Genomic DNA, 53,385 nt, shown 5'->3' on the forward strand with positions numbered 1-53,385 from the left:
CCGCCGAGCTGGCGTCAAGCGTTCCCGGGCGCTCTGGCAGACTTAACCAACAGCTCGCAGTCACCTGGATCGGGTGCTGACAGACGTCGACGACAGAAGACCTCGCACCACGCTACTTCTCCGTTGCGGTCAGACACACGAACACGACTTTGACAGCGGAGCAGGAGCGTGTTTTGGAGCTAGTCGCACGAGGCAAAACGTTCTTCACAGGCAGTGCTGGCACAGGCAAGTCGTTCCTGCTTCAGCATCTATTGAAGCACGGATGTGGGCATGCAATGGGGCGCGTGTTCGCCACCGCCATCACTGGCATCGCTGCGTATAATATCGGTGGTATGACGCTCCACCATTTTGCAGGTATTGACCCGCGCGCGCATACATCGAGGCAGGAGCTATTAGCGCAGATTGCTCGCAAGAAAGACGCTGTGGCTCGATGGAAACTGGCGCGTTTTGTTATCGACGAGATCTCTATGCTGGATGGACGGCTTTTGAAGACCTGGAAGCCGTCGCGAGGCAGATTCGCCGCAACTCGGCGTTCTTCGGTGGCATCCAGCTGATTCTTTCAGGCGACTTCTTCCAGCTACCACCGGTGGGCCGACGCACGGGGCCAAGCCGACGACGCTGCACCGCCGCCTCCACTGCTCTGCTTCGAAAGTAGTGCATGGGTCAGAGGTATCACGGAGACGGTTGTGCTGAAGGAAATCTTCCGCCAGCGTGACGACGAGTTTGTGCGCATTCTCAATGCGTTCCGGGTCGGACAGCCTACACCTGCAATGATCAACAAACTCAACGAGCGCTACAAGCCGAGTGCTAGTAACGGCAGCGACGACGCCATCCATATCTTCTCACAACGATGACGTCTTGCGGGTACGATTCATCTTGTTGCCGTCATGGCTGGCACTAATGATACTAATGGCTTGTTTTGTGTGTCGACAGACGAACACCCGAGCTCTCGATGAGCTAGGAGGGAAGAAATTCAACTACGTCTCTGCTGATCGGTATGTGCACTACGTACGAGCAATCTCGAGTTCCCATGCAGCTAACACTCGTGCTTACTTGTGTCAATTTTCGCCCATAGCGGTAAAACTGAACTCCTCAGCACGTGTCCTGCGCCGGCGAAGCTGTCGTTAAAGAGTAAGCTCGCAGTGCTTTACGAGCATTACTACCCTCAACTTTGCTAACAGATTATATGGTTGTGTGCCTCCCTCACACTCAGAGAACGCTCGGGTTCTGCTTATCAAGACGCTGAGCCCCGCGCGCGGACTGGTTAACGGCTCGCGCGGGATCGTGGAGGGCTTCACGCCGCAGTCGAACCTGCCCGTCGTCCGCTTCTCCAACGGCGTGACGGAGATCATCGGCCAGGAGGAGTTCTCCGTCAGCGTGGCGGACACCGTGCTGGCCTCTCGACGGCAGCTGCCGCTGGTGCTGGCCTGGGCCATCAGCATCCACAAGAGCCAGGGGCTGTCCTTCGACGCCGCCGTGCTGGACCTGTCGCGCGTCTTCGAGTTCGGCCAGGCGTACGTGGCGCTGTCACGCGTACGCTCGCTGGAAGGACTGCGGCTACGCGCGCGGGTGCGCGACAGGAACGGCGGGCGGCTGCTGGCGGACTCGCGCGTGGTGGACTTCTACGAGTCCATCTCAGGCTACTGAGCTGCTGCTGCCCGCCACCTTAAACCATGGTACCGCATTGTGATTTATTGTAATAGACTGCTTGCATGTGCATGCCCACGAGAAAGCTACGGGCGTCTAGAGTCCATTGCCGCCGCCGATCGACGGACGCCATCGCCGTCGGATACTTTTCTGGCTGGATATGGCTACAAACCTTGGCAACCAGGAGCAGTTTCGGTTGGCAAGCGCTTCTCAAGCGTAGTTCTCGAAGGTGCAATTTCAGGTGCGCCACATCCGCGCGACCTTGGCGCAACATCCGTCCGTGGGCCACTCAGTTTTGGCCAATGGGCGCGCTGATGCGGCGCCCCTAGCCCGCCTGCATTTGGTTGGTCCGAGTGAAGCGGGCTCGCGCTGACTTGGCGTTTGTATGGGCCGCCGTTTGAAGGGCCCAGCGCCGCGCCGCCGGCTTCCCCGCCTCCGCTAGACTTATTTTACCCTTCCTTCCGCTCCGCGTTAAAGTCCCAAGCCCGAATCCAAGATGGTACGGCCCGCCCGCCCTCTGTGACCGCGGCCACTAGGCGCAGCGCAGCGCATCATGGCGCCGCTCTCGTCTCCGCCGCCACTCGCCAGCAGCAGCAGCAGCAGCTCCAGGCGCCTATCAGAACAGGAATTCGCTCGCTGCCCGCAATGGGGCGAGGCGCAACAGGCGGAGACGGAGCGCAGCCAAACCGAGCGCCGTAGCAATTAGCGGAGGCAGGCGACGCGAGACTGACGCTGTTTCTGCTTGTGTCGATGTAGACGAAAGGTACGCAGAGCTTCGGTATGCGCCACAACAAGACCCACACCATCTGCAGACGGTGTGGGCGCAGCTCTTACCACATCCAGAAGAGCACCTGCTCTTCGTGTGGCTACCCCGCTGCCAAGATGCGCAAGTACAACTGGAGCCAGAAGGCCCTGCGTCGCCGCACCACGGGCACCGGCCGCATGCGCCACCTGAAGAACGTGCAGCGCAAGTTCAAGAACGGCTTCCGCGAGGGCTCGTCGGCTGTGTCGAAGAAGGCCGCCACCAACTAAGTACGCTCGATCGCTCGAGGGGAACAGAGGAACAGGCAGCTTGGGGTAAAAATCATCAGCTTGCTAGCGAAGCGACAGGAAGACGGTGACGGGGAGCGTGGAGCGCGTTGGAGAAGGAAACGAAAGTGGAACGTGGAGCTCGCGAGCGGCTGCGGCGACCGACGACTCAGGCGAAAGCGTGCGGAGACGACCGTCTCGACTGCTCGGCATCGAGCGCCATGAGACGCCTACGACCTTCCAATCCAATATTCACATCCTTTAGCCGTTCCTCCACTCGCCTTCTGTGGTTCAATGTGTGCGTGTTTGTGTGTGTTGTTTGTTGTGCTATGCTGCCGTGGTGTCTTCTCCTAGGTTCTCGAGGATGCTGGCCTGCAGACGCCCGAAGGACGACGATAGGTTGTCCAGGATCTCCAGGTCCTCCTTCTCGCGTAGTCCACTCTCGGCTCGCAGTTGTGCACGGAGAGCTACCAACCCCTGCACGTGTGAAGACTGGTCTTTCTCGACGCTGCGGTTGTCAACGCGCATAATGTGGTGGAACTCTTCCTCGCGCTCTGAAATTTGGCGACACGACGGGCAGTCTCGGTGCGGAAGCTAGCGTCCGTCTTGCGCTCGTTGCTTTCCAGCGCGTGTAGTGTCTTCTTCTCGCGCTTCTGGATCTTGGCGTTCTCGATGTCGAAGGTCTCGTGGTTCTTCTCGAGTTTCCGGGTGATGGTGCCCTGCAACTTCTCCATGATCTCGGGCACCGTCGTGTACGCGAATGTGCGAAACTCGGACTCGCACTCGTGCAGCCTGACAAAGCAACGCCCGAAAGGTTAGCTGGATCCACAGTGTGTAGTACATGCAGCATCAACGCACTTCTTCTCTTGACAAGTGATCTCCTGCGCCTCGAGCTTGGCAAAATGCGAGAGCGTCTTCTGCTCGAGCGCGAGAAAAGCGGTTTGGAATTGCTTTCTGAAGTCCATCCGCAACTGCTCGATGGAGCTCATCATTTCCTCGTGTTCCGTGCCCAACTTTGCCTCGAGGTTACGACCTCTTTGCTTGACCGCATCCTAACCCATGAATAGAGAAGCGCTTAGCTTGGTACGACCTCTTATCCGAATTTAAATGTTATTCCTGACGTACAATGCGCGCCTGGAAGTCGACATTGTAGGCGTGCACCGCCGCCTTGAGCTCCTCCATGTCGACTTCGAGGTCCTCTTCGGCATCTTCGATCTGGTCCGCTCGCTTGGACTCAGGCGGGAAGTCATTAGGCGGGCGAATCTAGTAAAGCAAGCGTCAGTCTTCCGTCAACAGGCTCTCTTTATCTCAAAGCAAGAAACAACGATAATACAACTTTACCACTCGAGACGGCGGACCACCAGGAGGAGCGATCGTTTCGTTGTACCGAGCTCGGTACGCCTGCACCGCGGGAGCAGCCGTCGCTGTTGGCACAACAGCCTCATCCTTGACCACTTCATCGACCACAACAGGCTCCTCAGCTGCAGTTGGAGCGTCGGACTCCATGATACCCGCCTACTGTAGCAACGTCGCGTCTTCTAGCACTGCGATCGAGACGGCAGCGCTTTGCCTCGCTATAAACGGCAGCGTCTCTTCAATCCCGTCGGGCACAACAAAACCGAATCCATGAGGCATAAAATCTCTGCTAACGAGACGATGGAAGCGGTCTCCTGACGGGTAAGACCGAGACTCATGCACGAACTCCCTCCTCGCTAGTCGAGGTATTGCACAAGACATGGCTACATGAAAAGGCAAGTTGAAGTGAACCGGTACACTGTACCTCTTTGGCACCGGCTATTTTAGTGTGGTGCACTTTTGGCCCCTGAGCCAACAGCTCAGTCCCGCAACTCCCCGCGCCGAGCCGAGCTGTCTCCTGCCCCGCTCCATTCCGCGTCTCCTGCGCCCGCCAGCAGCCCCCCAACCACCGCGCCAGATCCTTCAGCACCCCAATCACCTGCAGCAACATGGGCAGCGACGAGAAAACTGTAGCTAAGCCGTACGAGCCGTTAATCCATCCTCGATCCACGTGTGCCCTTTGGTCTAACCTCGTTTGTCCAACTCCGCAGCGCTGAGACGGAGGCCGTCGGCCAGAAGCGGAAGGCGCCCGAGGACGCCAAGACCACGTCGTTCTTCAAGGGCGGGGACAAGAAGGAGGAGACCCCCAAGAGCAAGGGCAAGGCCAAGAAGGAGGAGGAAGAGGAGGACGAGGACGAGGAAGACGAGGACGCTGAGGAGGGGGGAGACGATGAGGAAGACGAAGACGACGAGGAGGAGGAGGACATGGCCCCCAAGAAGAAAAAGCGGCGGACGGGCGACAGCGATGACAGCGACGACAGCGGCGAGGAGTCCGAGTCCGAGCTCAAGATGACGGAGGATGACCTAGTGGGCGTGGACACGTCCAACATCATCCCGCGCTCGCGCCGTCGCGCGGCCGTGGCCGCCGAGGCGCTGGCGTCCGAGGAAATCGCGGCGGCGACAGGCGCGGCGCCCGCTGGCGCGCCCAAGGCCAACGACGATGATGACGATGACAACGACGGCGAGTCCAGTGACGAGGCCGAGTTCTAAGCCGTGGCACAAGAGGATAAAGGGCCGACGCACTCAACTCCTTTGAGATATACTCTTCTTACACACGCTCTGGTGTCACTCCCCCCCTGCTTGGTGGTGTAACGGCTTGCAAACGGTTGCATGCGACTGAAAACTTGACGGCCAAAGTTGCAAAGGGAGCGCTAACTAAACTAAACTAAAAAGACTAGACGCGATGCTCGCTTCTGTGAGCTGGATTTTAGCTTTATGGTACGGGGCCGAGCAGCTTCTCGAAATGCCAATACGCAGCCTCTGCTGCACGGCCGCGAGCTAGCTTGTACGAGGCTGCAGTGGCTTTCAAAATGGGCTGTAGCAAGAAACCAAAACAGAATGTAAGAAGGTCCGTGCGAACACTAGGAAATCGATCACAGGTGCCGTACCCTTCCTTTGACGTAGAGCTCCACGGTGTACTTGCCAGAATTCACTGGTGCTGGCAGATATCTACACGTGCAACAGCAAAATGTTAGGCCCATCACTTCCTCGCCTCATTCCGCGACTGCTAATGTTGCGTACTTGTACACGGGTTGGCCATAGTAGTGTCCTTGCAGCAGGTTCTGTAGTTCGACAATCGGTTCCCAAATAACGTCGCGAGTGGCGTACTCCACCGACCGAGGGAGGATCTGCGTGGCCACAAAGTCCATCGCCGCCTCCATGCCCTGCACAGCAACACCAGACCCATCAGATCACTTGGGCTCACCCACCACACCGAGCGCACTTCCACCTCTTACCTGGTCCAAATAGATGGCTCCAATCAGCGACTCCACCGCGCCCGCTGCAATGGTAACTCGTCCTTTCACAATGACAGGAGCTGCTTTTGCCTCCGTGAACTCCGGCGGCCACAGCAGCAGATCCGTGATGCCCAGCTCTTTGCTGATCGTCGCGAGCGTCTCGTTCTTCACCAGCGCCGACTTGGCGCGCGAGAGCTGCCCCTCCTGGTGTCTCGGCAGCATCTGGTACACGTACGCGGCCGCCGCCGCGCTCCAGCAGCGAGTCCCCAGGAACTCGAGGCTGCGGTTGGACAGCCGCACCACCGGGACGTCCTCGGGCACGGGGTTGTTGGGCAGGCAGCCGTGGTGCGTCAGCGCGCTCTGCAGCAGCGTCACGTCCTGGAACTGCACGCCGATGCGCGTCTGCAGCTGCTGGAGACCGGCCGGCCAGTCCTTCGGGGCCGGGACGCGCTCGAAGTGCTCGGGCTTGATGAGCTGCCAGTCGGGCGTGTCCTTGGGCCGCATGAGCTGCCGCCCCGTGATGCTCTGCGTGGCGATCACGTCTCCGTCCAGGCGGCGGCGCTCCAGCCTGGCCGTGTGGTTGGGATCGGCCGGCGCCTGGCTCCTGCTGCGTCTGGCCGCGTCCTGCGCGTCGCTCTCGGCCGCCAGCGCGGCTGCAACTGCGTCAGCAACGGCCTGCGGACTCCTGAAGCCGTCGGGGAGCGAGCTGCGCGAGGAAAACGCCCGAACGCGGCGACACCCGAGCACGAGGCTGCGCATGGTCATCATGCCGAGATAGTTGCCGTTTTGTGTGGCAGACGCAGATTGAACCCGCTTAAAGGAATACAAATGTTTTTAGTTTGCATGCGCTAAAACGGTTTTAACGGATCCGCTTGGGTGACGCGTCAAGCGGCTACAGTACATAAACAGGCTTCTTGGAACGTAAATTGCAGTGCCTGGAACACAAGAAGACTCAAAGGAAAACACAGCGCCGGAATTTGCGTAGACGGAGGGGAGTATTCCAAACGGAAGAGATTTAAAGAACTGAGGGAGTCGGTGGTACGAGGGCCCAATGGAAACTAAACGCAGCTAGAAACAGCTTCCTGACAGAGCAGACCGGTCTTCAAGAAGCGGAAAATGTCGGATTGATCCTACTTTATCGGATATTGGTGATGGCAAGGTGTGCCAATGCCAATTATGAGAGCTTATTTCATATCAACTACAACAAAGACCCCAGGAAAGCTACCAGCAGTCAGAGCTGGAAAGCGTAAGCTTGCACCATATGCTAGCGTTAAATACGAAGTTTGGCGCCACCATCTTACTGCCGGAGATGACGGAGTACGAGCGCAAGCGTCACGCAAATATTCTGCGCAACAAGGCATATTTGGAACAGGTGGAGTGTCCGCTGCAAAACTTGTAGCTAACTCTTGAAGACAACCAAGACGCGAGTAAATAGGAAACTGCGCCAACGCGAGCGCGTCTTCGGGCTGAACCGCCCGCCCGCAAGTCACGACGTCTGCAGGCACGAAAGTGGGACCGCCTCAAACCCAAATTGTGTGGATAGATCAGCGCACATCAAGTTGCGATGTGATCCACGTACTCAGCAAAACTAACAAAACGCTACTCAAGACCAAATCAACTACTGGTACGAGCAAAAAGATTCATAACATGAGTCAAGCGAGCAAGGCCTTCCTACAAGACATCGTGCGCGACGACAAGAGAGAAGAAGAAACAGTATTCAGCCATGACGACGACCTGGAGTACTCATTAGCGGCAGAAGACGTTGTTAACGTGTGCGAGGGGCAGATTCACGCGCTTGCTCTCTACCCAGGTTCAGAGCCCATTGTCGTGGCGTGTGGAGACAACCAAGGAAATGTTGCGCTTTGGTCGCCGTCGAACGACCAGAAAAGTCACTGCCATGCTTGGTGGCTTACCGACCTCACACGGCAACTGTCAGTCAAATTATATTCCCAGGCTCGTCGAACCTGATTTCCTCCAGTTACGATGGAACAGTACAGAAGTTTGATATGCGTGCGATGGAGTCTTCCGTCGTTCACAGACCCAGTTCTCAATGCCGAGTTATTTCGCTTGCAGCTTCGAATACTGCGCAGTGTTACTACACAAGCTGGGATGACGGTAGTGTGCGGCGGATCGACCAGCGAGCGGGGCTGGTGCAAACCACGAGGCATCAACTACACACAGTGCAGGTCAATACGGTTCATCAACACCCGAGTCTCGACAGGTACTGCATGTTGGCTTTTAGCGTATTGTAAGAGATGGACTCACTAACTCGCACTCGTGTGTATTTTTATTCCAGCTACATTGCTACTGCCTCACAAGACAGGACTGTACGCTTGTGGGACGTGCGCAAAATGTCTTCTGACAAGGCGGTGGTGACAATACCGTATTCCTGTTCTGTAAACTGCGCGTACTTCTCGCCACAAGAAGGCAAGTGGCTGGTGACAGTGGACCATGGCTTATCGGTCAATTTACTCGATGTCTCGAGTTGGAATATGGCCAAAGGCTTGGACGAATCACCGAAGTCAAACACAGCTTACGTTCGGCGCTGCAGTAATGCAAACCTGGCAATCACCAGATTGCAAGCACCATGGGACCCCAAAATGCAGATCAGTTTGCGATCGGATGCATTAAGCAACGGAAACGAACGCAAATCTTTCGGGCTGGTAGTTACCAGCCACTACGCGAGCTAGCGAGCGATAAGTGTGACTGTCCATTCAGTCAGCGTATTTCATCCGCATCTGGAGTTTATAGCAGGCTGTAGTGGAGACGCTTCGGCGAAAATGGCACTTCGGCACGGCAAGACGACAGATCAAGATGTTGAAGCGTAAAAAGGAAGAGCATAAAAAACGTAACGATCGGCCAGTTGTTGTAGAAACAGAGCGGGGGAAGGGTGAGACTAATTGCGGTTACAACTGTAGCTTTTCTAGTGCATGAAAGCGCAAAAAAACTCTTAGCATCAGTTTCTACGTTGCGTCGCGCCATAACCTCGACCGAATAGCATTCGGCGAATCTGACTTCGAAGTATGCAGGAGAGAAGTCACTCACCAACCGAACGTAGGTTTTGCAACGATATTATTTGACCACGGGGAACAAAATGCTACTTATCAACCATGTAGAGTTTTCGAGATAATCGGGTTTAAAGTTGACCAATCAAAATTCGTACATAACCGGACATTCAAAAAAAATTAAAAGCTACAAACACTCGTAGAAAGCGAAAACAACTCTAATTAGATTGCCTTTTACACGAGCTTTCCGACAATATATAATAAGATAAACTTGAAAAATATTGTGGTCACACGCCCGAAATGGAGCTTTTTTTTTCGTCCGATGTAACTCCACGAGTTCTTAACATTTGCTAACGATCAATAGCTTAAAAGAAGCACACGACACAGCTCTTTCGATTCATGTGGTTAAATCGCGATTCGTACTTAGGTTCATAAGAAACCTTATGTTTACCGTGGTCTCCTATTGAAAAAATACCAAGACAATTTCATTTCATATTATTCATATTATGAAATGAAACTGTTTTGATATTTTCAATCGGAAACCACGGCAAACAAAAAGTTTTTTATGAACCTAAGTTATTATGAAATGAAACTGTCTTATTTTTTTTTTCAATAGGATTTTTTATTTAATGGAGTGTTTTTATTTTTTAAATAAAAAACAGCACAATAAAATCGTAGTATTTATAAGAAAAAAGCTAGTGAAACATAGATCATAATTTGTGACGCTACTTCGAAGCATTTGTTTATTAAAAAAATGTAGTCCGAATCCGATTATTTGAAGCCTCCCATAAAAGTCATTAATACTAAGACTTTAATGCAGCACGATAAAATCAGAACTTTCTTACGTACACGGGCATATTTGCTGCGGCCGCCTTACGATTGGCCTATGCTGGCCATGTATTAGATCTTTTCTCGCTCCGAGAAGTCCACAACCCGCAGCGTAACAACATTTCTTGTGCGAATTTGTAATTAGGTTTAGCGATCTAAGCTATCCCAGCCGACTACACGAACTCTAGTTTGACAGCAACGCGTACACCTTAGTGAGCTGAGGGGCCGTCGGCGAGATTTCTTTAGGGGACTGCTGTATATTATACATACTTCGAAGTACTCAGTTTCCTTCTTGAAAGGAATCAAGATATTTGTTTTACAGGGTGCTGTACTTACGGAGAACTCGATGTATATTAGTAAGTGTACCGATTATACAGCATACGCAAGCCTCGAAAGTTGACAGTCGGCTAAAGCCTGTTAAAAGGTTAAAACTTGGGAAACTTCAACCTATCTGAATTCCGAGCTCCTTTCCGGAACAAGCGTTTACTCGCCCCTCAACGCAACGATTGAAAAAGCACTTATGAGCTGGCTCAGAAACCAACAGAGGATGAATAATAGAAACTGTACACTGCAAGTACACGCTCTCATATCCTCCTTACAAGATAAGGCTTTCGTAATTATACAGCGTCCATCGCCTTCATATTGTGAAGGCGATGGGGAATATTATTCCCCATACTAGTACATGAGAATCCTGGGCAGTGCCGCGGTGGAAAGTGTCCCCGAACAGATGTTCCTCTAAGTACGATTATTTAACTGTATTTTACCGCCAGCCATTTGACAGCGATGAAGTGTTCAATGCACCTTGATGGCGTGGACGAGGGCTTCGAGCCGCGTAAAAAGCGTCGCTGTCGCTCTTCCAAGAAGAAGCGGCTGAGGCTTAAGCAGCGCACGAGTCTCGAGCCGCAAGAGCACGAGTCTCAATGGGACCGAAGCGAAAATAACCAGCCGCTCGAGAAAGAAACAAAATCGAAAAATGATAATCAGGTAACAGAGCAAACCCAACACCAAGATACACAAGTAGAACGTGAAGATGAACATGAAGGTAAAGAACGACAGGAAGAGGAACACGACCACGATGAACGCCTACACAATAACGACGATGGTGTGACGGCTTACGAGCGCAAGCGCCGGGAAAATATTCTGCGCAACCAGGTATGGATGCAGCAGCTTGGCTTCTCTAGTGCCAAGTTGGCGATTCGCACAGCCATCTGCAGCGAAGCTACAAAAAAGGAGACAGACGAAGCTAAACGACAGAAAGCAGCGGAGATGCAAGCTCGTCGAGCTGCTCAGCTTGCCGAACGGCAGACGCAACCACTGCGCAAGTCGCGTCGAGTACAAAGAACGACCGAGGTGATGATGGATACGCGAAAGTCGCGCAGAATACAGGAAATGACCGAGGCGATGAAAGTGCGTGAGGCTCGTAGAGTGCAATTCTCGCGTAAGTTAGCGGATAATGCCCGCAGTCGACGACTACGTGAGAGAAACTCGCAGAAATTAGCGAACCTTCAGGAGAAGAGCCGAATTGATAATGACAACGATGAAAGTGACACGGAGGATGACGGGGCCGTGGAGGACTTGGCGGATGAAAGGAGCAGGAAAGGCAGCAACATTGAGGGCTTCACGAGCGAAAATTGCACGAAGGAAGACAAGATGAAAGATCCCAGTTACGAGTCTGGGGAGTACGATTCGCGCCCTATGGCTCTGGTTCAGCTGGCTAGCCCGCCTCACAGGCTTCTACTAGAACCGGAGATACAGCCGTCCAGGGTTGAGTCACCGGTGCAACTGCAAAACTTGGACTCATTCGGTAACAGGCCACCAACCGAAGGAAATCAGCATGAAACTAATCAGGTCCAGACCAGCTCAGTGCTCCAGGATGACGGCGAGACCCAAACCCACAGGAGCATGACCCAAACAAGCAAACATGAACCCCTCAGTGATAATTCGATGCTGGGGATATGGCGGAGTTTGAACGCAAGCGTCGCGAAAATATCCTGCGCAACCAATCATTCATGCAGCTAGTCGGTGTGTCTATTGCCAAGCTCGCAGCTCGTACGCCAATTGGGGACGGAGCTGGAAAGGAAGCCAAGAGACAGGAGCTAGCGGCCAAACTGGAGCTGAAAGCGGCTCGGAAGGCAGAACTTCTGAATCAGCCAGTACGCAAATCGCGGCGAACAATCGGCCCAAAAGTGGTTCTCGGCCACCCTACGGCGTTGAGCTACTCGATGGAACTACTTGCAATGAAAACGCGTAACAAGAGCAACGTCAACTTTATGGATGCTATGGATGACGATGGTCAAGCGTTTTTGAAAGAAATGGCTAGCAACCCCAAGAAGCAGAACGCGTTGACGACTAATTCGATCGACGATGCTGTGGAATATTCGTTGGCGAAAGACGATGTCGTCAAGGCTCTGCCGTTTCGCACCACCGCAATGGCTTTCCTTCCTCGTGCTGACCGTATTCTCCTGGCGTGTGGAGACAAAGAGGGACACATATCGCTTTGGTCACCATCGGACAGAGCTAACGAGAGCACGCTTTCGTCCGCAGTACTGTGTCGGCCTCATGGGTTTACTGTCAGTCAGATTATCTTTCCTGATTCGTCGACGTTGCTTTCCAGTAGTGTTAATGGCGTGGTCCGTGCGTTTGATCTGCACACTACAAAATCGTCATTAGTGTGTGATATTTGTGGTGAGACTGGAATATCTTCACTTATTGGATCGAGCAACCCGCAGTTCTACTACGCTGGTTGCAGTGACGGCTCGATGCGTCTAATCGATCGTCGCACTCCTACTCTGCATGGTGGCTTGAGCTATGACCTGCATAACAAAAGAATCAACACACTGGAGCAGCATCCAAGTCTCGACTAGTACGCTCGACTTAGAATTTTTGGTGAGTAGTGCCGTATGATGTAGTGTTTAGCTAACTCATGTGGATATGCTGTGTGGGTACGTGTAGCTGCATGGTAACTGCATCGGATGACCGCACCGTGTGCTTTTGGGATAAGCGCCGAATCTCTCCGCGCATGAGCGTACCGCTGACGACAATATCCCATGCAACCAAAGTTGAGTGCGCTCACTTCTCCCCAGACGATGGTAACTGGCTGGTAACGGTGACAAGCGAGAACTCGCTACTCAACATGTTCGCCACGTCAATCCTGACGACACGCCAGGAGTCCGATCCACTGCCAATCCCGATTCCGGCACCAGTCCGGGCTCACCACGAAGGCTTTTCAAAGCGGGAAGCAAGATATATGCACGCAGCGTGGGATCCGAAGAACACGAGCCGGTTCGCAATCGGTTGTGTTGGTACAACATCAAAGATCAAGATCTTCAGCGCCTACCGACCCTCTCGCGAACTGACAAGCACCAACCTGGTTGGAACGCACCCAGTCAATATTTTCCACCCGTGTCTTGAACTCATCGCAAGCGGGAGCTCCTGTGGACGCCTCTCGCTCTGGCGTGGTAATTCAAAAGAATAAAACGGTTTTAGGTTCTCTGAAATTATTCACGGTTGAAAATAGAAGCGAAGCATCGATCATAATCTGTTCTACAAGTACTTCGAATTTATTTACCTTTTACGTACACAAAGCTACTTGGGAGTACGAAAGTATTTAACCTCGATGGAAACCACACGCTTGTCAGATGCTACTGAATATTGACGTACTGTCCTCACGAGTTGACCTTGTAAAGGCGTGAGGGTAAAATTATTCGTTCCAGCACAAAATGAGGAAGTCCAGTTAATTGTCCAGGGCGGAGAAATGACATGAATGGAGCACCGTTCATTACAAACAAAACGTAGAAGGAAGTTCGTATTTTAAAATTCTGCGTTGCCACGCGCGTGTTTTTGGCGTTCGTCGAACGATAAGAGCGGACTCTCACGCCGTTCTTCTGATTTCAAATTCAAGTAAAGCAAAGCATGAGACAACTAAGCATTTGAGGCGAGTGCGCGTTCACAGAAGGTCTGGTTGTTGATGGATACATGCTTGTGTGCACATCCTACTGTAATGTATCATAATATTAAACATAGTATGTGCCCCAAACGCATGCACACAGATCGATATGGGGTTTTGGCACGTTACTTTGATAGACAGTATCCCTGAAACTGGTTGAAATGCACTCAATAAAAGACGGTTTCGAGCTCTACGTGTATTTGGCTACGTGATTTCTTTCATGCTTCTAAAAACCTCTAATGTAACACTATTTGGGTAAAGTCACACCCAAAACTGGAATGCTTCATTCTACTTTTTTTCTTCTGAATTCTGATCCGACATTCCTTTTTTTAAATTAAATATTTAAAAAAAAATCTTTACAGTAGATAGCTGTACAGTAGATACGACAATACCGCCCCCCCAAGTGCTACTGGGGTGAACAGTAAAAAAAAATAGATGGCAATACCGTGCATATATAACACAGCACCACCCTTGGAAATATACCTCTGGTATCCTCCACATAATCAAAACCCTGGGTTTGACAAGTTGAAAAATGCTGAGTCGGATCAATATTATTAACCGACTTGTCAATATCCGTAGGTACCCGCGGTGGAAAGTGTCCCCCAACAGATGTTCCTCTAAGTACGATTATTTAACTGTATTTTACCGCCAGCCATTTGCCAGCGACGATGTGCGCAATGCATTTTGGCGGCGAGAACGAGGACTTCGAGCCGCGTAAAAAGCGTCGCTGTCGCTCTTCCAAGAAGAAGCGGCTGAGGCTTAAGCAGCGCACGAGTCTCGAGCCGCAAGAGCACGAGTCTCAATGGGACCGAAGCGAAAATAACCAGCCGCTCGAGAAAGAAACAAAATCGAAAAATGATAATCAGGTAACAGAGCAAACCCAACACCAAGATACACAAGTAGAACGTGAAGATGAACATGAAGGTAAAGAACGACAGGAAGAGGAACACGACCACGATGAACGCCTACACAATAACGACGATGGTGTGACGGCTTACGAGCGCAAGCGCCGGGAAAATATTCTGCGCAACCAGGCAGTTATGCAAGATGTAGGAGTGTCGATCACCAAGTTCGCAGCTCGCACAGCAATTGGGGACGAAGCTGGAAAAGAAGCCAAGAGACAGGAGCTAGCGGCTAAGCGGGAGCTGAAAGCGGCTCGGAAGGCAGAACTTCTGAATCAGCCAGTACGCAAATCGCGGCGAACAACCGGCCCAAAAGTGGTTCTCGGCCACCCTACGGCGTTGAGCTACTCGATGGAACTACTTGCAATGAAAACGCGTATCAAGAGCAACGTCAACTTTATGGATGCTATGGATGACGATGGTCAAGCGTTTTTGAAAGAAATGGCTAGCAACCCCAAGAAGCAGAACGCGTTGACGACTAATTCGATCGACGATGCTGTGGAATATTCGTTGGCGAAAGACGATGTCGTCAAGGCTCTGCCGTTTCGCACCACCGCAATGGCTTTCCTTCCTCGTGCTGACCGTATTCTCCTGGCGTGTGGAGACAAAGAGGGACACATATCGCTTTGGTCACCATCAACCAGAGCTAACGAGAGCACGCTTTCGTCCGCAGTACTGTGTCGGCCTCATGGGTTTACTGTCAGTCAGATTATCTTTCCTGATTCGTCGACGTTGCTTTCCAGTAGTGTTGATGGCACCGTCCGTGAGCTTGATCTGCACACTACAAAATCGTCATTAGTGTGTGATATTTGTGGTGAGGCTGGAATATCTTCACTTATTGCATTGAACCCGCAAATTTACTACGCAGGCTGCGACGACGGCAGCATGCGCCTAATAGATCGTCGTGCGCGAACTATGCAGAGTTATGAACTGCACGAAGGAGCCATCAGCACGCTCGACCAGCACCCAAGTATCCCCTAGTAGGTATTGCTTCGAACATTCGGTGATCAGTGCAACAATCAGCTAACCTATCTTGGTTTGTACATGCATGTATAGCTGCATTGCAAGTGCATCGCACGACCGCACCGTGTGCTTCTGGGATAACCGCAGGATCTCTTCGCATATGAGCATACCGCTGACCACGATCCCCCACGCAACCAGCGTTGACTGCGCGCACTTCTCTCCGCATGGTGGCAACTGGCTGGCGACGGTGACAAGTAAGGACTCGCATATCAACATGTTCGACACGTCAATCGTCACGAGGCGTCAGGAGTCCGATGCTTTGCCGATTCCGCTCCCGATTCCGATCCGCATTTACCACCCAGGTTTCAAGGGGTATGAAGCAAGGTATATGCGCGTAGCGTGGGACCCCAAGAAGAGGAATCAATTCGTAATCGGAAGCATGGGGGCACCACCAAGGATAAAGATTTTTAGTGCCCACCGACCCGCTCGCGAACTGAGAAGCGCAAATTTCACGGGAGCGAACACTGTCAACGTTTTCCACCCGTACATGGATCTCCTCGCAAGCGGAGGCGCCAGTGGGATCATTTCGCTGTGGCGTGGTACATGTAGCTCAAAACAATAAGGCAAGAATGCTTGTATTTGCCTCGAAATTTGTAGCTCAATTGTCAATCGAAATGAAGATGCACATACATGTATCAAACAGGCAACTTTCCAGCTTGACTATCACCATAAAAAAGTACGAATCCCACGTAACGGCATATTTAACTTCCGCTTGTCTCCATACAACCTCTATTCCCACGCACCTACCAAGTCTCATAACGAACTTTCCCGCGGGTAATTTACGCACTCGACAACCGTTGGCGCCAACTGCCAACCGCTCATTCAAAGTCTCCACTGCCGTCGAGCAGCTCACTTGTCGTTCCTCTGCATGCGCCGCACCCGCTCCAGCGCGTTGGCCGAGGCCGCGGCGCCCCCGCAGCGTCTGCGCTCGCTGCGCTCGTCCTCGCGCAACCCTCCGCTGTCGCCTCCCCCCGTCGCGTCGCTGCGTCGGTCCCTGCGCTCCACTGCAGTGCGCACGCCCACCGTCAACCTGGCGCCGAAACTGGAGGAACCAATTAAATATGAGCAACTTCAGGAGCAGGAGCAACAGGACGATGCAAAGCTAAAAGCAATAGAAGAAAAGGAACAAGGACAAGAAGAAAATGAAGATGATGAAGAAGAAGAGGTGGACGCTGGCCTCTCACCGAGAGGTACGAACGCAAGCGTCGCGAGAACATCCAGCGCAACCTGGCCTTCATGCAGCAGATGGGCGTCTCCACGGCCAAAATCGCCGCCAGGACGTCGGTGGGGAGCGACCCGAATCAGGAGAAGAAGCAGCAGCAACTGGCCATCAAGAGAGCTCTCCAGGCCGCCAGAAGAGCGGAATTGTTGGCCCAGCCTGTCCGCAAGTCGAGACGGCTGGAGGGCAAAAAGGTTGAGGTGGAACCCATTGAGCGGATCGACCTGTATGAAATGGGGATAAGACCATAGCCCCGCGACCACCGCGGGCAGCCACCTGCGTGTGATGGATGCAGTGGATGGAGAGAGCAAGACGTTCCTAGGAGGGATCACGGCCGACATGGAAGAAGAGGAGGAGTTGGAGGAAGATACCATCTTGGACGACGACGACGGCGTGGAGTACACTTTGGCAGATGACGATATCACCAAGGCGGTGCAGGAGAGAATCTATTCTGTCGCGTTCTTGCCAAGGGCGGACCGTGTCGTCGTGGCCTGCGGAGACAAAATGGGCCATGTGGCGCTCTGGACGCCCCAAATGAGTCGAATATCAAACTGGAGAGCTCGGCATCCCCGCTGGCGATTTACAGACCTCACTACACTCCTGTGAGTCAGCTGATCTTCCCTGACTCGTCGAAGCTGGTGTCGAGCAGTTTCGACGGAACTGTTCGCGAGTTTGACCTCCGCGCTGCAGAGTCGTCGGTGGTCTATGATACAAGTGACAACGCAGGCATTTCTTCACTCGTTGCTGCAAGTACTGCCCAGTGCTACTACGGAAGCTGCGATGACGGCACGGTTCGACTGATTGATCGGCGCGCGCGTAAGGCGCACGCCTCGATTTACGAGCTTCACGAGAAGAAGATCAACACGGTGCACCAGCACCCGAGCCTCGACTTGTAAGTTGTTGTTATCCATCTCGACGTGTATACTTTTGTTTTGTAGCTAACCGGACGTGATGGCTGTTTGTCTATAGCTGCATTGCGACTGCCTCGCTGGACCGCACAGTGTGTTTGTGGGACGCTCGCAAGATGTCGAAGAAGAAGAACACCCGCTGGTTACATTGCCGCACCACCGCAGTATTAACTGTGCGTACTTCTCTCCGCGAGATGGCGCTTGGCTGGTGACTGTGGGTCAGGATTCGTACATCGACATGTTCGACACGTCGAGTCTTACGGAGCGCAAGGCCTCGGACAAGTCTGCGGTCACACTGCCCAATTCCATCCGCGTTCGGCACAACAACATAACGGGCAGATGGCTCACGAAGCTGCATGCTGCCTGGGACCCCAAACGGCCAAACCAGTTTGTCATCGGGTGCATGGAGCATCCGCGAAGAATCCAGATCTTTCGCGCTGGCCGCCGCCGCCCAGTACGCGAGCTCAAGAGCGACAACTTTGCATCAGTGCACTCTATCAACGCCTTCCACCCTCACCTTGAGTTAATCGCAGGTGGCAACTCGTCTGGCAGACTTGCACTCTGGCGCGGCAAGAAGACCGACACAGCTGATGTCAAGACCGAAGCCAAAGGCAACACCCGAGTGAAGACCAAGTGAAAACAATATGACATCACTCGTAGCTAGGATTAGCATTGACAATTTAGCTATATCTCCCAAATCACTTTAAATTCTTGCGTTCATATTGCTCTTTCGTTTCACGAGTATCTTCCTACGGTGTATCAGTTTTTTTTTTTTCAAACGTTGGCACTGTTCTGCTCCTTTGCGAGTGATTTCTCGTACATCCCTACGTGCAAAACAATATCACAAGGTTAGTCGCCAGTTAGTCGTTGATGCCGGTGTCATTTTCCAGCAGCCGTACCTTTCCTCCGAAGCTCTGTATGCTTTGCTTGAACAGCCTCGAAGTGAGAAAGCAGTGCACCGGCGTCGATGCGCGGGGCGCCTGATGCTGAAGATGCTGGAGCATCGTTGCTTGACGTGCTGGATGGTGCCTCTCCAATCTTGCGAGCCAAACGTGAATCACCATTCAAGTCTATACGGCCAATAGCCGTGGCCATACTGGTCACGCTCGCTAGTCGATCTCGTAGTACACGGAACGCGGCACTCTGCGGTAGCAGCATCAGCAATCCGTACAGACTTTTCACCAGATCAGTATGGTAGTCCTCCTGAATCTCGAGAAGCTGTAGCCGCATGTGGATGAAGATCGGCGATTCCAGCAGCTGAACAAGCTTGTCAATCTGCATGAGGAAACCCACAGACGCATCGATATCCGCAAATTTACTGATCAACGCCGCCGATAATGAGTACGACTGGGCGAGCAAGCAGAGGCTGAATGCCGCAATGGGGTTGTGACACCACGACCTGAAGAGCGCCGTAAAGACTTGAACGTCGTCTTCAGAAGCGCGTGGTTGGAAGCTGCGGCGCAAAATGTCGCGGAGGTGCTCCAGCTCATTAGCAGTTAGCAAAATCAGGTTCAGCGTCTGCACCATCACGGCAGCAAACTCACTGTCGGCTTGACTATCGAGATAGACAGCCTCAGTTCCCAAAACCTTCGCAAAAATGAGGTAGATACTCTTCGAGTCCAAAAGCACACACAATTTACGCACGATCATACTGCCACGCATCTCCAACAAGCGCCGGTCTTGTGAGAAGAGCAGAAGAATCGAGTTCAGCACCTTCTCGAACTCGACTTTGTTGAGTGAGATACGAGCAAGCACTTCAAGGTCCAGCAGCACCACACTGTCTGAGATGTCCGACAATGTCCGAAGTAAGGCTGGCAGCAGCTGACCAATGTGCGCTGACAGTTGGTTCGGGTACTTCTCGAGCAGCATGGAGATCCACCGCAATGCAGCCATCCGCGTAGGCACGTGATCGCTACTCAGCTCGGACGTGAGTTTCTGCATGAGTGGTAGCAGCTCCACATCCTCCGTGGTCGATTTGACGAGCTGCAACAAGTCGTCGTTCGCGCGCTCAGCCACCTGACGAATCTCATGCTCCAGCATAGGAAATGCGGTACATGATGGCCGCGAGCAGGTCGGCGTAGAACTCCACGAGCTTCTCCCGTCCAAGGTTCACGAACTCCTGCACCCAGCTCACAGCCGTAAGTCTGTTGAATCTCTCCTTGCTGTTGCACTGGCCCACGAGGATATCCACCATGCGCCCGAACTCGACGTCGTCCGTCTGCTTGATCTCCCTCAAGAATTCGGCCAGGGCGCTGTCGGCAGCCTGCCTGATCTCCCTGTTCCCGTCGCTGAGCATATTAAAGAGCCCGTCCAAGAACTCTGGCAGCCAGTCCAGCATGTCGATATCGGGCACCGAGTCCAGCACGGTGATCCAGCCGACCAGCAGCTGCCGGATGTACGGGTTGGTCATCCTGATGTACTTGTGCAGCAGCGGGATGAACATGTCCACGTCGAAGTACTCACTCTCCGTGACGATGTCCTTCACCAGTCTGTCCAGCAAGTTGGCGCCGTTCTTGACGTCCACGTCCACGTCGGCGAAGAGCTTGCAGAGGCCGTCGAAGATCTGGTTGAAGTACTGCAGGATGTGGCCCCTCGCCACCTTGGCGATGTTGTACAGCGACTCGCACGCGTAGTAGCGCACGCGGCTCTCCGGGTCGTCGAAGCAGTGCAGCACCGGGGGCAGCAGCTTGTCCAGGTACAGGTGCGCGTCGTGCATGAGGCCGATGGCGGTGGCGGCCAGGCCGATGAGGCCGCCCTTGCGGTGGTTGGCGTTGGAGGAGCAGGCGAAGTCGTTGCCCAGCAGCTCGATGATGGCCGGGATGCGCTGGCGGCTCGGGTTGGAGGCCGCCAGGGCGCGGCGCTGGCGTTGGCGTTGCTGGCGCTGGGCGCTCCGTCCACGCTGCGCTCGCTCTCCGTGCCGTCCGACGTGAGGCGCGAGCCGGGCGAGTCCTGCGTGAGCTGCAGCTGGTGCTGCTGGTGGAACTCGATGGAGGCGGCGTTCTCCTGCAGCTGCTTGATGAGGTTCTCCAGCTCCATGGCCGCGCCCTTGCGCTTGTCGTACGAGCGGTCGCCCAGGTTGCGCATGAGGTTGGGCGACAGCGGCAGCTGCACGGGGAAGTCGGCGGCGTCGCCCGCGCCGCCCAGGCCGAAGGGCATCGCGGCGGCCGCGGCCGCGGCGGCCTGCGTCAGCGCCGACTGCGGCAGCATGGGCGACGCATCCGGCGGCGCGTAGCTGCTCATGGCCAAGAGGAAGATGATTTGGGAGAGGCGCGAGATGGATACACTCTCGTGTGACGGACATAAAGTGGCGCGGCGAGTGGACCACATCGTGACAAGTTGAAGTGGTCACCTTTGCTGTGCGGCTGCTGATGCCACGCAATGTCAAAGAGAATGCCATCTACTGCCCGTACGGGTCGTTGTGAAGATGCTCTCTATGCTCCTTTGGTTTGGTAGCAACGGACTAGCACATGGTTTTGGTACTTGCAGCCTTGTTCACTTCATTTACATCTTGGTTTCTGCCGCAAGCATCGCAAGACAAGTTGAATCGCCTCGGTGCCGTTCAATATCAGCTCAAGATGAAGATCAGAGTAATCACAGTCATGACCAGTGTGGCGGTGCTTCTGGACGCAACCCCATCATGTGGAGACAAAGTGACCAAACCGCAGCATGAGGATATGATCAGGCACGAGCAAGGCTTGCAAGGCGAAAAGTGGGTTCTTGTTGAGGAACTTGCAAATCAGCAGCAGCCGAAAGCAAAGGCTCTCTTCATGCAGCCGCACCACATCGAACACGGCATCTACGAGCTAGGCCGACAGCAAGTTGTCGCTAGGGTAGCTCAGCAGCTACTTGTAGCAGTTATGCGAGAGCAATAAACCATCTGAAGCGACAATACACGTACACGCACCCCGCTTACCGTCTTAACGTGTACCTTTTTCTTGGTTTAATCTTGTGTTGTCGAAAAAACTATTGACTATTGTTAATCTCTACACTATAAGTTTGACTAACTATCCTTGCCGGTGCCAGTCATGTACATCATCTGCAAGAGGCTTATGTTTTTCATAGTACGTCTCGCCGGCGGCAGTAATGGGGCCACCGCCGTAGCAGAGGCCGTCAGCGCGGTACAACACCAGTGCCTGCTCGGGTGTAACACCTCGCTGGGGGTGGTCGAAATCCACGCGCAAGTAGCTGCTCTTTTCGAGCTCCTTTCCCGCGTCATCGTCATCGCTGGCCAGCGGCTCAGGCTGCCAGTCGTGGAGTTTGCTCGCACTGGCGCGAGCCTCGCGGTTCGACACGAGCGAGATCGTGCACTCATCCAGGTCCTGACGGTAGCGCACACGGTAGAAGCAGCGCATGCGTCCCGTATTGCGGAGCTCTTGAGGCACGTCACCCGCCATCCAGTTGAACTGCGCTGCTGAGGCAAAGAGCGCGTCCGAAAAGAGTGCCGGGTTTCGAGTGCCCTCGGCGACGATCACAGAGTGGTCGGACTTGTGTTTGCCGACGACAAACCACTTGGCGCTCATGCCTTGAAGTCGAGCGCCTTGGCCCACAGTATACGCCGTGAATCCATGGTGCTGGTGCATCTTCTCTCCATCCACCGTGTAAAAGTAGCCTTCCTGACGCTGGATATACTGGTGGATAAAATCCGCAAAATTTCGCTTGCCAATGAAGCAAATGCCCACCGAGTCTTTTTTCGTCGCAGTGCAGAGACCTTCACTCGCAGCAATACGGCGAACCTCGGTCTTGCACATGTCACCTAGCGGGAACAACACGTTGGCAAACGCCCGTCCATCCACACTCGACAAGAAATAGCTCTGGTCTTTCGAATCGTCTTTCGCCGCACAAAGGTTCGGGCGTCCACCTTCCTCAGCAGGTCGCAGCGCCGCATAGTGCCCCGTCGCCACGTAATCCGCGCCGATCTTCTTGGCGTATTCCGTGAATGCCTTGAACTTGATCTCGCGGTTGCACAGGATGTCTGGGTTCGGCGTCAACCCCTCCTCGTACCCTTCGAGGCACGGCGCGAACACCTGGTTCCAGTACGACTGCACCAAGTTCACCATTTGCGCCTCGATGCCGAGCTGCTCGCAGACCTTCTGCACGTCCAGGTACTCCGCGTCCACGGGGCACGCGGACTCGCCTTCTTCGTCGCTGGGATCCCAGTTCTTCATGTAAACCCCCGTGACTCGATACCCTTGCTGCTTGAGCAGCAACGCAGCCACCGACGAGTCCACGCCACCGGACATGCCCACTACCACGTGTTTCTTGCTGTTGTCGGTGCTCGCAGCCACATCAGGAGCGATGGCAATGGAAGGCAAGCGTTCTGAGGAGGTGGTGAAGCTTCTAGAAGCTCTGAAAAGCGCCTGGGAGCGTCGTCGCAGCGCGGAGGCCGCAGCGCTTGCCCACGTGCGGCGCAGCATTGTCGACGAATGAATCGCTGGCCGTTGATTGGCAGGGAGTACACGAAATGTACATAATGTAGGAAAGACTGTAGGTTCGGTCCTAGAGGCTGAAGTTTCAGGTGCGATCAGCGAAATTGTAGCCATGTTGAAGGTTACCATGGGTGAAGCGCGATGAGTCGAGAACCGAGCGCCGAGAAGTGGTGCGCGGAGTAGTCTTCCGCCACGCGGGCATCTACGTCGTCCTTCTGCCAGTGATCTGCAGGCAGAAGGCGGGATTTGTAGCGGCGAAACTGTTCTTGCACGTAAGCGCGGTTCATGGGCGTGTCCGGGATGAAACCTGTGTAGATCACCTCGCGCGGGATGGTGCCGACGTGTTTGTAGCTGTTGGAATGTGGGATGCGCCAGTCGAAGAAAATCACGCTGCCAGCCTCGCAGCTGATGTGCTGATAGCGATCGATCACCGCGCGGTCTTCTTGCATCCGTAGCGGCGAGAAGTCACCGAGACAGACCTGGGGACGACGCGCGGGGGCTGTCAACGGCGCTTCGGTCACAGCTTCCGGCTGGTTCTTAGCCGCGTACTCAGTGAACTCCTTGTGGAAGCCAGGTACCGCCTCAAACCCGCCTGTGTTGCGCTCCGTGTTGTCTGTCAGCACCGTGATGCACTGAATAGGTCGCCACCGCGGGGTGTCCTTGCCCGAGTCGAACATCTTGGTCGGACAGCAGTCCCAATGCGGCGTCAATGACCGCTGCATCGGCCGCGACTTCTTCGCCGCAAACTTCTTGGAGATAGCGTCCGGCACACGATAGCACACGCGGTTGATGTACATGTACCCGCGCTTGCCGTCAAAGTCCTCGAACGGGTGTTGAAAATCCGGGTGGTTGTGCGCGTACGTCGCCTCCCACAAATCCGTCATGGCTGCAAAGACCTTCTCGTGCTCCGCCACCTTCAGTCTCCATGACGGATAGAACAGGTCCAGAATACCACCAGCACCTCCGGTACTCGACAGCTTCTTGAGGTTGTCACCCGTCTCCTCCAAGTTCTCATGGTCCTAAACCACCAACCACCAATTCAAAGTAATTGCAACACCCTTAAACCTCAATTACAACGCCAGATACCGTTGTAATCCAGGCTGCAACGCACCACTCCGTACTTGGCCAGCTCTCCGTGCAGTCCTCGACGCGCCTCCGCCACCTCCTCGGGCGTCAGGACGTTGGGCACCACCAGCACGCCGCGGTCCATGAACTGCTGGACCTGCTCGTCCGTCAGCAAGCGCTGGATCACCGCCGGGGCGACGTTGTCGCCAGAGACGCCCTGCTCCATCGGCGGCGCCATGTCCTCCTGCGCCGTCATTGCTGCCGTTTCCTAGACTTCCGGCCAATGGGCTGCGAGCAGATCTCCAGGATCCGATTCTGTAGGTTCAGAAATTTCATTTTCGGGCTCACTTGGGCTCACTATGGAGCGTGGTACGCCAAATAGTGAACCGCCTCCCCCTGACCAAAAGACAGCACCATGCTGCGCAATGTGCTCATCATGGCGTCCAGCGGCATCGTGCTCTTCTCCAAGGAGTACGCGAACGCCGTCGCCCAGGTAGTCAAGTCCGCCTCGCTCTCGCCGTCCCACGCGTGCGACTCGCGAGCTCTAATTCGCTGTTCCCGCCGAGTTCTAACGCGAAAATGTGTGGGCATGTCTGCTGCTGTGTGTTTTGCTGCGCTTTAGCCGCGCCTGGTGGGCTCCCTGATCACTGCGATGCTCGAGTTCTCCAACAAGGCGAGCGGCGCTCCCGTGTCTTACATCCAGATGTCCTCCGGTGCGCTGATTCGCTGTGGTTGAGGAGATGTGAGGCTGCGGACGTGGGGACTTTATTGACGAAGACTGTTGTGCTGTGCTTTGCTGCGACCAGTGGCCGTGACGGTGGTGACTAACGACAAGCACAAGGTCTTCTGCGCCATGTTCCACGACACGACCGACGGCGCCAGCTTCTCGGCCTTCGTGGCGCAGGAGCTGCTAGCGGCCTTCATCGCACAGCACGGAGACGAGCTGGGCAACATGGGCCACAACCTGCGGGACTTCCACCGCTTCCAGTACAGGATCCTCAGTGTCATCCGCGAGTCGGTCAAGCCCATTGTCAGGAAATGTGCGTGGTGATGTTTCGGCTGGAGATGGAGTTCTGCAGCAGTGTCGTGGGACTAAACGTGATGTTGTTGCTGAGCAGTGCAAAAGCAGCGCGGAATTCTGAAGGCGATGCTGGTGGTGGACGGCGCAGTAACATGTGCAACAGGAGACGTGGACCCCATCGGAGTGTTGGCCAACTTACAGGCGCTCGTGAACAGCTCCATTGATATGAGTACGTTGTGTGTGTGTGTGTGTGTGTGTGTGTGTGTGTGTGTGGATATTAGTCAGTGTGTTGACGTCCAGCAACTCTTACGCGTTGATATCGTGCTCGTACAGTGTCCTTTTCGGGTGACGGCGTTAGCTCCATGACCATCCAGAGCGGGCGCAACTCGTGCATACAAGTGAGCGTCGTAGAAGGCAACGACGCGTTAGTGGTAGTCTACAAGAAGGGCGCGCAGGCCTCCAAGAACACGGCGGCAATAGAGGAGTGCGTTCGCGCACTACGCCACGGTACGTACGGCCTCAAAAGTGTCTGCAGTCACTTGGTCGCTGAGATAGAGATGGGTTCGACCACTTTCTTGACGCTATTCTTCTTGATGCCTGTCTGCAGTGTGCGTCTTGGCCCGAACAATTCAGCAGAATTCGCGATGATGAAGACTTTCGTCCAGCTTGCGTGTTCCGCTTTAGTATTAGCATCTCCGTGTCCTCCTCTTCTTTACAGTTACAGCTTCCTACGTAAACCCCGGGTGGCTACACATGTACATTGTCCTGCATCCTGCCACCACCAACAATATCTGTCGCGTGTCCGTCGTATCTCCCTGCTGCATCCTCTCAACAGGAAGGAGTGGACCCTCCAGTCGCCGCGGCGCTCACTGTTACCGAGCGTTTTGACTGGTTCCTCTTCCTCGTCCATTGAAGACTCCGACTTAAACTCGTTGCGCGACTGGATCGTCATGAATGAAAAGCACGCATTGCTGTCGGCACGCCCGGTCGCGATGGAGACAAGCGCGATCCGAGCAGGCTGCGAGGACCCTCGACTGGAACTCGAAGGTCGAGGCCTCGCTACCAGTTGCCACAAAGATCCGACTACGTAGTACGTGTACATGTATTTTCCACTGCAACGCAATGCGATGCACCCCGAAGCTCCGCCGCAGGTCTGTCTGCGCCGTTCGTCCTATCGGTTGATGTTTGTGCCGCGGCTTATGCGCACGGCGTACTTAGTCGGGGACATACCTGTCTCTGGCGCCAACGAGGAATCAGCCAATCAGCGCGCACTTCAACCTCAGATCTGAACTGTACGCTCATCGAATTATCGAATTACAACGGTTACCAAATCAAACAGTACGATTAATCGCATTAATGAATTAATACCTGATAATAACACACAGGGTATGCATTTTCAGGTGGAATACCCAAGTATTGTTAAATAGCCGTTAAACGACCACGCTCCAACATCATCGGCGCGAACGCAACACCACAGTCATTGAGCATTTTGCCAGCAGAGCCGCACGTCAGTCGTGAGCTGCCCCGCTCGTCCTCCCGCCTCAGTCGCGGACCGTTCCTCCGCCCTCCGCCAATGCTGCGCGTGACTTATCGACGCGTGGCCGCTGTTCGTGCCTGCAGTGCATGGCAAATGCCACCAGCAGCAGCGCGCTGGAGCTCCAGCTCGTCCATCCCGGCCAGTCAGAGCGTGCTGCACGGCGTGTACAAGCAGCGCGCGGACGGCGGCGGCGTGACGTACGACCCCGTGCAGGTGCGCGCCGTGCACCACCTGGACGCGCTGTACGACGAGCTGGTGAGCTACGGAGGCCCCAAGCCGCGAGCGGCGGCCAGCACCAGCACCGGCTCGTGGTGGCAGAAGCTCACGCGGAAGGACGAGCCGCCCGCGCTGCCGGCGGTGGCCGACGCCCCCAAGGGCCTGTACCTCTACGGCGGCGTGGGCTGCGGCAAGACGTTCGTGATGGACATGTTCTTCGACCACGTGCCGGTGCAGCGCAAGCTGCGCGTGCACTTCCACGAGTTCATGCTGGACGTGCACAAGCAGATGCACGAGCTGCGGCGCCAGGGCTTCCACGAGGACCCGATCCCGCACATCGCCGACAAGCTGCTGGAGGACAGCTGGCTGCTGTGCTTCGACGAGTTCCAGGTCACGGACGTGGCAGACGCGCTGATCCTGAGGAGGTTGTTCTCGGCGCTGCTGGCCAGAGGCTTCGTCATGGTGGCCACGTCCAACAGAGCGCCCTGCGACCTGTACAAGAACGGACTGCAGCGAGAGCTGTTCGTGCCGTTCATTGATCTGCTGGGGCAGAGGTGCAGCGTGGTGTCGCTGGAAGACTCGACCACGGACTACCGCGTGCTGAAGGGCGCGGTGCACGCCGACAACGTGTACGAGTACCCGATCACACCGGACACGCGCGCGGCGTTCGATTATGAATTCATGACGTACTGCGAAGGAGAGCAGACGGTGGATACCTACGTGACGACGCAAGGACGCCAAGTACACGTACCGGAGGCGGCCGTGAAGGCCGGCGCCTGTCGCTTTTCGTTCCGTGACCTGTGCGATAAGCCGCTTGGCGCAGCAGATTATCTGGCCATTGCTGAAGCCTTTTCCGTCGTGTTTGTGAGCGACATTCCCGTGCTCAACGCTGAGCGACTCAATCAGATGCGGCGATTCATCACGTTCGTCGACTGCATGTACGACAAGGGAGTGCGGGTACGTCGCCTGGGTTTGATTTACAGTTTTAGTTCTTTTTGAGAGCTGACAGTTACTATGGTATGGTATGCGATCGCTAGTTACATTGCTTGGCACCGGAAAGCCCCGAGCGGCTCTACCAGGTCGACGTTGGCATGAAGTCGCATGTTGACGAGGTCTTCGCGTTCGATCGCACGGTTTCTCGCCTGCTGGAGGTGCGTAACTGAACTTTGTAACCTGTAGTTTTCCTAGCGGTGGCCCTAACGATCGTTGTGACTGTACAGATGGGGAGTGAGGCGTATTTGCTGGCGCACAGCGAGCGTCGAGACGAGTTGCGGGATCAGTCGCGCTCTCACCTTTCCTGGCGCCCAGTGCTGTTGGTGAACCCAACGAGTCTGTGGATAATGACGAGGAGGAGGAAGACTACGAGGAGCCCCGTGCTGCTAGTGGGGGGAAGTAGGTAGGTAGCCAACGAGGAACGAGCAAGAACTGGTTTTGGAATTGAAAATATGAGAATTGTTCTTCCTCTCTGGCTGTTTGTGTTGGTGTTGCTTTGCCGTGCCAGAACAAGCAAAGACTTAAGTTGTCAACATGTACGAACTGCTCCCAGCTTTGCTCTCTCGCCCTAGAACCTCCGTCAGTTGTCTGCTGGCTCGTGTCCGGTGATCTTGGGCAGGCTGGCCGTCACGAACTTCTCCTCGGTCTGCTCGGCGCGGCGCGTCGTTGGCTTGGCCATCTGTCCGACTTGGAGTCGCTCCTCATCCGCTCGAGCGGCGGGCACGATGAAGAGCACGCAGACGGCGGTCGCAAGTGTCAGCAGGAGGCTCGCGCGCATTCTTGATGTTGGTTTTGCTGTTCGAGAACTTGAGCGGTGCGGCGCGACTTTCGAAATGAGGTCCAATCCAGCGGGAAGACGTTGGCTACAGCCTCGTTGAAGTTGCGATGAATAGGTTGAGATCGAGTCGAGCGTTGGGAAGCGTCGGGGTTGACTTTGCAAACAGGAACTTGTACGCATTGTGGTTCAACTACATGTATGTGCCACAGTTTTGTCAAGAAGACCTTTCGACCCAAAGGAGTTCTTGCTTGGTGGCATCGTGTGGATCAACTTTCGTTTTACTAAAGTCCGCGAAAACGTGCGTGAAGGATTGCCCGGCGGATTACCGAGCCCAAGACGACGTGTGCATCAAATTGCAAGCAGGGTTGACCCGAACCTTGCTTGAAGGTAACCGAGGCCACTGCTGTCGGTAAGTACCAGCGAGATCCGGCACCTAGGAAAATTCGGCTGGTGATGACGTAGAGGCCCACGAAGAGTTGGAGTTGAGGAGAATTTACATTCGCCGGTGCATGATGAGAGTTGACGCTCACCAATGAAGTAGGAAAGTAGATTTCAAGCAGACAATTGTGAATCCGCGCAGCGCAACCAAAGCGAGAGAACCTTACCTTACCTGACCAAAACTACATATCACAACTGATTGTGGTGTAGCCACTGGGGCCATTGTTTTGGACCAGTACTGAACTTCATGGTTGAGGTTGGAGTTGTCTGTGCCCCACTGAAGATAGGTTGCATGTACAGCATGTCCACTTGAACCGTTGCCGCATGGACTAGCGTGGTGAGCACACATGTGCCCTGCTGCCAAAGCGACAGACTCATCTTGCCTACCGGTAGCTCTGATGGGGCTGGATTTTGGCGTAGCCATTACCGATGGGGTTGTTGGACACGCCTAGGCTGAGTAGATAGGTTGTTAGCGTTGTGCCCCAACAAGTACTTCAATAAATCGCGTCACCGTCATGGTGGCGTCACCCTCCTCATAATTGTTTTTTGTTGTTGCAAATTACTTCATTAAACAACGAAGAACTGGTACTGCCGAGCGACCTGCTCGTCCTGGGCCTCCTCTCTGCGCAGGCCTACTTGCCCGGGTAATGCCTCGGGATCTTCTTCACGTTGTCGTCAAACAATTTCAGCTCCCGGTCGGCGTTAGTGTCGTCTATAGTGCGCAATTGATGAGCGCCAGTGGCCTCCGCGTTGGCTAGGGCCAGTGCGAACATGATGCAGCTCAACACTATCAGGGTCAGACTTGTCTTCATCTTCGGTGAGTTGTTCGCTGCAAAAGTGGAAGTGGACGAGCAAGACTCCCGGCTGTGTTTTATTTCGCTGAAATGGGGGCATGAATATGATATGCTATACAGCATTTTGTGAAGCATTTTTCAGGGTACGCCGCGCTGCTTTGTTTCAGCCTGCCGACCGTGACGTCCTCATTACGGCAACTTCCCGCAAGTTTTCTTCGCCGAGGAGAAATGCGCCAATGATGTTTCAACGCAATGGGCGAGAACTTAACCCATACTTGGGTGAACTGGGTGAACCGGATTCGTAGAGTACGGGAAGGATCATGCATTGATGTGGATTAACGAGAACATGAACTTCAGTCCTGCATGAAATCAAACATCGAAAAAGGTGCAAGGACTGTCCTCGGACACCGAGTGACTTACCGTTTGCGCCTGCGAGCAGCAAGCAGCTTGCTTCCCCGTTGTCTGCCTCTTCGAAACTCCTCCTCTTGTCGCTGAGCTACATGTTCCAGGTGCCGCCTGCCGTCTCCTCGATTCCGTCCGAAGCAAGAATCCTTGCTCCTTGTCCGGTTTGTTGCTGAATCGCTCCCTCCCCCGTCAAACCGTCCGCCCGAAGGAGGCGACCACCTTTATAATAAGGTGGAAGAGGAGGGACCTCCTGCTCCGTCAAACCGTCCGCCCGAAGCAGGCGACCACCTTTATAATAAGGTGGAAGAGGAGGGACCTCCTGCTCCGTCAAACCGTCCGCCCGAAGGAGGCGACCACCTTTATAATAAGGTGGAAGAGGAGGGACCTCCTGCTCCGCTACATCGTCCGCCTGAAGGAGGAGAGGCGGATATGGAGTCCGGGGAACCGCTTGCTCGTCAGCTAGAAACGGCACTTTTGGGGTACGAGGAACCGCTTGCTCCGTCGATTCGTCCGCTAGGAACGGCGGATATGGAGTCCGGGGAACCGCTTGCTCGTCCGCTAGAAAAGGCACTTTTGGGGTACGAGGAACCGCTTGCTCGTCCGCCAGGAAAGGTGGATAGGGAGTACGGGGGACCGCTCCCTCCGCTAAATCACCTGCGCGAAGGAGTCGGCCACCTCCAAGTGGGGAAGTGTCGATCGATAGTGCTGTTGTCAAAGTCGCCATCGCTGCCGCAAAAGCGATCCCTTGAGCAATCTTCATGATGACTTGAGAAATCTCCACCCGGTTGCTTAGACCGGTTGACCGCTTGCTTGGTTTGCTGGCTTGTTAGTTGGCGAATTCAGAAATGGTTGCTAAACGAGTTGCAGTCGTCGCTGAAATCTTTATGGATTTCGCGCGATCTTCGTATCTCCGTATCGGACGGTCGAGGTTCATCTGTTTGCGCCATTGCGAGGCGTCGCGAAATCTTTATTGGTTTCACGCGATCTTATCCGACCGTTTGGATCGAAAAAGTTAAAGAGGTGAACAGGGGCGTGACCAAAGATATGGTCTTCGTCTTCGTCCTAATGCGTGGACTTTGACGGCATTAGTGCTGAAAAACTTGCACACGTTCGATTGTTATTTAGCGTCAGACTCTGAATTATGCAGCTCTTGGTTCGTGTATACGCTACAACGAGCTGCGTTACCTATCTAGCAATCGACTAAGAAGAGCAATTGACGGCAAGCAAGCACTCCCCGTCCCAACGTTTCACGTAGCATTCGTCAATGCGACACCCACTGTCGCGCCAGAGCTCCCAGTCCGCTCGCTCGGCGTCTGTGAGTTTTGGGACGAGACCCATGGTCAAGTCGTGGTCTGTTTCCGCATTGTGCACAAGAACTCCGTCGGTGATACGATCGTATCGCAAACGGAGATGGCCCCGCACAATCGACAACTTGCGATATGGATCGTTGCTGAATACGACACGTTACGTCCGTGATGTCTGCTAGCGTGTTGAGGATGTCGTAGTGTTCTGCAGCGTCTCAACTACTAGCCCCACAACGTTGCCCAAACGTCCTTCGGCAGCAATGGCTACTGTCACTCGGGGCAGCGACTTCTCTCATACTGTTCTTAGGAACCTCGGCACCACGTCCGTGATCGCCCACAATTACGATAATTGTGTCGTTGAGAACGCTAAAGTAGCGCATTTCCAAGTAGTTCTTGATGTAACTCGCTCGCCCATTGGCTTTGTAGAGGGCAGATAAATCGGTATTCTTCGCTTTGGCGTACCATGTATGACGTTGGTCGAAAGGTTCGTGGCTTGAGACCGTGTAATGCGTAAGGTCATGTGTTTGCGTAGTTGCTCTGTTTTGTTATCTCCGACCACTGGAAAGTGATATCGTCATGAACACCCAACGCATCCTGAGCTTCTCGCCGCCATCCCAATCTTCCCGAGATCGCTTTCAGTCAATTTTATCATCCCCAAAGGGTATCGAAGCCGTGCGATGAAAAAAAACGTGTCCCAGTCGTCATAATTCGTCAAGCAGCCAGTACCGGAAAATGCCAATTAGTATTGCGGTGCCAAATAGAATACCCCCGGTAGAATCGGTAAAATCTCGTTGGGGTCATATACGGTACAGATCTGCTTTGTGAACAGATGTAGGTTTTGAAATGATCAGGTGTGAGATCTGAAAATGCACGGTCCTAAGGCGACCACGTGGAAAGGTGGTCCCTGCGGGACCGCTATGAAGTAGCGCTCATTCGGTAACATGCAGGCACCTACTCAGTCTATCGCGGGCAACGCTGAACCTCCCGGTGACGTGGGGACGCTGTCCAGCGTCATATCAAGCCGCCCGAGGGGCCAAGTGCGGCAAGAGAAGACCACGTGCTACTTTCGCGGCTTCAAGTACACCCGCGCGTGGGCGTCGTCCAGGAAGATATCCTACCGCTGTTCTCATTGGCGCCAAGGTTGCCGTGGCACGATGGCTTTCTTCATCGGTACCATGGGCTACACGGCAGGACGCCCTCACACCTGTCGCCAGGTTGATGCTGCTGGTAGTAGCCTTGCGGATGTCACCGGTTTGATAAAGGATAGAGCGGACATGCTAGCAATTGATCAGGTTGCGCTACCTGCGCGACGTATTTGGGAAGACCTCCACAATGAGTTTTACGGTGCGAATAATGAGCATGTGGTGTGTGGGTTGTCTGAGACCCAAGTGCTTCGGCGTGTTTATCACGCAAGAAGCAGGCACTTCAGTGGAGATGTAAATGGAGCGATTGAAATTCCACCACTTTCATTGGCGATGAACGAAGCTGTCTCGTTCTTTCAGTTTCATTATATCACGATGAACCGCGAGAATCTCAGCAAACCTACACGACTGATCGGCTGGGCGCACCCTACCCTTATCAACCTCCTACGCTACAATGGAACTACGATTTTTGTTGACGGTACATTTTGGTGTGTACCGTCAGGGTACAAACAGTGCGTAGTTTTCATGATACACGACAGAGTTTCAGGACTTTTTGAACCTGTTTACTACGTTTTGAGTACTTCTCATAGTGGCGATTCGTTTTGGGACATGGTACATTTTGTAGTGCAAGGTACAGATCAGCAACTAGAGCCTGCCGAAGTCGTGTGCGACTTTGAGGGCGCCTTAATTGAAGCGATTCAGACGCAATTTCCCAACGCAATTGTGCTGGGTTGTCTATTTCACCTTAAGCAGGCGCTCAGACCCGCTATGAAGAGGTTTCTGATTCCTGAGGAGGAGTGCTGCATCGCTATGACACGTGGTGTCGTTGACATGCTGACTGTCGTTGAGCATTGTTTGATAGAGCAAGCTATCAAGTGGGTGAAGCGTCATATTCGCCAGCGTTGCGGTGAGGCTGGGATATCCTATTGGAAAGCTAAGTGGCGAGGGTTCTGGGGGTGTTTTCAGCGAACGTGGCTGGAGTATTACGATGTGAGTGTCTGGAATGTTGCCGGCCTAAACAACGAGCTCATTGCGCGGACGAATAATCCTCTTGAGAGGTTTAATAGGGAGCTCAATAGTCAGTTCCCTAAGCCTCGACCCAGTATGGCGAGCTTTGTGGGTGTCATTAAGACGCTATCTGCACAGTATGTACAGCGTCTTGCTGACGTTCCTCGTGGGCGCGCCCGCCGCCTACCACGCGAACGAATCGAGATACCTATGCCGGTTGAGATACCAAATGGCATTGCTGATGACTCCGAGGATGAGGAGCCTGCAGCAGTCGAGCTGCCAACTGACAGCGCTTCCGAGCCCGATGAGGATCCTGGCGGGCTGAATGAGGAGGTGCTATAGCAAGCAGGTAGACCTAATCGAGGAGAGTAATACACGTTTGTTTACCTGGATGAGCTGTCTGATCACTTCCTGATCACTGCTAGGGTAATTTGTCTGATCCTATACCTGATCTGTACCGTATATGACCCCAACCGGAGGTTACCGTAGAATCCGACCATCTCATTGACTATACAATTCCTATTGTACCTACGCCAATTAGTATACCTCACGTTGGTATCCTAGAGCACGACATTCGGTGCAAGTTAATTCGTCCTAACTGACGTCATAAACTGTCCTATTTGTCCTAAAAATCAAATATTACCTAGACATAAATCGTCCAAAAACACGCGTTTTAAATTACGTCCTACTAGTTGTCCTAAACTCCGTTAGGACACTGATTACTACTACAGATGACTACGTTAGGACAATTAGGACATTAGGACATTTAGGACAACCAGGGAGCTATACTAAAACACTTAATACTACTTTCTATCATTAGGACATTATGACGACAGGATAGCACGGCTGGACAACCCAGATAGTACCACAATAATGTTACAATAGTATCCAACTTACATGAGGACAATCCTCAGAAAACTAAAAGGCGTCACCCTTTCAGTGGCAGGACACTCGCGCGTTGGCTCTCGTCTGCGGACTTCGCGACGGGGGCCCCGCCCCTCTCTCGCTTCGCTTCGCTGCGCTACGCTACGCTCGGGAGCGCCGCTGCGCGGCCTGCCCCACCTCCTTACGCGAAGTCCTCGACTCGGCCAGGCGCGGTGTCGAGGAAAAAAATATTGGGTTGCAGCGCTCGCTACGCTCGCTCGCACAGACACGCCCCCGCCTAATCGGCGGGTGATGGAAGCCGGTGAACGCACTATGTGAGGCTTGCGCTCGCACTCGCTCGCCCTCGCCCGAAGCATGACTGAATGCTCAAATACTTTACTGCGACAAGTGCAATATTGAAACGAAGTTGTCCTAATTCAGGACTGTGTTGTCCTAATAATTTCAGTTTAGTGACTGATAGTGACCGTAAATTACGGGCAATTTTAGGACAAATAGGACGTTTCGGACACCAGTTAGGACGTGTTATCTTCTACCCGACATTCGGCACTTGCGCTGTGGAAATATTGTCAGTTTTCAATTCGCTGTCAACAACAAGCACCTGCACCAACCAACCAACGACACCATGCCTGGATCTCTCCTCGCCAAGACCATGTCGGAGAAGAAGGAGGTCGTCACGTGGATCGAGGAGCACCGAGAGGTCTCAGCAACGGCTGTCACGCACTTTCAGAACAAGCGTGGGTGGAAAATCTCTGCGGCTCAAATCCGATATTGGTGGAAGCAGAAGGAGCCAATCAATCAATGTGCCTGACGACGTTGCTACTCGGTCTGTGGCAGCGGCAGGATTCGTTCCCTGTTACCAAGATTGGCACATCAGTCGTCATGATATCTATGGAGAACTATTTTGCCGCAAGTGGCTCTCTCGCGACGATGATTCCGATGACAACGATGTTGAAGAGGATCTTCTCGATATGCTGGACGAGTTTACGATTTGGGACTCCGAGGATTCCGTCTAGGGAATAGTTTATCTCCTCCTAAATGTGTACCTTGCTAAGAATGAAGTGTGTTCAATTCGATTGTATACAGTGCACTAATTGGCATTTCCCGTTAGTTAGAAAAGTTTCGTAGCCTTTGGCCATGAGAAGTTGAAGCGGTAGAATAACATCAAATCTCCAACCGCACTTAAGACGAGAACCATACAAATTTCGAGTCAATCCCTGTTCCACGACTGCCCTACCCCTTCCCGAAGTGATTTTGGGTTTCAAGAAGTTGAAACCGAGGTTTCTGGAATAGCTGGACAAGACGTCGAGGTGGGCGGCGAGGCACAACCGTCGAGCCTCATTTCCGTCTCCGTCCAGCTCAGCTCCAGCGAAAAACCAGCACTCCAGGAACCATGCCACCGACCTCGACTTCGGCTTCGACCTCAACCTCAACCTCAACCTCAACCTCAACCTCAACCTCCACCTTGACCTCGACCTCGAGCCCGAGCTCGTCCGCGGCGCCCGTGGTTCCCCTTCCAGCGACAGAGCCGACTGGCTCTGCCGTCTCGCAGCGGCTCGCTGCGCCGACTGCATCAGCGCTGCCACGTCCAGCGGCAGCCAACCCACCCGTGCCCGAACTCACGGAGGCGCGGCCCAACGTCCCGACGACCACGTCTTCCGTGGCACCGTCCGCGATCGCGCGCGAGCGCGCGAATCGCTTCGAGGGCGTCGAAGACAAAGCGCACTGCCGAAGCGCTGGCGGACATCAGACGCCAGAAGAAGCGTCTAGCCGCGAGGAAGGACGAGGCTGCCGCCGCATCAGCACGAGCGTCGGCCGCCCCCCTTGGCACCACGTCCAGCGGCCTGGTCCCTGCGCAGCCATCCCCCGGCGTTGCCGTCCCGCCTGCGCGACCGTCGCCCGCACCAGGTTCCCCCAGTGCTTGTTCGCCTCCACTTCGGTCGCCATCCACCGTGCCCACGACCCAGCCGCCAACCATTCTCGTGGACACGCCGCCAGCAGGTGCTCCTCTGCCAGCGGCTGACGAAGCCCAGCAAATTCAGCCAAGGGCGTCGGAACCCCCCCATATGCTTCCGCCGTCGTTCCCGCTGCCCGTGCCTCCGCAGCACGGAACCCCGGTCAGCCACGCCGCGCCACTTGGGTTCCAATTGACAGAGCATGCGCAGCAACCAGCAGCCTCGGTCCCACCAAAGCCCACAGCCCCTCCAGCTGATGCCTAACGCGGACTTGCGCCGCGACTTCGACCTCGCTGATTTCGTGCGCAACTTCCGCAACGGTGGCAACACCGCAGCACCCCACTCGCAACCCGTCGCTCCGGATAATGTCTTCGCGACTGGCCCTACACTTCATGCCGCGACTGGCTCTGAACCCATCGCGCGGCTGGAACTGGGAAATGCGCCTGCGCGCACCCCTCAAATACAACAGATGATTAGTGAGCTACTGCGCCTGATGCGCCCCCACGCGGGCTCCGAGGCCACGGCCTTTCCAACCCCAGCCAGTGACCGTCTCCACCTACCAGCCGAAGGTCTTGAGCCCACCGCCGCAAATTGGACATTGCCCAATCACCGGGGCCTGCTTCCAGCCGAAGCGGTCCTGACTCTACGCGCAGCGCACTTTCCGCCCCCAGCACGGAACCAGCGCGCCCGCGGCGACTTTGTGCCTACAGCAATGCACATGCTTGCCGCACACCGTCTGTACCCCTATCTGCTGACCGACGGAGGCACGCACGAAACGCCGATGTCCTTCGTCAACCGCATGCGGTTGCTCGAATGCGTCACATTCGATAATAGCCCAGCAGTCCTCGCAGCCACAGCGGGTGCTCGGTTTGGCCGATACGGTGTCTCGATCATGCACTACCGACGCGCGGACCACATCGCCCGGCTCGAGGCAGGGTCCACCGGCGCCAACCTCGCCCAGGACTTCGGTCGGACCGCCGTCGCCCCTCCATGCACATCGTACTTTGACTTACTCAGTGCGATCCAAGGGCTCCTTACGTTCGCGCATGCGGAATGGTACGAGCTCATGTCTCGCCCGTTGCATCGCCTTCGCGAGTTTGTTGTTGCCAACATGGACGACGACCCTGCTCACACACCGCGTCGCGTGCTACGCACACTCCATGAGGTTAACCATCACCTCGGCGCGGTGTACGTGCACCTGTCGAATGACTCTCCGTACTGGTGGCGCGACTTCTCGGCGGCTGCGTCTCGCATCGAGTTTAACTCGGTCGCTTGGGTCATGGCCTTACAACAGCTCAGCAACACACCAGTGGCTCCCGCGCCCGCCTCACCGCGCCGACCGCCGTCGCCCCGCAGCCGCAACGCCAGCAGCAGCGGCTCCCCACGCGCCTGCCCAAGCAACATGCCGGCCAGTGTGCGCCCCCCGATTCCTCGCAATGCCGACGGCTTGGAACCGTGCCTCCGGTTCTTCGGCGGCGGCGTCTGGCGAGGCGGGCCAAACGGTGAGTGCGTCGTCGCCGGCCGTACTCACACCCGGCCGGCCGATCTCCCGTCGGCACTCCAAGCGTACATCACGCGGCGGTTCGGCCACCGCCGCCACGGTGGCAAGCCCCAGCGCCGCTGATGGGGACGAGGTGCTGCTGGCTTACCAGCACTCCGTTCCATCACCAGGATAACTACGAATACACACATTCGTTCTTCAGTCCTGCCGAGTAAGCCACCGTCGCCGCAACCACACGTGTCACCTGCCGGCGAGACTCCAGGGACCACCATCCCAAGTGGGGATGCCGCCGATGCGCATGACACCCCGCCCGTGGCGAGCACCCACATACCTTCGCCGCCCACCGGCACGGCGGTAAACAGACCGGACCGTACGCACAGTGCTCCCGCGCGAACTGTACTTGCTCCTCCGAGCATGCCACCGATGCGTGCATGACCAACTCTGCTCACATGCGTGTTCCAGCCCTTCCCCAGTCCGCAACTTCCGCTACTTCTAGGGTCCCTACGATCCAGCCAGCTCCCTCAGCGCATGCGCTCCAGCGCCTCCAAAACTCTAGCCAGCGCCGTGCCGAGCTCTGGCGGTCCATCAGAGACGTGTCCATCACGACCGCTTTCAATGCGGTTGGCGTACCATTCCCACGACGTGCCAATCCGGGCACCCCCGACGATGCCGCGCGATTCGAGCTCAACAAACCCATGCAATCGGCGATGTCCGAGTTCATCCGGCGACGCGACTGCCACTGGCACGTTTCATGGAGCTGGTTTGTGGCCAAACCTCAGACGATTATCGCCCCAACAAGGCCATGCTGTCTGCCGCCCTGCGCCGCTGCTGCATCGGGTACACACACATTGACGATCTCGTCCGAATCGCGGAGGAGGGTGTGCGTGTGACCCTGACCACTCCATTGCCGACACAAACGTCATTCCCCCGGAACCACCCCTCGGCGTCCGAACGCATCCAGGTTCTCCAGGCCAACATCGGCAAGGAGCAAGATTTATTTCGCTACATCGTCGTCGACGCCGACATCATTGACATTTGGCCCGAGGTTTTTGTCAGTCCATTCGCGTCGTCGACAAAGGGGATAGCGACCCCCTCACCACGGGACGTGTCATCCACGACCTATCCCATCCAGACCACAGCTCAGTCAACGATCACACAGATCCCGACTCCATCCCGAGGGCCACTTTCAAGGACTGCTCCAACATCGCACAAGAAATCATGCGATGCCGCACTGCCGACTGTGGTGTACGGAACACCAGATTTCGTGGAGCACTCGAAGTCAAGGCGGAACAAGGTACTAAGACGGCCAGGAAAGCAGCACCGACGGTACTGCTCGGCTGGATGGTACACTGTGCCAGTTCGCCGAGCTCGCAGTACCAAGATGGCCAAGAAAGCGACACCGACGGTGCTACTGGCTGGATGGGTACACTGAGGCCAGTCCGCCGGGTTCGCAGGCTTCACGGGCGCACTGCGGCCGACTGACTGGGAATCAAGAGCCCCGGAGACCAAGGACGGGTGGCGCCACGCAAGAGGAAGACGCACGTACGGCGGGCCGAGTGCGGGGAGCGCTAGGAGACGCTCAGCCGAGTTCAAGGCAGTTTCCAGGCCCTGAGCTCGGCTAAACAGAGCCGCCGGCCACCCAGACGACGCGGGGCACGGCCAGAAGGCGCACAAGAGGACCAAGCGTGAGCCCGGCGAGCACAGCAGCACTCAGCCGAGTCGGCGAGACCTCCCCGTCGATCTCGCCGACTTATCCGGACAACTTATCCGGCTCCGCCGAGTTCGAGGCGTTGTAGCGAGGGTGAAGGGTCGGCCGAGATCCGAAACCACTCCATTTCACTTGATATTTGTATAGGACCTTAGGAATAGTGGAGGCACCCTTTCAGGGCGCCCAAAAGACTTAAGAACAAACAGAGCAGAATTTTCTAGGCCCATAACACGTGCACACTTTCCGGTAAGTCCCTGCACGTGGTCGGATTATGCCTGCCGTCGGTACCCGAGAGGCATATCTTGTAGAGTACTCGACTGGCAGCGCCAAGAGATTAGGTCGGCTCGGGATTGGGCGTTGGGTGCTCGCCAAGTGCGAAGGAAAAGTCTCGCTAACTCAGCGAGCCGGTACGCCGGACAGCCCGGGCGCCGTTACGCTTCAAGTCGGGTTGCTTCTGCCCCGGCGGCCTGTAAAAGCTCTAGCGCGCCGTCGTCCATCCTTTGGTGGAGGGCATAGGAGTTTGTGAACGGAGTCCGCTAGCTCGGCGGATCTCCGGAAGAGTGGACCTTGGTTGGCAGGTGTCGGCGAGAGGCGAGACACCCGCTGTCCCGGTTGGGCCAAACCGCGAGGGGATAACCCCTGCGCAGGCCAACAAGCGCCGACCTAACTTGGCGATTGTTGTGGTTTGTGCTGGAGATCCACATCTGACGATATTTGTGTGTTCTGCAACACCACACCGGCGTTCCGGCTCGCTGAGTCAGCGAGACTTTTCCTTCGCACTTGGCGAGCACCCAACGCCCAATCCCGAGCCGACCTAATCTCTTGGCGCTGCCAGTCGAGTACTCTACAAGCTATGCCTCTCGGGTACCGACGGCAGGCATAATCCGACCACGTGCAGGGACTTACCGGAAAGTGTGCACGTGTTATGGGCCTAGAAAATTCTGCTCTGTTTGTTCTTAAGTCTTTTGGGCGCCCTGAAAGGGTGCCTCCACTATTCCTAAGGTCCTATACAAATATCAAGTGAAATGGAGTGGTTTCGGATCTCGGCCGACCCTTCACCCTCGCTACAACGCCTCGAACTCGGCGGAGCCGGATAAGTTGTCCGGATAAGTCGGCGAGATCGACGGGGAGGTCTCGCCGACTCGGCTGAGTGCTGCTGTGCTCGCCGGGCTCACGCTTGGTCCTCTTGTGCGCCTTCTGGCCGTGCCCCGCGTCGTCTGGGTGGCCGGCGGCTCTGTTTAGCCGAGCTCAGGGCCTGGAAACTGCCTTGAACTCGGCTGAGCGTCTCCTAGCGCTCCCCGCACTCGGCCCGCCGTACGTGCGTCTTCCTCTTGCGTGGCGCCACCCGTCCTTGGTCTCCGGGGCTCTTGATTCCCAGTCAGTCGGCCTCAGTGCGCCCGTGAAGCCTGCGAGCTCGGCGGACTGGCCTCAGTGTACCCATCCAGCCAGTAGCACCGTCGGTGTCGCTTTCTTGGCCGTCTTGGTACTGCGAGCTCGGCGGACTGGGACAGTGTACCATCCAGCCGAGCAGTACCGTCGGTACTGCTTTCCTGGCCGTCTTGGTACATTGTTCCACGAAATCTGGGGTTCCTACACCACCCTAGCCGAGTCCGGCAGCCGAAACCTGCCTTGGGCTCGGCTGAGCTCCCTCCTGGACTCGGATGTGGACTCCGTACACTTCCTCCGGTCGCCGCGGGTTAGTCCTTGGCTCTTGGCACTCTCTCGTCCACGCAACCGAGTTGGCGGGCCTTCTGGATCGCGCTAGCCTGGTGAACTCGGCTATCTGGTACAGTGCACCCTTCCAGTCGGGTAGTACCGTCGATTCCGCTTTTAGGCGGATTCGGTACACTGTTCCACTTGGGTGCTCCACAAAACTGATGTTTCCTACACCACACCGGACAGCCCAGGTGCCGTTACGCTTCAAGTCGGGTTGCTTCTGCCCCGGCGGCCTGTAAAAGCGCTAGCGCGCCGTCGTCCATCCTTTGGTGGAGGGCATAGGAGTTTGTGAACGGAGTCCGCTAGCTCGGCGGATCTCCGGAAGAGTGGACCTTGGTTGGCAGGTGTCGGCGAGAGGCGAGACACCCGCTGTCCCGGTTGGGCCAAACCGCGAGGGGACAACCCCTGCGCAGGCCAACAAGCGCCGACCTAACTCGGCGATTGTTGTGGTTTGTGCTGGAGATCCACATCTGACGATATTTGTGTGTTCTGCAACACCACACCGGCGTTCCGGCTCGCTGAGTCAGCGAGACTTTTCCTTCGCACTTGGCGAGCACCCAACGCCCAATCCCGAGCCGACCTAATCTCTTGGCGCTGCCAGTCGAGTACTCTACAAGCTATGCCTCTCGGGTACCGACGGCAGGCATAATCCGACCACGTGCAGGGACTTACCGGAAAGTGTGCACGTGTTATGGGCCTAGAAAATTCTGCTCTGTTTGTTCTTAAGTCTTTTGGGCGCCCTGAAAGGGTGCCTCCACTATTCCTAAGGTCCTATACAAATATCAAGTGAAATGGAGTGGTTTCGGATCTCGGCCGACCCTTATGAGGAAGCGTAAGTACTTAGTAATTACTTGGGTTAGTTATATTTGAATACACAAATATAATTTAAATCCGATAAAACTCCAAGTGACTTAGAATAGGTAAAATGAGAACTGTACTGTTTGTAAATTGATCTTCCTCCTAGATCTGCTAAAACTGTTTATCATCTATGAAAGGGGTTGACAGCGGCTGGCTGTCAGAGCCCCGCCGATATGCATGTCTCTAATTGGTAGAAAGATGCTGCTTTCTACCAATAGGATCTTTGGGTAGGTGTGGACCACTCATTGTGGTGGCGCACTTCAATGTATTCATTGGTGTGACTTACACCAAGGTGAGGAAGTATCTAAAACTTTTAACAGATATCGTATCTGTTAAATTCACAAGAGGCTTGTAGCCACTTGTACGTGTAACCTCGTTATTTTTTACATGTGCAGTTCTGGGCCAAGAGTACGGCAGGATAATCTTCCCAGTAAGTTTCACAGGGAGAGTGCTCCACGATCAAGAACTCAGATATCACCCGGCCGAAAAGGAGGTGGTCGCTTTGATCCGAGTTCTCAGGGTGTTTACACTCTGTTGGCTGTGACGAGATTGATCAGAGTCTACACTCGGTACTCAGTGCTGAAATGGATTTTTTCTTCCCAGTCCTTGGATGGACGCTGCGAACAGTTGGCGACTCGATTATCACCTTGGCCGCTGGAGATTCACCGGATCAAAAAGGACGAGGATGACTTGGCCGCAATCATGGGTGCTGGGATTACACCGCGAGTCCAGCTGGATCCAATTGCTGAGAATCTGATTCCAGCAAAACCCGGATCCTCCGAGCTCCTCCCGTCAGCCTGGAAACGCTGAAATCGGATTATGAGGGTTAGCTTCTCAGTTTTGATGGGGCTGCTAAACTCTCGGATCGTTGTGGCATTGCTGGATGTATCCTGTGGAAGTTGCCGTCCTGGGACGTGATTGAAGTCCGCGGTTTTCATTTTGAAGACAGTACGGTGAACGAGGCCGAGTACCATGGTCTGATCGAAGGATCTAAGATAGCACTGGAACGAGGAATCCCAGAATTGGTTATTGTCGGTGATTCTCGGATTGCTATCGAACAGGCACAGGGTTTAATTCAGTGTCTCATCCAGCGTTCAGTCTGAGAAAGGCGAAACTCGGATCCAGTACCGATCCTGGAAGCGGCGGCACCCCTTATGCCTGAAACCGGAATTTTTGTGGTGACTAGAAACCGAGCTCGGTCCCAGCGACATGTTAACTCGGATGCTGAAATAGCCGTGAGAGATTATAACCGGGATACTGACGTCTCTGGGACCCCAGATGTTGACACGACAACATACGCACCGGAAGCTGGCACCCCTGCAGCTGCAATCACCGAAAGGTGGCGAAGGATCTTGATGCAACAACAAGCGGAGCCATGGACGAGAAAACTCCGGGATTTTCTGAGTGGAAATCTAGAATCGCTGTCGTCCGCGGAAACCGAAGATGTTGCGAAGGTTGCGAGCCAGTTTATTCTCGATGCGCGTGGAGCACTCTATTACTTGAGCCGTTCGACCATGGCTTCCCGTTTCCAAGCTCAACTGTGGTGCTCTATTGTACGAGTTCAATAAAAGTGATCGAGCGCAGGCAAGATTCCGGGCTATGCAATCCGGGGACGAGCCACCTGAGCCTAATGCTCAGTAGGAACGTCTCCGGAAATGGTACCACGTCTGTGTCTATGAGTATGTATTAAGTGAATTTATTACGATGGAGACTGCATGTGAAGCTGGAACCTGAACGGGAAAGGGAGTTCCGAATGTGAAGCGGTTTCCAGGACGAAAAACACTCTGGTTGCTGTGAGCAAGCTGAGATTAAATGCGACATGAAACGTTTTAAAATGCATTTGCGTGATATTGGATCGCATTAAAGCTATGCAAGTTTCGTTAGCGCGCGAAAGTGTTTCTTATTGCTGCGACGCTTGGCGGCGAGTAGCCCCTTGAGTTGGGTCTGATGTCACTTTCGGCAGCCGATTCTGGATACGCTCACGCTTTGTCAATTTCTGCAGGCGTAAGTCTCTGGGAGTTACCTTCCTAAAGCAATCATCTGAGGTTCGCGTCGCCCACTGAGTTCGAGCGGGCTCCAGCAAGTCGATTTCTTCAAGTTGATCTTCCAGCGAGATTTCTTGAGCCGGGTGACGCCAGACCCAGAGGTCGAAAAAATAGTGCAATACAATAAATAATTAGTTTTTTCAGTATAAATATTATTACTGGACTACACTGACCTCAATACAATATCAAATTGACCCAATTATTGGTAATAAATTTGTAAAAAGCGCCTCCACTGGCAAATACCGAAAGTCTAGCCAATAAACCTCCAGTCTATAGGCCAGGGTCACTTGAGTACAGTATTACCGCTGGCGCAGCCCTGGCTGCCGGCCTATAGAGGCTGCTACGCATTGCTTCTTCGAGTGTTATCCCGTCCAGGTGTTGTGGCAGAACCATGGACTCCAGATTTTCGATGCTTCCTGGGGTGGAAGCTGCTGATCTTCCCGTCCGACCGCGTTCTTCATGACGAATGGCGCCATCTTCGTGAGATCCTTCTATGGCGCATCCACACAGCCGTGCGTCTCCGGAACGATATCTATTTCCACGGTGTGCGTGCATTCCCGGTTTGAGCTGCTCGTTTCAGCAACACTACCAGCACCTCTATCGACGATCAACCGAGTTTAATCTTGGTTCCCTGAATCTGTTGATGATGACGTTCAACTCCCAGTTAGCACCAATAGATTGAGCCTACTCTCTTGAAATTGCGATCTCTACTGCTGTATTCCTCTGTAAAGTGCTATTAGTCGTACAATTTCTGTACCAATACAATATAAATTGCGGCAATTTTTATTATTGTTTAGCTTGAAATTGCAGCTTTGATTAGTGGCAGACGGTGGATCCAATTCGATATCATACTGTATTGGCGGACCTCTGGCCAGACCCAATCGCACGGGTTTTCAGGGATGCCTCATAGCCCCAGTTCGAACCAGATTTCGTCGCCATATCCATGCAGCTTCTGGAGTTTCTCCATGAGTTCTTCATTGGCCTTGATGAAGGCGCCACTTCGATTCTTGCAATCTTCGTATAACTGTAGCAGCACTCGCTGGCGGGAAGAAGAGAGCGTGACGAATCTGGGATCTTGACGAAAGTAGATGGTGATCGTGGTTGTTACCCAGTGTCCGTGCTCCCAGTATTCCCGACGCCAGACGCTCATGAAGTTGACGATCCAGCTGAGACCACGAATCATATCTTGTGTCAGATTCAAGTGTCGAAAGAACGCCAGGTAGTCCACCCGGTGATCCCACATGTCATTCCAGGGTTTCTTGTCGAGAAGCTCCAAATACGCGAAAGGACCCCAGCGGGCATGAATCTCGTTGTTCTTCTTTCGAGCCGGAATGTAATTCGGGAAGCCCAGGGTCTGGGCCGGATATTACCGAACCAAGATGCCATAGTGTCGCCAAGTCGCGTCGAAGCCTGGGTCCTCGACTTAAGTATCAGATACTGTCATGGTTTTGAGCCCGAACTTCTTGGGCAGCCTGGCCTCTTGAGCCGGAGACTGAGAGTCACGACGCGACTTCTTCGGGCCCGCGACTGGACGCACCTGCTTTCCGAGGGTGTTTGCTACGTGGAGACGAATGCTGAGAACGAGGCGTAGCGGGATCTTTCCGTTTCCGAGTCTTGCCGGTGTACGTTTCGTCATTGTCATCATTGTCCTCGTCTGAGTCAGGAAAATCTGCTGGATCGTAGTCTGCACCAACCTACTGGTCGTCCTTTGCTGGGCGTTTCGGAAGTGCATCCCAGAGTTCTGGTATACACGCGAGCTTGACATCCTTGACACGCTCAAACGCGACCTTGAAATAATTATCGGTACCGAACCGCATCCAAGGAGTCGAGTCTAAAGCTTCCCAGTAGATGGTCGACCCGAGCATACGAACTAATGCACGAATCCCAATTCGGGTGTGCAGCGCTTGGTCTTTTCCGGCTACCACCACTGCATCCCAGAAGCCGAGGCCGTCGAGCATCAGCTCTCGCACATCTGCACGAGTCCCATCCCAGGATCTGTCATTTGGCACTGCATACGCGGCGTCAGGCCCCGACACTTTCGAGGACGAACCCTCCGGGACTTTTCCGCCGAGAGGGAGGTGGCGCTGTGGCAGGAATGGGAGAGCCGAGCGTTCAATGTACGACTTCAGCTTCTGGGATCTCGGCGAACTTAGCTCCGACAAGGTTAAGTCAATGGCAGATCCAGAAGCTTCGCGGTCTGGAATTTCTTTTGACTCGTCCACACATTCAGATGACCGAGCGAATGCTGGAATTTCTGGGTCTGGTGAGTGGACGCCCTTCGGTCCACGAGAGTCTTGTCGAGAACCGCTGGTTTTTCCCGAGCGTGAACTAGACGTCGAACCTGTGGTGAGAGGTCCAGCAAGAGACAAACTGGAGAGCGCTTGTGCAGCTTGCCCAGAACTCATTGGTGTCGAAATCGGCGTCTTGTTGGCCTCTGCACTCGGCTGGTACGGGCCACAATTGTCGCGCACCTCTGGCAACGGCCTCGTCGTACTTCGGAATGAAAGCCGCCAGATTGGACTCTAGATCTGCGATCTTGCCTTTCAAAATCTGGACTTCGGTGTCCTTGCTGGTGTCGATTGCTGAGTTTGTTGCATGGAACTGGAAGCGAGCTTAGTCTGGAGATCTTGAACTCCACGCTTGAATTGGTTTTCTTGTTCGGCGAGCTCTCTAGCCTGCCCATGGACTTGCGCATTCAGGCGCGCGTTTACCGTAATCAGGTCGGCGCGGGAGTCTTGGATCTGGAATCGTTGGAGTTGCTCCAGCAGTGAGTGCAGGTGCCGGAGTGTACCGAGTACGCGATGCGCGAACTCATCCGAGCCGAAGCACTTGTGGAGTAGCGCCCTCACAGAAATCTGCAAAGTCGTCCTCGCACAAACCCGTCGCGTCCGCTGTCGGTGGGCGCGTCGGATATTTCCCCGGGACTTGAGTAGCGTATCTCAGGATAGGGTAACGAGTAAGTCAAGCTTGGAGCGTGAAGTCTTCCTTACTGGGACGGTCTTGTCCTTGATCCGTCTATTCTCCTTTCTTGCCCTTGAACACGTGCAGTTATCGGTGCGTCGCGTCCTTGGGGTGCGTGGCGTTATCGGGGCCGACGCCGTCTTGTGCGGCGTTATCGGGGCCGGCAGGGGTCTTCGCCTTCAGCGACGCGTTATCGGGCGTGCTTGAGCGGTATCGTTTAACGTGTCCCTCCTGTTGGGCACGGGTCTGAGGGTGAGTACACCGACGACCGAGGGACGGGGGCCCGCGTTATCGGGGCGGCTCTGCTTGCCGGCACTCGGAAGCCTTGGACCGCAAGGGAGAAATCCACTTGAGCGGCACAAAGAAGATTCGGGACTGAGCCTTACACCTATCCTATGCTACTGACTGACTACTTGAAGATTGCTAAGCTACGGTTCCATGCCTAACCCTACTTCGACGACCCATGCCCTGATTTATGACGCTTGATCTCTGAGTCGGGGTCCTCCAGACCGCGTCTCAGGGACTCCTAGGACGGGGTCGTCCCAGACCTGGGACGGGGTCACTCAAGCGGGGTGTCACTAAAGTGAGGTAGTCCGAGAGCCCTGAATGACAGCTCCGACTCAGCCTTGACATCTGAGGTGTCTTTCACCCTTTCCGCAGAAGATTCCGTACAGGTCGCGTTCTTTCACTCTGGGCAACGGTCCCTGGCGCGCCTCGCTCATCACTTCTCGTCTCGCGGTCTGCTTCACCACAGCCGTCCCGCTGGTGCACGCGCGCACTCCCCAGGTGGGTGCGTTGCAGCAGAACCCGTATGTCTACTTCTCTCCCTGCTCATCTGTGTCATGCTTGCCTGGCAGGCTTCCCGCACATCCCGTCCGTCTTCACGTGGGTCTTCGCCATGCCGTCCAGCCTCGATAGCGAGAGCAGTGGCTCCACGGTTGACGTCGACCCCGAAGACGTCGATTATGGCAGTTGTCGCATCTGCGCGTTGGGTACGCGCCATCCTCCGGTCCTGCAAGCACTCCCCGTCCAGCTACCATCGATTGAAGACCCCGATATATCGGTGGCGTCACTCCTGATCGACGCCACCGGTTTGGAGCACGAGGTCGCTAGGTTGCGCGAGTACTGCGAGCTGGCCACGGCTTACGACGCCGGTCTGGCCGCTCACGCGTCGACGCTGCATGACCGCAATCGGGCGCTGTGGCAGCGAGCCCGTGAAGGCTTTGCTCTGGGCGCGGCGACTGTGAACGAGTTGCACGAGAGGCTTGAGAGTTTGCAGCGCGAGAACGGTCGGCTAGAAGACGTCGCCGCCCACCTTCGCGACCGTGCGGATCACGCCGACAGTTACGAGACTCGTTACCGCGTCCTCGAGCAGTCGTCTCTGGAGTACGAGTATGGTCTGCAGGCCGAGCTCCAGGCCACGCAGACTCGTGTTGCAGAGTTGGAGGCTCGTCTCGCCCTCGTCACTTCCCCGCCGACTGTCCGAGTGTATCGTCTACTTCGTTACCAGACGCTCAAGCGCTTCCTGATCGCGAGATGGCCGCCGTTCAAGCCGACCTCGCAAGCACGCGGGCGACCCTGTCCGCCGTGAACGCGCAGCTTGCGACGACAATGGCTGAACGTAACCAGGCTTCGAGCGAGTCTGTCGAGCACGGACGTCAGCGTGACGCCGTGGCCGAAGAGCTCCGCGAGGTGCGAGACCAGCTCGTGCGAAGCCAGCGCGAAACCGAGTCGGCGCGTAAATTTGACCCAACCCACGGAGACGTTGACCTTCGCGGCCGGGGACGCGTCCTTCCAGACTCTGCTGACCCGGTATCGGTGGCATTTGGACCATTGGGCCCAAGCCTACTGGGAGGGCACCCACGAGTTGCTCATCCCTGCAAACGCAACCTGGAATTCTTGGCGCCGTTGACGCAACTCTCGCCGGTCTCATGCGGGGGATCACTGGGCTCGAGTCGTCCAGTCCGTCCTAGAGCTATCTGGGCGAGAGCTCGCGGACTTGGACCTCTTGCTGGACCCGCTGTTCTTGCAGTTTCCACCGTCCAGATCGACCGTCGGGCGGTGGTATCCGGGCGTGGAGCACGTGACCTTGCAGGAGGCTCTGGACGCCATCAACTCGAGCGAGCCATGGCGTTGTTTTTTCCGTGGCCAGCCCGACGCGCGCGGAAATTGCGCAGTGGGGCGTGCTCACCCAGCGTACGCCCTTGTTCTACTTCGCGGCAAGTTCGTCCAAGCGATCTAGGCGTCCTCATTCAGTAGGCCACTGTAGCCTCCTAACTTCAATATATCGTCGTTGCAATTCTTCCGCGTTTGGTTTCTTCCGTTGTTTCTTTCCACTCTTTTCTTATGAGACGACCCAAGTAGAGTCAGGATAGCCCTTCCACTTCACTTCAGATTCTCGCCGCGTTCGCCCATACCGCGTAGCCCGACCCTCGCGCATGTCAAGGATCTTTTCGACCTCGAAGACGTCGTCCTCCAGTTCTTACGCGTTCCAGCTGTCCTCCGGCAGGAGTTCCTCGTCGAAGTCGAAGCGTTCGTCCGCCGGGACCGTCAGCCGGATCGCGGGTCGTGACGGGAACTCCCGGGCGGGCTTCAGCTCGGAAAGGTGAACGATTGGGAACAACTGATAGGGCGGTCCTGCTGTCTCGAGACGGACTGCAAACGCATTCACCAGCTCTGCGACGCGGAACGGGCCGTGCCACATGTGCGCCAGCTTGCGAGCGTACCCGAGCTTCACGCGATCCAGGTACAACCAGACTTGTGAGCCCGTTTCGATCGAGTGTTGAGATGCGTCCTCGTTCTGGCGGCGGGCTCGTCCCGCGACAGCCTCTTGGACTAACTCGAGTGCTTGTGCTCGCGCCATCTTGTAGTGCCGTTGGATCCGCATTCTCCAGCGTCGGGCTTCCGCGTCGCTGTGTGACGTGTTTCCGATCGAGAGCGTTGCCTCCAGCGTAGACCGCGCGTCCCAGCCGTGTACGAGGTAGAACGGGGTCTCGTCCCGCGTTCTATCGTGGGCCGTGTTCAACGCGAGAGTGAGTCTCTCGGCGTACGCATCCCAGTCACGCTGGTCGACGTCCGTGATATACATCTTGACCGCTCTCGTTACCGTTTGTACCATTCGTTCTGCAGCGCCGTTCGCCTGAGGACGGTATGCGAGTGTCGCTCGCTGCCTCTGGCCCATCAGTTTGTTGAACGCCTTGAAGAAGTCGGCCATGAAACTGGGCTCGCGATCGTGACGGATGGCTTCACTAGCGGCGAAACGTCGAAAGACGGCCTCTTCGTAAGCTTCGGCTACCGTCTGGGCACTTCGCGACGCATTCGCCTTCGTAATTACAAAACCCGTGAACAAGTCAACCCACACAAGCAATTCGGTGTTCCCCTGGTGCGACGCGGGCAGCGACGGAATATGGTCCATCGCAATGACTTGGAATGGATATGTCGCGACAATGTTGCCTGGTGACTCGCCCTGTATCGTTGGTCGACCCTTTCCCGTCTCACAATCGGTACATTCTCCGACGTAGCGTTGAACGCTCTTGAAGATGCCCGGCCAGAGAAAGTGGTGTCGTACGCGTTGGTACGTCCGTCCAATCCCCTGGTGGCCTCCTTCGAGGCTCGCGTGGTAGTGGTGGAGAACGTCGTCTCGGAGCGTTTCTGGGACGACCAGCTTGAGGATCGCGTCTCGATCTTCGGCGGCCTCGTTGCCTCGTGTGCGATAGTACAGCAGCCCGCTCTCGCCTTCCTCCTACTGAGGTGCGATGTTGCGGCAGTCTTTCGCTTCTCGCTTGGTCTTCCCAGTTCACCTCGCAAGTATTTCTTCAAGTTGGCGATCCAGACTTCCTCGTCTTGGGCAGCACGAACGCGATCTAGCTGGAGCCGTTGTACTTCCAGCTCTCGGAGGGCCTCTGGAGCTCGCGATCGGTGGGACGCGACTCGCGTTGCAGCGGATCGTGTGACCACTGGTAGCACCGGGGCCGCCATTTCTCTCACACTGTCGTGGGGCGTCGTCGGTTCCTGTGGATCGAGTCCCGCTTCGTGCGTCCTAGGACGAATGACTTCCCCCAGTCTATCCAGCGTGATCAGATCTTGAGTCTCTCGCGGGTCGGAGACGTTCAGCCCGGCTTGCCGTTGCAGAGCTTGACCAGCCAGCTCGTCGGCGCTTGCATTCCAGTCCCGGCGCACATGGCACAACTCATGACGGGGCCACGCTTCCAACGCATTCTTGGCCTGTTGCCGTAGCAACTTTAGCCCCGGCGACTTGCAGTCCATCTCATCTCTCATTTGGCGTATGACGAGGTTAGAGTCCCCGCAGACGATCAGCCGTACCACTTCCAGGCCTTCAAGTAAAGAACATCCCAGCAGCAGGCCTCGATACTCAGCTTCGTTGACCGTGAGGTCGGCCGCGTACCCAGCAGCAGCTCGAGCGACCATCCACCCAGGCAACTTCCAGACGACTGCGCTGAATGCTCCTCCTTCTCGTTTGGCTTTAGCTGAGCCGTCGAAGCTCACAGCGTACAACTCCTCATCGAAGGCAACCGGGGGGATCGGGATCACCGCGGTCCGGGATGGACGCCTTCGCGGGGCGATCTTTCCCAGGGCCGCGTCCACGAACTCGCGTGGGGTTATGCTCGCGGCCAGCGTCCCGAGTATCTCCTCTTCGCCCTTCAGCGACCGGCAGACTTCCAGTCTCCAGGGTGAGAGCACTGCTGCCCATTGCGACAGCCGGCCTTGCAATCCTTTCGACCTGAACAACCATGCCAAAGTCGTGTGACGCGTCAAAACGCGCACCGTCCGTCCTGCCAACATCGTGAAACAGTCGCTCAGAGCCCGCAACAGAGCCAAAATTTCCTTCTCGACGATGTAGTAATTCAGCTCGTTGGGCTTCAACGTCCGGCTGGTGAATTTAACGGGCATACACACGTCATCGTGGACTTGGGCGAGAACGGCCGCAATGGCCGGGTTGAACGAAACCGAACGCGCGCGGAACAGCGTCCGCGGGCGTCCACCAGCCTATTGGAGTGTGAGCGTCGACCGTTACGCTTCGCTCCCCGATGTTCGTAACACGCAGATACAATCTCCTCCCGATCCTTCCTATGATGAGGGTGCTGACCCACGACTTCCCTCGAATTACCCAGAGCAGCGGTGCGGCTCGGTCGGGTCTCAGCGGGACGTCCTGTGTCCGTCCTGGGTCGATCCTCAGCGGCGACGCGGCGGATATTGGATGCATCTTGACGCCGTACAGCGGGCGCCTCCCGATCAGCTGAATGCGGACTTCGTCTGGCAGGCAGTCCCATCCGCCGTGTCGATACGTACCCCAGCTGGGACCATGAAGTTCATCCCCAGTATCGCGTGTTGGTCTACTATATCACCCACCCAGAGGTCTATGAAGTACGCCCAGTTCCCCGCCAGGGTGATCTTGACTCTCGTTCTTCCGACCGTGTAGTACGTTTCATCGTGGATCCCGACGCAAGTTTGTGTCACATCTGTGTCGATCAGGCAGTCTACCTCACGAGCAAAGGTGGTGTCCAGGATGGACACCTCGGCACCTGTATCGAGCAGCAACACTCCGCGACGGTTGTTCAGCTTCCCGTGAATCCTGGCTTGTTTGTACCACTTCTGCGGCGCGTAATGTTTCCAGTACCCACGTCGCTCTCCCGGTTGCAAGTCAATCGCGTCCAGAAGGGGTTCTCGTGCATACTCGTCCGCGTACCTAAGGGTCGCGACTTGAGGGGCACGCTCACACGTGGTACGTACCCGTTTGGATTCACGTGTATTATCGTTGGAGGCAGCCGAGCTTTCACTAACCGCCTTTCGCGA

General features: G+C 55.2%; 13 protein-coding genes across 14 annotated transcripts; 6 read left to right on the forward strand and 7 right to left on the reverse strand.

Moving 5' to 3' along the window:
- Window positions 1-933: 933 nt before the first annotated feature.
- On the forward strand, window positions 934-1,647 carry IUM83_09686 (ATP-dependent DNA helicase PIF1; the record flags this gene model as incomplete). The annotated part of the gene is made up of 3 exons (XM_067934140.1): window positions 934-995; window positions 1,076-1,131; window positions 1,214-1,647. Coding segments are annotated over 3 exons (552 nt in total), but the record flags the coding sequence as incomplete, so codon positions are not given.
- Window positions 1,648-2,143: 496 nt separating this feature from the next.
- On the forward strand, window positions 2,144-2,679 carry IUM83_09687 (60S ribosomal protein L37; the record flags this gene model as incomplete). Its single annotated transcript, XM_067934141.1, has 2 exons — window positions 2,144-2,146; window positions 2,404-2,679. The coding sequence occupies 2 exons, from the start codon at window positions 2,144-2,146 to the stop codon at window positions 2,677-2,679; spliced, it is 279 nt and encodes a 92-aa protein (XP_067799294.1).
- Window positions 2,680-3,003: 324 nt separating this feature from the next.
- Window positions 3,004-4,182, reverse strand: IUM83_09688 (Transmembrane prolyl 4-hydroxylase; the record flags this gene model as incomplete). Its single annotated transcript, XM_067934142.1, has 5 exons — window positions 3,004-3,122; window positions 3,251-3,468; window positions 3,535-3,728; window positions 3,802-3,939; window positions 4,018-4,182. The coding sequence occupies 5 exons, from the start codon at window positions 4,180-4,182 to the stop codon at window positions 3,004-3,006; spliced, it is 834 nt and encodes a 277-aa protein (XP_067799298.1).
- A 458-nt stretch (window positions 4,183-4,640) lies between these two features.
- On the forward strand, window positions 4,641-5,241 carry IUM83_09689 (Transmembrane prolyl 4-hydroxylase; the record flags this gene model as incomplete). Its single annotated transcript, XM_067934143.1, has 2 exons — window positions 4,641-4,672; window positions 4,743-5,241. The coding sequence occupies 2 exons, from the start codon at window positions 4,641-4,643 to the stop codon at window positions 5,239-5,241; spliced, it is 531 nt and encodes a 176-aa protein (XP_067799297.1).
- A 223-nt stretch (window positions 5,242-5,464) lies between these two features.
- IUM83_09690 (Ribonuclease 3) lies at window positions 5,465-6,755 on the reverse strand (the record flags this gene model as incomplete). The annotated part of the gene is made up of 4 exons (XM_067934144.1): window positions 5,465-5,566; window positions 5,640-5,700; window positions 5,773-5,915; window positions 5,988-6,755. The coding sequence occupies 4 exons, from the start codon at window positions 6,753-6,755 to the stop codon at window positions 5,465-5,467; spliced, it is 1,074 nt and encodes a 357-aa protein (XP_067799425.1).
- Window positions 6,756-16,559: 9,804 nt separating this feature from the next.
- IUM83_09691 (WD40 protein) lies at window positions 16,560-18,455 on the forward strand (the record flags this gene model as incomplete). The annotated part of the gene is made up of 4 exons (XM_067934145.1): window positions 16,560-16,881; window positions 17,206-17,423; window positions 17,522-17,802; window positions 17,912-18,455. 4 exons carry the CDS (start codon window positions 16,560-16,562, stop codon window positions 18,453-18,455), a joined length of 1,365 nt encoding a protein of 454 aa, XP_067799426.1.
- A 137-nt stretch (window positions 18,456-18,592) lies between these two features.
- Window positions 18,593-19,711, reverse strand: IUM83_09692 (VAC14 family protein; the record flags this gene model as incomplete). Of its 2 annotated transcripts, XM_067934147.1 has the most annotated exons (4): window positions 18,593-18,642; window positions 18,718-19,297; window positions 19,363-19,390; window positions 19,452-19,711. In XM_067934147.1, the coding sequence occupies 4 exons, from the start codon at window positions 19,709-19,711 to the stop codon at window positions 18,593-18,595; spliced, it is 918 nt and encodes a 305-aa protein (XP_067799427.1). The 2 variants fall into 2 exon arrangements, with proteins under 2 accessions (XP_067799427.1, XP_067799428.1); XM_067934146.1 differs by having other exon boundaries at window positions 18,718-19,373.
- A 133-nt stretch (window positions 19,712-19,844) lies between these two features.
- On the reverse strand, window positions 19,845-21,058 carry IUM83_09693 (VAC14 family protein; the record flags this gene model as incomplete). The annotated part of the gene is made up of 2 exons (XM_067934148.1): window positions 19,845-20,642; window positions 20,717-21,058. The coding sequence occupies 2 exons, from the start codon at window positions 21,056-21,058 to the stop codon at window positions 19,845-19,847; spliced, it is 1,140 nt and encodes a 379-aa protein (XP_067799429.1).
- Window positions 21,059-21,822: 764 nt separating this feature from the next.
- Window positions 21,823-23,232, reverse strand: IUM83_09694 (tRNA (5-methylaminomethyl-2-thiouridylate)-methyltransferase; the record flags this gene model as incomplete). The annotated part of the gene is made up of 1 exon (XM_067934149.1): window positions 21,823-23,232. The coding sequence occupies one exon, from the start codon at window positions 23,230-23,232 to the stop codon at window positions 21,823-21,825; it is 1,410 nt and encodes a 469-aa protein (XP_067799430.1).
- Window positions 23,233-23,366: 134 nt separating this feature from the next.
- On the reverse strand, window positions 23,367-24,565 carry IUM83_09695 (Phytanoyl-CoA dioxygenase; the record flags this gene model as incomplete). The annotated part of the gene is made up of 2 exons (XM_067934150.1): window positions 23,367-24,263; window positions 24,356-24,565. 2 exons carry the CDS (start codon window positions 24,563-24,565, stop codon window positions 23,367-23,369), a joined length of 1,107 nt encoding a protein of 368 aa, XP_067799431.1.
- A 159-nt stretch (window positions 24,566-24,724) lies between these two features.
- On the forward strand, window positions 24,725-25,978 carry IUM83_09696 (uncharacterized protein; the record flags this gene model as incomplete). The annotated part of the gene is made up of 6 exons (XM_067934151.1): window positions 24,725-24,802; window positions 24,932-25,022; window positions 25,116-25,349; window positions 25,428-25,559; window positions 25,664-25,855; window positions 25,938-25,978. The coding sequence occupies 6 exons, from the start codon at window positions 24,725-24,727 to the stop codon at window positions 25,976-25,978; spliced, it is 768 nt and encodes a 255-aa protein (XP_067799432.1).
- A 925-nt stretch (window positions 25,979-26,903) lies between these two features.
- IUM83_09697 (putative mitochondrial protein) lies at window positions 26,904-28,601 on the forward strand (the record flags this gene model as incomplete). The annotated part of the gene is made up of 4 exons (XM_067934152.1): window positions 26,904-28,040; window positions 28,121-28,234; window positions 28,304-28,475; window positions 28,585-28,601. 4 exons carry the CDS (start codon window positions 26,904-26,906, stop codon window positions 28,599-28,601), a joined length of 1,440 nt encoding a protein of 479 aa, XP_067799433.1.
- A 16,913-nt stretch (window positions 28,602-45,514) lies between these two features.
- Window positions 45,515-45,961, reverse strand: IUM83_09698 (reverse transcriptase; the record flags this gene model as incomplete). Its single annotated transcript, XM_067934153.1, has 1 exon — window positions 45,515-45,961. One exon carries the CDS (start codon window positions 45,959-45,961, stop codon window positions 45,515-45,517), a length of 447 nt encoding a protein of 148 aa, XP_067799434.1.
- Window positions 45,962-53,385: the final 7,424 nt, after the last annotated feature.

This window comes from Phytophthora cinnamomi (genome assembly GCF_018691715.1).
Source record: "Phytophthora cinnamomi strain GKB4 chromosome Unknown Contig5, whole genome shotgun sequence".
Taxonomy (NCBI): domain Eukaryota; phylum Oomycota; class Peronosporomycetes; order Peronosporales; family Peronosporaceae; genus Phytophthora; species Phytophthora cinnamomi.